The sequence below is a fragment of the Medicago sativa genome, chromosome 5 (genome assembly GCF_051527215.1).
Source record: "Medicago sativa cultivar Bolivia chromosome 5, Bolivia_mono, whole genome shotgun sequence".
NCBI classification, from domain to species: domain Eukaryota; kingdom Viridiplantae; phylum Streptophyta; class Magnoliopsida; order Fabales; family Fabaceae; genus Medicago; species Medicago sativa.
The window spans coordinates 13,085,030-13,156,515 of NC_140753.1; the positions used below are offsets into that span (position 1 = coordinate 13,085,030).

The 71,486-nt window shown below is 31.4% G+C and overlaps 6 protein-coding genes, 1 long non-coding RNA gene and 1 pseudogene across 18 annotated transcripts; 4 read left to right on the plus strand and 4 right to left on the minus strand.

Moving 5' to 3' along the window:
* Positions 1-1,163: 1,163 nt before the first annotated feature.
* On the plus strand, positions 1,164-4,819 carry LOC146920198 (Putative methyltransferase family protein). Its single transcript, XM_085713626.1, has 8 exons — positions 1,164-1,404; positions 1,485-1,589; positions 1,669-1,755; positions 2,810-2,860; positions 3,051-3,144; positions 3,230-3,314; positions 3,447-3,604; positions 4,478-4,819. The coding sequence occupies exons 1-7, from the start codon at positions 1,282-1,284 to the stop codon at positions 3,601-3,603; spliced, it is 702 nt and encodes a 233-aa protein (XP_085569752.1). The 5' UTR covers positions 1,164-1,281; the 3' UTR covers position 3,604; positions 4,478-4,819.
* On the minus strand, positions 4,256-5,826 carry LOC146920199 (peroxidase 64-like). Its single transcript, XM_085713625.1, has 4 exons — positions 5,578-5,826; positions 5,267-5,455; positions 4,958-5,120; positions 4,256-4,853 (listed from the first exon to the last, which is right to left on the minus strand). The coding sequence occupies exons 1-4, from the start codon at positions 5,779-5,781 to the stop codon at positions 4,459-4,461; spliced, it is 951 nt and encodes a 316-aa protein (XP_085569751.1). The 5' UTR covers positions 5,782-5,826; the 3' UTR covers positions 4,256-4,458.
* Positions 5,827-7,530: 1,704 nt separating this feature from the next.
* LOC146920200 (Eukaryotic aspartyl protease family protein) lies at positions 7,531-12,213 on the minus strand. Its single transcript, XM_085713627.1, has 10 exons — positions 11,796-12,213; positions 10,327-10,462; positions 9,854-10,095; positions 9,416-9,643; positions 9,077-9,212; positions 8,899-8,978; positions 8,524-8,617; positions 8,374-8,434; positions 8,201-8,272; positions 7,531-8,104 (listed from the first exon to the last, which is right to left on the minus strand). Exons 1-10 carry the CDS (start codon positions 12,125-12,127, stop codon positions 7,902-7,904), a joined length of 1,584 nt encoding a protein of 527 aa, XP_085569753.1. The 5' UTR covers positions 12,128-12,213; the 3' UTR covers positions 7,531-7,901.
* Positions 12,214-15,099: 2,886 nt separating this feature from the next.
* LOC146920201 (uncharacterized) lies at positions 15,100-29,382 on the minus strand. Of its 11 annotated transcripts, none has more exons than XR_015011698.1 (11): positions 28,997-29,382; positions 27,765-28,130; positions 26,283-26,354; positions 24,505-24,582; positions 23,969-24,059; positions 23,195-23,349; positions 18,198-18,274; positions 17,332-17,462; positions 16,683-16,737; positions 16,215-16,296; positions 15,100-15,389 (listed from the first exon to the last, which is right to left on the minus strand). XR_015011698.1 is itself a non-coding variant. In XM_085713628.1 (5 exons), the coding sequence occupies exons 1-3, from the start codon at positions 19,586-19,588 to the stop codon at positions 16,694-16,696; spliced, it is 345 nt and encodes a 114-aa protein (XP_085569754.1). In that variant the 5' UTR covers positions 19,589-19,797; the 3' UTR covers positions 15,100-15,389; positions 16,215-16,296; positions 16,683-16,693. The 11 variants fall into 11 exon arrangements, 2 of the variants coding, with proteins under 2 accessions (XP_085569754.1, XP_085569756.1); XR_015011697.1 differs by having other exon boundaries at positions 23,969-24,030; positions 28,997-29,380; XR_015011696.1 differs by lacking the exons at positions 26,283-26,354; positions 27,765-28,130; positions 28,997-29,382 and having other exon boundaries at positions 18,198-18,259; positions 23,969-24,030; positions 24,505-24,644.
* On the plus strand, positions 15,389-18,697 carry LOC146920202 (uncharacterized). Its single transcript, XR_015011704.1, has 3 exons — positions 15,389-15,551; positions 15,633-15,702; positions 17,886-18,697. It is a non-coding gene; the product is annotated as an uncharacterized LOC146920202 (long non-coding RNA).
* Positions 29,383-41,008: 11,626 nt separating the features above from the next.
* Positions 41,009-46,057, plus strand: LOC146920203 (F-box protein At3g07870-like; annotated as a pseudogene). Its single transcript, XR_015011705.1, has 3 exons — positions 41,009-42,168; positions 44,958-45,186; positions 45,994-46,057. The product of XR_015011705.1 is annotated as an F-box protein At3g07870-like (transcript).
* A 10,759-nt stretch (positions 46,058-56,816) lies between these two features.
* NIP2 (NEP-interacting protein 2) lies at positions 56,817-58,849 on the minus strand. The gene is made up of 5 exons (XM_085713631.1): positions 58,432-58,849; positions 57,824-58,002; positions 57,580-57,663; positions 57,317-57,481; positions 56,817-57,192 (listed from the first exon to the last, which is right to left on the minus strand). The coding sequence occupies exons 1-5, from the start codon at positions 58,583-58,585 to the stop codon at positions 57,070-57,072; spliced, it is 705 nt and encodes a 234-aa protein (XP_085569757.1). The 5' UTR covers positions 58,586-58,849; the 3' UTR covers positions 56,817-57,069.
* A 9,211-nt stretch (positions 58,850-68,060) lies between these two features.
* Positions 68,061-69,602, plus strand: LOC146920205 (uncharacterized). Its single transcript, XM_085710707.1, has 2 exons — positions 68,061-68,642; positions 69,140-69,602. Exons 1-2 carry the CDS (start codon positions 68,119-68,121, stop codon positions 69,141-69,143), a joined length of 528 nt encoding a protein of 175 aa, XP_085566833.1. The 5' UTR covers positions 68,061-68,118; the 3' UTR covers positions 69,144-69,602.
* The last annotated feature ends 1,884 nt before the right edge of the window (positions 69,603-71,486 follow it).

Genomic DNA, 71,486 nt, shown 5'->3' on the forward strand with positions numbered 1-71,486 from the left:
GGAAAATAAAACAAGAACAATAATATTAAATTGCACGAATATAACTGGTGGTTTGAATCTGTCAATATTTTCATTCCTGAACCCGTTTGCTCTCGCGACATGTAGGTGTTACATAGTTTTCAAAAATCAAGAAACCAACCTGTGTTCTTATTACAAACTGACACACACACACACACACACACCCACACACACACACCCACACACACCTTGTAGGAAAAACTACCACTAAATCCAACTGTCTAGATTAAAAGTAGAAATAACTTTCATGCACTTCCACCTTGTTTGCTGCCACACAGTCCACTTGCAACTCCAAATTATTTCTCCTGGTCTTTGGTTGGAAACTATATGCATGCAACATATTATGTCACTTGGTCGAAATTGCGGTGTGTCGAAGTCTGTATGTTCTTGGTCGAAATTCCTTTGCACTTTGCAGCATGTCGAAATAACTCATTTGCCTTGTCGAAAATATAATCATGATTTCGACCAAATACTTTATTTTTGGTATTAACAGTTGTGTCATTTTGAACTATTCAACAACAACAGTTAAATTTCGGTATTGTCATTTCAATATCTAAACTATCACATTGCACTTAAAAAACAAACAAATTTTTATTGGGACATTTTATCAAATACCTAGAGGTCAACACAATTTCTAACAATTCCTAACTCTAATGGGAGAGAATTCGTATTTGGGAGTTTTGAAACAAAGTGACTTTCTGTTTCTGACTTTGCTGTTCTATAGCAGTACACAACGTGAGTTAAGTTACGTTGGATTTACAACCTGCGTACGTGAGTTAACTCGCATTGAAAGTTCCGAGCATAACTTAAGTCACACAAAGGTATTTTTGTCTTTTCAGTTGATAGTGAGGGTTCATTTTATAAGAAAAGAACAATGTTCTAACGGCTTCACAAGCTCCGTATGTCATTTTTTTTTTTTAGTAAAAGAGGGCTTACGCCTGCCCTTATGTCATTATTTTAATAAGCTATCAGTGTGATTCTCATGTGCAATAGCATATGTTTGTAACATTGTGATGATTATATAAAAAAAAACATTCCTTAAAAAAATATAAAAAAAGAAAAAAACTAAATTGTAAAATTATTATTTTTTTGGTCAAACATTATAAAATATTTAAAAGTATTAAATAAAAATTATCAAACGCAATGTTGATATCGAACAGGAAAGAACTTATTGAGATAGCTTATAACTTATTGAGCATAAGCATTTGTGTGAGGTGGTGTATATGCAAACGGGCCAAAATCCCATTTTCTTTGGCGGGAGACATGGAAGAAAATGACCGGGACGAAGAATCCGATTCTGATAATACAGCCACTATGACTATGACCACAATTTCTCAGCACAATTTCAACGACGACTCTGAAACTCTCACAATTTCCATTATCGAGGTCCTCAACTTCCACTTCCCAAATTCGCATTTTCTCACGCCGAAATCTGAAACTAACAAACACTCTGAATTTCCACACAGAATATGAGCGAGGATTACGGCTTATACGTATGGCCTTGTGCTGTAATTCTCAGCGAGTATATTTGGCAGCAAAAGCACCGATTCTCAGGAGTTAACGTTTTTGAGGTGTGTGCTTTTTTCGAAATTTTTGATTATTTGAAGTTCATTGTTCATGATTTGTATTTGTTTTCATATGTTGGTGTAGCTTGGTGCTGGAACTTGCTTACCTGGTTTGGTTGCGGCAAAAGTTGGTGCCAATGTCACTCTTACTGATGACTCCACCAGATTAGAGGTTTTCTTCCTGTTTATTTAGTAATATATTTTTTAAATTAGGAAGTGTTTGGAAAGTTTTAGAGGTTTGTTTAGTTTGTATAATCATCGGTATCTAAGATTTAAAGGATATGCAATGTCGGTGTAAATTAGTTTTGCACTGACATTCGATAAAAAAATCATTTTATCACACTACTATGTTCTTTTAGCTACATTTTAAAAGTGGTGTTATGATATGAGATATCAGTGTAAAACTACTTTACTACACTGACAGTGTGCTCATTAAACTCATGTTCTTGTATTTTGACAAATTTTAAAATCATGTGTTTGACATGTCCATAAGCTTTAGTAAGGGTTTTAATTAAGGTGTATGTTTACCAAACATGTACAGAGTGTTGCTTTGAATCCAACTGTTTTCTGGGATTGTCAATATGACGCACTGGTTTTAAAGGATTTAAAGGATATGCAATGTCGGTGCAACTATACATTAGTTTTACAAAGGTGTCCAGAGAAAATTCATTATTTTACCACATTACTCTATTCTTATAACTACATCTTAAAAGTGGTGATGTTTATGGCAATATAGAGCTATGAAACACCAGCACAGACATCAAACACGACGCTACACTGACACGTCGACACCAATAGTAATTTGAAAAAATGACATAATAGAATGTAATCATATGTGTCGGTGTCGGACACAGACATATGTTGGACACCGAAAACCCCCTTTAATAAGAAATTTCGGTGATACGCAGATATAGAGGGTTCGTATTGAATGTCAGATAAAACTACTTTACACCGTGAGCCCATTAACTCTAGTACTTATCTTTCGATTTTTTTATAAAATCTCATGTTTGGTATGTCCATAAGCTTTAATAAGAGTTTAATTAAGGTGTTTATGTTTACCAAAGGTGTACTAAGTGTTGCTTTGAATCCAACTGTTTTCTAGGTTTGTCAATATGACACAATGGTCTCCGATTTTCGTTAGTAGTATGTATCATTTGATTATTCGATGAGTAGATTCTGAAACTTGTAGATCTTTTAAATGACTGCTGCTGGTTCTGGACTTGCAGGTGCTTGATAACATGAGAAGAGTTTGCGACTTGAATAAACTTGAGTGCAATGTAAGATATCACTGTAATGAAGCCTGTTGGAAAAAATTTCCTTTTCATTATAATATTATAGTTAGATTAGCACTGTGTCTATATATCATGGATTTTCTGAAAAGTGATTATTAAACAATGATTAATGTTGAAGTTTTTATTTGTATCATGTTTGTTTGTGTTGTCTGAATGTATTGGCTTCTATTTGAAGGTGCTAGGACTGACATGGGGAGTTTGGGATTCATCCATATTTGATTTACGACCTACAATTATTCTAGGCGCTGATGTGTTGTATGACTCAAATGGTGAGAGAAAGACCTGTTTCAGGTCTTTGTTACCTTCCTTTTTGGATTTGTTGTACTAAATCATTCTTTCTTTTATATTATTTAGCTTTTGATGACCTCTTTGCCACTGTGACATTCCTGCTCCAAAATTCACCTGGATCAATTTTTATAACCTCATACCATAATAGAAGGTACTTTTCATTCTCAGTGATGCTCAAAACTTGTGAAACAATTTTGTCTTTACTTTTCATTCTGCATCTTATAAGGTTTTTTTCTTTCTTTCAATATTTTCTTAACTTAGCCATGTATGTAACCTTTTGCAGTGGGCATCACCTTATCGAGTTCTTGATGCGAAAATGGGGGTTGAAGTGTCTCAAGCTTCTTGATGGATTTTCTATCCTACCATCCTTCAAGGCTTCTCAGCTAAGTGGAAACATTCAATTGGTGGAGATAGCTCTAACGTCGAAAGATAATGCTTGAGGTACCTCCAAATTTTCTGATAAAATTTAGGAGTGTCTGTATTTTTAGGCGATGTTGCTGCTATCTATGTTTTTTTTTTGTATATCAAGCAATAAAATAGGACTTTGATTGTCTTAAAAGAATACCTCCTAAAGTGGATATCGTACTTCCATGCTATACATACATTTGATGAAGAAAAAACATACCTAATTCCTTTTTATTTCATCATTGCTTAATGTTAAAACATGGTAGCTAGCAACTACCAAGTAGCAAATGGGGCGGTTTGGCGCGCATTAAAGAGATTTCTAGCATTATTTATTTCAACTGCTTTAATAATTATATTTAGGCTTGATTTGATTTGCTCTTCGGAATCACTAGGTATTTTATTATACAGTAACTGAAAAGATGTTTACAATGTTGATATTTGCTGTGCTATCAAATGGTCATGCTTAAAACTCTTACGACTTTTTTGAATCGTTTTCAAATGTTGAGTTTTGCATTGGTTTTTTTAATGGAATTAATTTTTTTTTAATGGAGTTGAGTTTTGCATTGTTAACTGTTATCTCAAATCGTAGCCTACAGTAGTAAACATTTGTTGGCCATGTTTTTGACAAGACCAATATCTTACTTTTTCCCATGAAAAATTGAAAATCACCATTTTGAGAAGCAGGGCTTGTGGGCTGAACAAACCTTTTTTGACTTGTTATAAAACTGATATAAGAATACATATCTCTGCTTCTTCAAAAGAAAAAAGAATGCATATCTCTATAAATGAAAACACACAATATTATTACCATCTTCAAAATGCGATTCACCACTTTTCACACAATAGTTTGTCTGGAATATCATAATTAACTTCAACTAAATTAAGGCTTTCTAGTTGATCTTTCTGCAGTCCTTCCTAACTTCTTGCCCACCATTGATGCTACTCATTTTTATCATGGACTTGGCAAAAGCGTCAAAGAAAGCCTTTTGTGAGGCGGCAAACTTAGAAACCAATTGCTTGGTCTTTGGGCTGTCAAGCAAAGCCTGATCAGAAGAAAACAAGCCTTTTTGTTGGAGGATCAATTTGTAATAAGTATTATCGAAATTTGTTGCAGAAGGGTCCATAGTGGTGCCAGCATTTTTGGCCTTATTTTTCAACAGACAAATTGATTTTAGTTTTGCTGCAAACGATTGATGTAATGAAGGGTCCACGTCATGTGTAGCATTAAAGTTTTGGATTCTGTTCTGGAAAGATGAGCAGTGAGAGAAGCCTAAGGTATGCCCTCCTACATATGGGTCAAAACACGTTACTTTAAACTCCATTAAGATATAAATGAAAGCATGAAAAATGGTGAAGTTTTGAAGGTTTTTAACTTTAGGAATAGCTTACCTGACAGAGCTACCAAGTCTTCCACAGACAATGCTCTTTGTGAGAAGCTTTGCTGCAGCTGTGATATGTTGAATGTTGGTGCTGGTAATTGTCTTGTTTCACTGGCCTTAGATGTTCTTCCATCTTTTCTTCCTTTTGGAACATTCCATTTAGGTCCTCCAGACTGTAGAATATACATAGATGTACCATCAGTTATCAGTTAAAACTTACAAATACATGTTAACATATCTACATATTTCAATTCTAAAGTAAACAACATAACAGAGTCTCAATGAAAGAGAGCTTTGGTTCTTGGCTTTGTTTTATTACCAGATAAACTGCGTCCCTTGCTGCGAGGGCAAGAATATCAGCACAAGAAACTACACCAGGGCATTTAGCTTCTAATGCTTTCTTTGCTTCATCAATGACATAGAATGCATGCAATGAGATATTTGGCGGTCCATCCTTTTCTGCTTTGTTTTTTCCTTTCGAATTTAGCAGCACAGATGCATCACACCCCTTCAAAAGTATAGGAAAAAAACGACACATTCAAATGAATAATCAAATGTATAGATGGTTTGCGGGAAAAGGAAACAAGAAAAAAACAATGTCAAGAAGAAAGGAGTTCAATATAGCAATACTCGAACGAAGCAATCATGGAAGTGCATTCGGAGAAGTGCTGCTGGAACAGTTTTGTCCCTAGCAGTAGCATCCTTCACAGTCTTCAAAATAATATACTCCAGATCATGGCATGATTTATCATAGTAGTTTAAGCTGAGTGATTTTCCTGTAGAAACCACTGAAAAAATGATAATCAAATTCAAGAATGCAACCATGACAGCCATGTCAATTAAGAGTACTTTTATTATTTTTTAGCTGTTGCTATCTGTGGAAATCAAAGATGAGTTCAATGGGTTTTTAAAGGGGTAAAAGCTTAATTATTAGATGAGATAATGTGGCCCTAGATGACCAGTTCGTTAACTAGTATTGTCAATGAAGTAGTAATGTTTAAGCATTCTCATTACAAACAGACAATTCACTTTATGCTCCAAACTAAAGGAAGGTTCAATTGTTCTGGTGTACAATGTTTTTTTTTTTTTTTTTAAGCAGGGTGGAATTTAACGGTGTAGAGTTTGTTACACTCATTCAGAATAAATTAATTAGATTAGATTAGATTAAATACTCTAACTAAATCTAATGTTTTAGTAAAACAACAACTAAATCTAGTGCTAAGCAATGATTGCATGGTCTTCATGAGTACAATTAGAAAAGATCAATGCCCATGATATATCATTAGGATCCGTTGATTGTTACAGATCTTTTTGGCAGTGTCCTAGTGTGAGGAGTGAATTGTTTTAGTTTACTGTAAGTTTTTTTATTTTTTTTTTTATTTTTAAAGTTTGGGTAATAACATTTAGTTTTGACCGAAATTGAGGTTAGTGGCCACGTCCTATTTTATGGCTGCCTTTCATTAATCTTTTCAAAAGTTATTCTACTTTTTACATGGTGTTTTATATGTATCTTTTAACTTACTATTTCTGATCGTGTAGGAAAGTATTATTGTTATTTAACTTGTTTTTCCAAAGCTTATATTTATTATTTAAATTTTTGCAACCATTGTGAATGAAGTGGTGTGGGAGGGGAAGGTTTGAGAGAAGAGGAGGGAAAAGTACATTACATACTCACGTCTGAAGTACTGTAGTTTTGAGAGATGGGAAAAGAGCACCCTAACTATTTACTAGATACCACTCTCTCCGTTTCAAAATGAGTTCGTTTAAGATTTTTACACGTATATTCAAAAAATGTAATGATGGTGTCAAAATACATGACAATTTTATTAAACTAACATTATTTACTATTGATGTTATTGTTTTGAAAGTAGTGTACTCTAAATTAATTCCAGATTATAATTGGAAGTAAAATAATAATTATACATTATAAATTGTAAGTGACATTTATTTTAAAACCAATTTTTATTGCTAAAGTGATACTCGTATTTAAACGGAGGGAGTAGCAAAGAATGACGCTCATCAAATATGTAGGAGGAATGTATGAGGTGGTTAAGACCGAGCCATCGTGATTTTGTTTTGTTGCTGCCATTGCTTGCATTCCAAGTCTTTTTTATCATGTTAAGCATATGTTATATCAAAGCTTTAATTATTGCAGTTGTTTTTCTGTTGATGTAGGTTTCTAGTTAAAAGGAATCTAATTATTGAAATCCTACTTTATGTCTGAACACTTTGGTGATTTTACAAAAGGTATAGCATAATGAAAAAAATTTCTTCATCGTTTTAGTAGATGAAAAGTAGCTATCGAGTTAGTGCTGCTATTTGCAATCATGTGCTTTTTAGGTCCATTGGGCACTATTAGTTGACTTGTGAATTGAAAATGCAAACAGGTTAGTTGATTGTGTTTCTGAATATAATCGATTAAGATCAGAGAGATGATTATTGGACATCACAATTTTGATGTCAAATATGATTATTCTTTTAAATCTAATGTACTTTTTTATGTGTGTAATTAATAGAGGTAAACACATTCAATTTATGTATTTTGATGTTTAAATAAAACACAAATGCTTGTTTATTGGACTAAAATAGTTCCTAAACTATCTTCAATCCATCAACTTAGTCCTTAAATCATTATTGCTCTCTCTTATTTTGAAAGCAATTGAGAGACTAATAATATTTCTATAGTCTTAGGGTTCAAATTGGTGAGAGATTATAGTATTGACGGTTTTTTCAACAAATAAATTATGAGATCCAAATATAATAGAGATCTTAAGAATCCAAAGACAAATTATGTGGTATACAACTATGCTGATGTGCTTTTAAATTATTTACAAACTCTATCAAATCAATGCTATCAAGACTCCAGAAAAAAATGTATAGTAATAATGCTTCTCTCTCGTGTATTCTGAAAAAAATTGCACTAATCTAAATAATACAACACTCAACAACTAAATCTATGCTAAAAAATTTGCTAAAAGCAGGATAATTGCCACCGTAAATGCTAATGCAGGTTCTTTCTTAAATGAGTGACTAGATGGAAGTCTTTGAGGACCATTTGAAGGGGTAGATTGTATTTCAGGATTCACCGCCATAGCAGGAGACACAGCTGGGGCGTGCGATCGGTTAACAGGTAAACTCGAGAGTTCATCATCATAACCTGATAATAACATAACATAATTTCTCATTAACAATAACTAATGGAGAATTAAAGGAAGCTATATATTTTGAAGTACAAAGGGTGAATTGTACTCACAGTTAGATTCCTTCCAACCTAGAGTCATGTTCTCGCGATCAAAAACTATCCGGTAGCCAGTCATGAAGTTTTCTGCATGAAAATAAATACAAGATCAATGCTGCAATTATGACGCTCTTCATCACAAAATCAAACACATACTTATTAAAAGCTTCAATTCAATTTTTACTCACGTCCAATGATATTCACATTGTTGCTTTTCAAAACAGCCAAACAAAGAACATTGTTAACACCCTGGAATGAATACCACAAGAATCATTTATAAGGTTAAGAGAAATGAAAAACATTAGTTATCAAATTCATGAACCAAAAAGTTATATCACCCTGCCACTTGTTATTATCGGCTCCATGACAAAATAATTGTCTCCACCTTTCATCGTCAAGTTAATATTGGGAACTTCAATTGTCTGGTTTGTTCTGCAAACAAAGTTGAAATCTTAACTAATTTGCAGCTGATACACTTTACAGTTGGTAGAATAAGAAAAGATAATTACAGAGTGTATGATACACTTTACATAGTGATCGTAGATAAACTAACAAATCTTAACTAATGTGCAACTAATACTATCCAACTTGTAACTAACTTAACAACTTCAATTATATCGAACATATCTCCAACTATATCCAACAATCAGTGCTTGGTGATTAATTTGAAATTAAAAAGAAAAGAAATCTCTCAAGCTATAAACTATAATCACCTTAAGTCATAGCAGTACTCAAAGGGAAGATCATCAGAATCAGAAAATGAATGCCTTTGTAGTTTAATTTTTGAATCAAACTGCAAAAACAATGGAATAATTAATTAATAAGAACTCAAGTGGAATGGAATGATACTCCAGTTACATATTTAAAAATTATAATTAATTAATAACTTACACTTTGAGTAATTTGCTTATAAGCCGGGTTGTTTAAGTATGTAAATGAGGTACCAGTATCGAATATTGCATTGAACTCCAGATCAGCGGAATTTCCTCCCACAATAATTTGGGTGACAGTGATGTTGTAAGTTGAACTGCAAACAAAGTGATCATGTTAAAACTTCAAATACACAGTGCTTCTAATATAAACCTTTCAGAAAGATAGTTTAAAGATAGACCTTTGAGGTTAATTTGGGCAGGTTAATAAATTTTTTTTACTTAAGAAACCTTAACATTATCCAAGCTGCTAAAAACATATATGAAATCTAAGATATATAAATATACAATAACCACTTACTGCGACGGCCTAATATTGAATGGTGTTTTTCCTTGGTCCAAGCTACTATTATTATCCCCAAATGTGATTCTTCCCAAACCATCATCACCAAAACACATTGAAAAAGAATTTGAAGTTAGCCCTTGTTTGGCTAAGATACTTGGAACAGATACATCACTCATTCCTAGTCCAAACAGACCATTTGGAGCTGCCCCATCCAGAAAAGCCCCTGTTTGAACTTGCCCACAACTGCAACACATTCAATGACAAATACAACTGTTAAAAATGCCAAAAAAAGCAAGTCCAAAAAAATATTGTATAGTTAAATTGGTGATGAAAATTTAGAGAAAAAATACGACATTCTATAATTTCGTTACTAAACATTTTTTTTTTGGACACGAATTCCATTACTAAACTTAGCGAGGAATAAGCAAACTGAGTAAGATGTTAAAAAGTTACCCAAAAGTAATTAGTGGGTTAGCATGTTGAGTTTGATCATCATTATCTGTAATTAGGTGCAACACATCCTCTACCAAGAAACCAGTAGTTGAAGTATTTTCTGATAGATATTCAACTTGATATGGACAAGTGCCACCAGATGAAGAAGAGCACTGTGTCTTCTGCTCACATAAGCTGCTATTGCAGGCAACATTTTTGCTAGTGGATGATTCTTTGTTATCATAGATATTAAAAGCAATTTTCTGTAAGTAATAAAGAAAGTGTCATTAAATTCAAATAGTAGAGAGATAATATAATTATAGTAGTACAAGATTAAACTATAGTATGGTTTTGATACTTTTTTTTTGGCACACAACAAAGGACCTTCCGACATCTTAATACCCCTACTTAGGTCACAAGCTTGCGTTACCAATCTCTGCAGTATAGTTTTGATACATATATAGTATGATTTTGATAAATGCAATTTAGTGTACCTGTCCTGTTGATAGCTCTATACCATGGACACATTTGGTACAATTGCAAGGGAGCCAGAACAAGTCACTCCCAGTATCTAATGCAACAAGATACGATGAAGCTGGTGTTCCAACAGAAACATTGGCAAAATGCAAACTGAAATACAAACCAAGAGGAAAAAATAAGCAATGAATAATCACTCTACATATATACATTATTATTATCCACATCAAGAATGCATAACAAAAAGGCAAAACCCATCAAGTATTTTTAGATTCATATTGAATTTAGAAAAATAAAAGATACATGACACACATGATTTTCCATGACCTTCATCCACATCAAGAATGCATAACAAAAAGGCAAAACCCATCAAGTATTTTTAGATTCATATTGAATTTAGAAAAATAAAAGATACATGACACACATGATTTTCCATGACCCAAAAAATGAAAAGAATAATTAAGGGAGCTGTCTAATATTTACCTCCCATTAAAAAAAAAAATGAATTTTGAGTCAAAGAAAAAACACTAAATTGAAATTTTAAACTAATAAAAAAGGGAAAAAATGTAATATTTCAGTAAATTTTACTAAAAAATTGTAAGAGTTCACATTTAGATTCTTTTTTGGAAGGTCCATATCAGATTTTTTTTTAGATAGAAAATGATAGTAGTCATTGAAAAATCACATATAAATGAATGAATTACTAAATAACAATTGTCATTGAAAATCACACACACAAATGGAGGAGTTGGGTTCGAACCAAGTGTTCAAACATAGCAATTTCAGCATTTTTGCTGATTGAGCTAAGACTTATGGATTATTTTTTATTCTTTACAAATTTCAGAAACTATAGATATTAATTTTTTTTTTTTACAGAAGAAAAATATATTTGTACAAAGAGAAATATATTTGTACAAACATTAATCTCTTAAATTTAGGCATTATACAATGAGAAATAATATTTGTACAACCATTTTATGATAAATTTTTCTCTCATACTTACATCATGTTTTACTTTAACTCTCTAATATTTTGATTTTCGTGTCAATACTTACTTTTTCTTTGTAAATCTAAGGTTGTCTTATAAGTTGTCAAATAACACAACTCCTGTACAATTTAGTGTAGTATATGAATGAAATAAATAAAATTTTAAAATAATTATTTTGACAAAATATTCTTCAATCAAATTAGTCCTTTTAAATATTCAATTCCAAAAATTATCTAAAATGGAAAAGAAATAATGTAATTAAAGGCTAAAGATTTGGTCTCTAAATCACATAAAGAATTCAAATACTCTCTCTCTCTCCCAATCTTTTTCTTTCTAAAAAGAAGTATCCCGTGTGATTCTATGAACTTTATTCATGTACCAAACACAAACATATGTGGTTGCTATGTCATAGAACATCATAAATAAAATATATGAACCAGAAAAAAGATGAAATTAAAATATAACAAAAAATTAAGTAGTGGTTGAAAAAACACTTACTATCCAAACAAACTAATCTGGTACGTGGTGTTATCTGGAGAAAACGTAAGAAGCTTCTGATCAACATCACCACCGTCAGCAAGACGCCGACCCCGAAAAACACGGTCTCTGTGGGCCATAGCAACATAGTATTCACGACTTCCCTTGTCAGGAACGTTCTCAATACCCAAAATACCCTTCACCGGATCAGAAAACCGATGGTGGATATCAAAACCGAATGAACTAGAACCATGGCACCTATGTGATTGTGAAATTAAACATAGTATTAACGTTAATAACACTGAAACATATAAAGAATTATGGGTTTCGTAGGAGATAGAAAGAAAAGCCATGATGAATGAATATGATGAGTTGAATTTGAGTTAGCTATAGTATCGTGTGATATGAAAAAATTTCGGAAAATATATATGGTTGAGTCAATAACACTAATAACGTAGTTATGTTTTATATGCGTGTGAAGTAAATGTCAATGGCAGAGTCAAGAAGCGTGTAATAAGAAAGTTCCTTGTCCCTAAAAAAAAAAAAAAGTTCCTTGTGTATCATGAAACATAAGGATTTGGATTCTATATAGTCGCCATTTAAAGTCAGTCTTTACTAGTCATTTGATCAAGATCAGACAGTTCAAATAAATTTAATATTTTACGTTTTTTTTGTTGAGACCATCGGATGCATAAAAACAAGAAATTCTCGATTGCATGAATCCAAATTCCAACTAAATAGCATAAAATAAAAATTATTTTTGAAGTCTTAATTTATTAAAATTACTACTATTACAAGTTTTTCTTAATTTGTGATGAATTGTTTTTTCCCCTTATCCTCCAATTTCAAAAGGAAAGGTCCTGGGTTTTTCTGAATTTGACCGATCTAGTGATAAGTAAATAATAAAATATTATTTTAAGTAGAATTTAAACACTAATTCTTCTTTAACCGGGGTCGGTAACAACAAATAATTCAATTAAAGTTCTTCTAAAATGAATAAGTTGATGTTACAAGTATATGTATATACATAAAGAATCATACACGTTTATCGCTTTATTAACCATTTCATTTTGAAGAGTCATATCCATTGATTACTATTGAACCACTTGGTTAATCTGTTATGAATTGTTGTCTAGAAGCACTGTGCATTGGAAGAGAAGATAGCTTATGATTTGGTTTAAGATTCACAAGTTTTTTCTAAGGAAAAGTCAAAGTCGTCTTATTTATTTCTCATCCGCGACCGGCGTTGATTTTACATTAGCAAAAGGTTGGTGCCAAATATATGGGTGTTCAATTCATATATGAACCCCCTGTTGAAAACTTATTTTGTTTAATTACTTAGTTTATGTATTTATTTATTTAATTTATGAAGTTTTTTTTATTTAATTAATAAAGTTGGTGAACAAAGAACGTTTTGCTGATGAAAATCAGTATTTTAGCGGTGAGGAAGCCAACTGCACCCGGTTGAACTTTAACCTTTTCCTAGAATTTTATTTATTATTTTTGTTGTGATAATGATGGATGTTGTTATGTGCCATTTAACATTTCTACGTAGGTGATGTAGTTGCAAATTCCGATTTGAGTTGATGTCTCTGTTCCTAATCATGCACTATTAAAATTTCTTCGAAGGTTCACCATTGAACATTTTTTTGAACAAAGGTTCACCATTGAACATAACTTAATTCAAAAGGTATATGTTTCACTCTTACTCAAATATTTTTGTACATACAAACATATTATAACATCCTATAATTTGAGTAAAAAATATAATACTATAATAAAATAATATATAGTTCTTTTTAGAGCAATGTTATATATCAAGAAAGATTTTATCAAGAAATTGTTCCGAAATTAATGTTAGCCAATAAAATCCCAGCCTTGCCGGAAATCATGGGATGGTGGGTGTTATGTATTTTTTTTTATGAAACTTTAATAGATAAGATTGAAATCTAAGGGTGATTATTCTGTCTTGTCATTCTTGAATTCATCAAGAAAATTCTTTCTTGATATCTAGCATTTTCCTTCTTTTTTATAACAAATCATGTTTTTTGTGTGTTTATAATGGAAATAAAATCATGTATGTTCATATGGAAGTAAATTTGATGTATTCAAACGATATCAAGGAGCAATTGGTCGATTTGTGCACTGGCCACCAACGATCTCCCAAAATAAAATTTCTACATAAAGCAATGAAAAATTATTCTTGTATGGTCGCACGATCGAATATATAGTAAGAAAAAATGATATATGATGTTTAGGTAAACACGTAAAGAGTTATTTTTCTATTAAAAAAAGATAATTTTACATTTTGAAGATATGCATCTTTTGTGTATTTGTGTATATGTCTAAACAATATATATTTAATCTTGCGATCATACAAGATTTTCACATCAACTAAACATGAAGAAAAAAAGTAATTCTTTCAAAATAAAACGAAGAAAAAAAATGAAATGGAAGACTATAAGCATTTGGACAAGTCAATGGATTCTCCATAAAAGTCATTTTGCCAAGTTGGATTTTTTTTGGCTTATCGTAACCCTTTTCAAAACAAAATTTTCATATTGGATTACATGTATCCTTAAAACATACAATACTAGAATTTCCCTTATAGAAAAAAAAATGCATTCATTTAATTGTCTTTAATGATTTGTCTATGTGATATGCGTAACTCCTCTAAGATAGTACAACAAGTTGTTTTCATTATGTAACCGATGTAATAATAATATAGCAACATATATATGTACCAAAAAAAAATAATATAGCAACAAGAAGCTATGAAAGATAATGGAAACAAGAAGCTATGAAAGATAATGGAAACAACAAAGAGATTAAGCTCATTATCTCAAAGAAGGTAGGAGTCAGAAAATAGGTAGGAGTCAGAAAATATTGTTTAAGCTCATAAAAAACCCGATATGAAAAAAGATTATGGTCAAGTCACTACTTCAATACATTTCCATTTACCTTATGATTATCTTTTCTTATTAGTACTTGAATCTGTGCAATCCACGGAAAGTTAATTATCAATAGCTAATATTTTTAAAAGTGAAATTGCAATATCATACATATGAAATGAAATCAAAACCCTTATATAAATGGAGCTATTTCAAGGGAACTGTTCTGCTGATTTGGCAATTTCTGGGTAATTTAGAGTTAATTTTCTTGTTTTAAGTTTTTAATAGGGAGTGGCCCGCTTAATAACCCATCATTATTGCTAAGAATAGGCAAGTACACCTATTAACATATTTAATTCCTGATTTTGGCTCTTTAAGACCATGTGATCTGCATTCCATATTAACACGCTCCCCAATACGTGCATTTTCTGCTGTTAGGAAGTGATGGTTTGATTATATCTTAATATAAAATGTACATCTAATTGGTTTATTGGTTTAATATTACAAACAATACAGCCGCTCCACCTATAGGGCCAAAAAAACATTATTTTAAACACTACACAAGTTGAAAGTTTTGATTTTATTTTTCTATATACACAATGCCTTCGTTGCAGATCTGCAGTGTTATGCACTCCTTTTCAATTTCCATTTCCTTCCACCTCTATATAGCTTTGTCATTGAAATCTTCATCAGTTTTCATTTGTTTCCTTTTCTTTTGTATTCCCTGCAGAAAATTTGAAGATGGATAAAATTATTAAAAAAGCTATTACATGAGAAAGTTGATGAATGAGACAACAACAAATATGAAGGAATACGAGAGAAATTGTGTACTACTCCAAACCATAGTGGTTGACCTCTTCATTTCTTGCTTCTCAGATATACAAGGGTATTCCTTATATTTCTAATATACATCCTTCTAATTAGGACCATTTTAATGTATGTTAATTCTAATATACATCCTTTTTAGGTGTACTTTGCAGGCAGAAATTGTGAAGATAATGTTTGTTCATCAAAAAAGTTTTGAAGGCTCTAATATTGTAAGTTGATGATTTAAATTCTCAACATCCTGAAGCAATCTATAAGTTTTTTTTTGTATTCAGCTGGGCTTAAATGTTATATTTAAGTTGATGATTTAAATTCTGAACATCCTGAAGCAACCACACCAGGAAAAGTTTATTGTTTAAGTTTAAATTCCAATTTTTATTATAAAATGACATCTGTCTAACCACATTTAAAAAGAAAGTAACATATTTTCTAAGGGATGCTTGCATAATATTCAAGAATCACTAAAGATTTACAACACACCAAGAGTCCAAAAAAGGTACATGTAATTTAGAGTTAAAGGCTTCTTTGTTGAATTATCTCATGTAGAGTTAAAAGATTAAATTCAGGTTTTGAAGTAAATACTTTGAATTGCAGCTTTTTCAAAGTGTCATATTTTTCATATTACTTTTACCGAGAAACCAAAATTTGTCATATTATTAGTAATCACATTAGGACTTCATGTTTTTCATTTAGAAATTCGGTAGAAAAAGGAAAACTTACATGCCTTTGTTTTCATCATGTCTAACTATTGACTCCTTGCAGAACTGTTGCTTCTAGCAGCTCCCCAAACTAAACCACATCAGATACTAACAAAGAAACAAGAAACAAAACATGTTAAATATTAAAACAAAACAAAAATGAAATTAAACAAGCAAGATACAATAAAACAGTAAAAGGAGAAATTAATTATTGAAGAACTACGCATCAAGCTTGATAAATGATAGCTTATTCTATGACAATTGGCATAAGGGACAAGATTACTTTAACGTCCTAATTAAAAAATTTATTTAAAATTAGGAACTTTTTATTTTAGTGTTGTCCAGATGATACAAAAATTGTCATTCTACTATGCTAATAACTTAATAAGCCTTTTGTCCCATCACATCTATTCGAAATGCTTGGGCTATAAATACAAAACAGTGTAGATTGATTAGCGAAGAAACATAATTAAAATGGAGAGAAAAAAACGTACAGTAGGTGCATCTAGGCGAGGGAAGTGGTTGTCTCATCACCCTCAAGGATATTAACTGCAAAAAACAAGAGCAATCAGTTGAACGCATAAGAGACACACTCAATTCACAAGTTTAAATTTAATTTGTTTCTTTTCATGTAAGCATTCCTTTTAAGAGGCTAAACAACCATAAATTAGTCTATGAGTATAATTGGGTTATGCAACACTGCAATATAATAGAACTTATCATGAACATAAAGCAGGAAATAATACAACTTTTGCTTGAAAGATTCCCAACAGATATTACCAAACTGATCGAATTAATCATCATTAATTGCTTTAGTTATTTGTTAATTTAAAAGACAACAAAGGGAAATTTGGTTGTTTTTGATTTCATTTGTTTGTTTGTTTATTTGATATTGGTGCTAAATTCAGGATGCTAACATTATATACTTGTTGTTTGAATGTATGAAATAATTATGATAGTGTTCAAATGTATGATTCAAGATGACTGTATCATGCGAAGATGATTTTTACTGAATCATACAAGTTAAACTTTAACTCAAACCCAAGATATTAGCGAGCAAAGTTGTTTTTTCTTCAAATGATCACTATATCACCAAATCATAATTAAATAATCCATTCCATAGTGAAGAAGTTCATAAATTACCATTTGAATCAGTTAGAAATTGAGCATCTACTCTGCAAACAGCCATTCGACGAAAAACTTCATAGACCGTTGATGCTTCAGGCACCATCAATGACTTTGAAAGTTGCAATGATGTCAGGTTCATCTCCCCCCTAATCCAAAACCAAGAAGAAACAAAGTTATCAGTGCACGAAATAAAAATGTTAATAGAAAGTGCAGGAACATAAGACAATATGTTAGAGTGCAGTGTCATAGATTGTTATTTCTCTTTCAACATATACAAGAATCCATAAAGTATGTTCGAATCTAACACAAATTATTTTAAATTTTTGAAGCACATATGATTATTTTTTATGCAATAAGGCCAAGGTGTTAATATAATTTAACAAAAAGGTTCTCATGTTATATTAAAGAATGCACTTTATCTATTATTGAGCAGTGCTTGCTTGTTATATCCAAGTTGTTGATTTATATTCTAAACAGTGCTTGAAGCACCCACACCAGTAAGTTATATCCAAAAATGCAACTTTTCTAAACATACATTTAGAAAGAAAACTAACACATTTTATGAGCAGTGCTTGCATTCCATTCAAGAATCGTTGATTTACAACACCAAAAGTCCAAGAAAGGTACTTGAAAGCATGTTCCACATAATAATCAAATGCATAAGGTGTATCCTTAAAGTTTTAATTCTTATCAAATTTGGCCGAGGTGTAATGGCTCTCATCATAACATGGGAAATTGGATGAGTAAGACCTTTAGATCAGAGTATCATCTTATTATTATTTCCATTTGAATCGGGATATGAGTATCAACAAAGACAATATGGACACAACAAATGCAAGTTGTAGAAAACAAAATTAACACTCAAAGGATAAAACTCATACCTTCATTAACATGTCATTAGAATATCATCTTATTATTATTTCCAACTCCTTTTGAATATTTTCTGCAGACATGTAATCTGTCGGGTGAATGCACAATAAATTACAAAAATCAATGTGAAGACAAAGGAAACACACTAAAAAATATGAAAGCCTAGACACAGATCAGTGCATATATATCAAGACTCCTTGCGGAGTTGATACCAGTTTTAGTGATTGGGATAGTGGCAGAGTGCACCAAAGTGACTCAATTGGCTAAGGTGACAAAATCTGATAATTCATTTCATTAACATGCCATTAGAAACCTATTGAGAAGATCAAGGACTTGTGTTGTAGCATTAAGAAAGTAGCATCATATTTTTACTTACACTAATATGTATATTTCTATATTTTGGAGTATCTTCATATTTTTTACATTTAGACTTCACCAGGATACTTGGTACTTACCTAAGGCACTTGATACTTTTTATACTAATTAATTTGCTCTCTATTTTCTTTTATAATTTGCTTGGGTCCCAATTATAAGTAATACTTTCTCAGCCTCTAAATTTCGCATTCAAAACTAACAAATAATGAATACAAAGTTGATGATCACTTTAGTTTATTTGGATGCAACTTAGTTATAATACAAAGCTACAAACACCAAAATCACAAGCCAAGCAAAAAAGATCCATACAAAAATAAGAACAAAATAGGATAGCATGCTTGCCAATACAAAAAAACCGCAGCCTTTAAATGGAAAAAAAGAAAATAATCTCCCAAAGAAAGAACCGTATGAAAAAATTTCGTAGACAAAACATTAAGCCATTTTTTTCCACTCCAAAATCCTCAAACATATTAGGCCATTTTTCCTATTTTGAGGCCTGTTATGCATCATGAAATTAGCAGAGAAATAGAATCAGGATGTATGTCAATCAAAACAGGACAATATCCCTACTCAACCACAAACAACCAAACAATGAATATTGCAAGGAAAAATAAAATTGATTTGCCAACAAAATATCACTATCAGAGGTAAAAAAAAAAATCTTCTTATATCATAAGAAGAAAAGTTTTAATTTTTTAATGGTACCAGATCTTCATTTTCTAAAATGATTTTTGCATGACCAAAAAATGAAAAGGAACTTTTTTTTATAAGATATAAAAGGATTACCAGAGAATATCATTAGTATCAAATCAAAAAAAGCTTAAAACAGATTCACTGGTCTACAAAAAAAATCTTACATTTCTTGAAAATACAACAAAATCACATCCAATCTCATCTTTTGATTGTTGTTGTTGCATGTATGATGGCAAGACAGAGGCAATTGCCGTTGCTGTTGTCTCCGGCAAAGTTTGTGGATTTCGTTGTTGATGCACGGAGTAAGCAGATGACGAACTTCATTTTTGGACATGTGGCTCACGGTGGCCGGAAAATATGCACACTCAAAATTTTATCTCCTCAAAAATTAAGATAAATTTATGGGTTTTCATGAGGAGAATGAGAGGAAAATAATGGTGGCTTTATTTTTTGAAGGTGGTGGTTGGTTTTTGTTCAAAATTAGAGAGAGGGTGATGGTTGTTAGAGAAAGGAGGAAAAACGCATGAGAGGGTGAGAGAGAGGGGGTGGCGGCTAAGGGTTAGAAGAAGTGTGTTGCTGATATATTTTTATGTGTTGGTTATTGGGTTACTGGTTCGGGCATTTTTGGGTTCTGGGTTACTGGTTGGGTTTTGAGCCCGTTAACATTTTTCTCTATTAATAAATGAATAATAAAATCTTTCTTGAATTTTTTTTTTGAGAAAAACTCTGTTCAATTTTTAAAAATGGAATATATTTTTCGATTGGTGCACTTAAATTTTTTTAATAATCTATGAAAATTAGGGACAATATATTTCACTGATAAAAAATATATAGAGAAAAAAAAATTAGGGGATGTTTTTAACTGATTTGTTAGTGAAGAATATAAAATAAAATAAATAGCTAAATATTTTTCACTAACACTAAAATTTAGAAAAATATATTTTTTGAAAGAAAAGTTTAAAAAAATAAATTGTCACTAATGCATTATAAAGTCACATATAAAATTGAATTTAAGAATTTATTTCATTTTAATTTAACTTTATATAAGAACTTAAAATTTGAAGGAAAAAATATAGATTTTTTTTATACATGAAACATAATATGGATTGCTAACTAGCATCACGTAAGTTATACTACTTCAACCAAAAAAATGTCATTGATATATGTGTGTGGCGTACAGTTAAGCTTACAATAAAATGGGTTTAAATATATTTAAAATATAATTATCTTTTAAAACAAATTTAAAAAATAATTTTTAAAAAGTGGAAACCAAAATGTTCATATTTTTCTCTCAAATATTTTTTTTAGAGCAATCTATCTATAAAATATTTAAAATACTTATTATAATATTAAAAAATCTATCTATATTCAAAAACTCTACTCAATATACGTAAAAAGAGCTTCTTTGGATGAAAATGGTGATAGTGGAATAGTGTGTGAGGCGGCCGGAGGAGGGCCAAAAACTATTATACTTTTGGAAAACAATGTAAAAAGCTATTATACATGGGAAAATCTGTTCCTACTAAAATGTTGTACTATTAGACTATCGCATTGTTTCAGTTTTACAAAAATATTGAACCCTTTTGACTGAAAAGCGTTGGAGAGGTTGACATTCACTAAAATTTCAAACATGGTTAAAATACACAATAGAAGGTTGTCACTTAAACTAAGTTTGATACACGGGACAAGTTGTCATTTATAAAAAAAATAAAAAATAAAAATAAATTGTTCCCGTTAAAATGATTCTACTATTTAGAATATCGCCTCACTTCAATCGTACATAATATTGAACCCTCGGCAACTAAAATGCACGGGATAAGTGGACATTGAATAAAATTTAAGAAATTACTAAAAGTCATGGAGAAGCTGAATTGACTAATATCTCATAATTAAATCAAATGCCCAAGATAATTTGTCTTTGACTAAACTAACCTTGATTGACGTGAAAATTTGTCATTTATAAAAGGCTTAATAGATCACTTAGTCCCCTAAATAATTTTAAGTTTTCATTTTGGTCCCATAATTAATAAAACGTTCATTTTGGTCCCTCAAGTTTTCCTCCGTTTGCCAAATAAATCCCAAACTGTTAACTTAAACTCTAAATGCCTATTTTAAATGAGAACCATTGGATTACGCAGGTTTATTCTATCTTACGGTGAGTCAACAACATCTAATTAGTTTTTTCTCTCTTCATCTTCTTTCCCATACTTCTTCATCATCACATTCATATAAATTATCATCATCTTTATCAACATATCTAGGAAGAAAAAAAATCCAAAAATCATCTTAATCAACACCATCACATTCATCTATTTCATTTTCATTTGCAACAAACACAAAAACAACAGCACCAAGCCGTGCAATTAGGCAAGCCATTACAAAAAAATTCCCTGCTAACTGATATACCAGAATAGCAAAGGGAAAGGCAGCAAACGTGAACAGTACAAGGGAAAGAACAAAAACAACACCACTGTTGAGCTATACACAAACCCTCCCCAACACTGAACGACACAAACAACACCCTGCCAAATAACAGCAACAGAAACCGAAACAATAACTTCCGCCAAGCAGATCCAATGCAACACGGACACAAAGAACTCATATGTTGTTATCTCATTCAGTTTTTTTTTTCACTACCCATTTTACCACATGAGACCCACTTCTATGTTTATCAGATCTGTTGTTTTAGATCTCGTTCTCCTTTTCAAAACTCGTTTTTTGTTTAGATCCATGTTGATGGGGATTAGATCGATTTGCAAGAGTTGTTTTCTGAAGAAAAGCTTTGAAAAATATAGAGTTGATGGATTTGGGGTTGTCATGTTGATGGATTTGGATGAATGTTTGAGTCTGAAGGTTATGGATTTGAGGTTCTTTGTGTTTTTTTTATTGAATGTGAAGAATTTGGGGTTGTTGTGTGTTTTTGATGTTGAAGAAGGTGGAATCGAGGATGAAGAGAGGAAGGGAATAGAAGAAAGAAACGCAGATATTTTTGGCGATTAGAGGAAGGTTTTTTTTGGAATTTTTTTTTTCTGGATATGTTGTTGAAGATGATGATGGTGTTGATGAATTTGATGATGCAGAAGTACATGAAAGAAGATGAAGAAAGAAAAAATTAATTAGATGTTGTTGATTCACCGTAAGATAGAATAAACCTGCGTAATCCAATGGTTCTCCTTTAAAATAGACATTTAGAGTTAAATAGACAGAGCTTTAGCCTTAATGGGTTATGTATAAAGTCAATAACAAACCAAAATTTGACATCATTACTTTTTCTTACTAATAATAATAATACCTTTTTTCCTTTCTACTAACCCATTGATTAAGGCATTTAATGTTTTAGATTGAAAGTCATGATTTAGTGTATAGTCTATTCTCATACATGACTGTACTTTGCATGAGAAAGGTGATGAATGAGAAACAACAAATATGAAGGAATGTAGGAGAAATTGTGTACTGCAGCAAACCATTGTGTTTGACATCTTCATTTTTTTGCCTTTTAGTTATACAAAGATATTCCTTATATTTCTAATCCTTTTGTGGTTTTCATTATTTTTTAACATCCTCTTAATTTTTGTTGATGAAATCCTTTATAATGAAAGCAACTGATATACTTGGGGTTATTAGAAAAGCTATTGCAAGATAAAGGTGATTAAAGGGAAACAACAAATGGGAAGGAATCGGAGAGATTGTTCACTACTGCCAACTGCAACATTTAACCCCTACATTCTTTTATTTTCATATATGCAAAGGTATTCATCAAATTTCTGATGTACATCATTCTAAGGTATTCAGTAAATCATATATAAAGTTGGATTTTTTTCACTAAATCATACACAACTTAGACTGAAATTCAAACTCAGGAAATTAAAAGTTTAAAGTTTAATTTTTTTTATCCATAAATTGCTAAATTAATACCTTCACAAAGAAAAAAGTTTAATACCTGTAGTTAGTCTCTAATGTTGAAGGCAATTTTTCTGCCGCGATTAGTCTCTGATGTTGAAGGCAATTTTGTCTGATGAAAGGACAGTACAACATCTACCATCACACCAAAGGGATGAGCCTTGATCGGAATTGAAATTAAGACACCGTTCACAACTACAACAGAAAAAGGTTAATGATTTTATATTACTAAAGGTTCTTAAATCTTCACTATAACAACTTCAAATTAGAACCACAATGCTCCCAATCAACAATAATTATACATTCAGAAATTCAAATGTTTTTGGGATGAAACCATGAAATGGATAAAGTAAGCACACGACAAGGACTTACAAAATTCAATTTTGTGAAGAAACATAGGAAAGTGAAAAAAAGTCAAAGAAGCTTCTCATGGCTACTAATGATAGGTCATTAACTTAGTTATTGTATTTAGTTATATTTATGAAAAATAGGGTTGATTATTAAAGCAAATAAATTTAAATGCCATGTGTTAAAAATGTGGACCTGCAATTTATGTATACCAGAATATCATTGTTAATAAAAAACACCAGTTTGCCAAATTGTGAATTTTTTTTTTTTAATACGGTTAATAAAAGACAATTATTTTGTAAACATAACCAAATCATTTAATGCGGTAACATCACTTCAAAAATTAAAACATAACCAATTTGGCATAACTAACTCTTTAAATCAAACATAACCAAATACTATAATTTCCTTATAAAAAAAAAAACAATTTGGGTTATGGTTTCTATAAACAAACAAGAAAAGGTACCATGGATGCAATATAAATTGACAATGGCTTGAAGCAGCGGAGATGTAACCCATACACCATAGCTGAAATGGAAGAAAAAATGTATCTTTACCTGGGAAATAACAACAATGAACCAACATGCTCATATTATCTACACCCTCCGGTCATAAATATAAGCAAAAATCCATGTTTTAGATTCATTCAATAAATAATGTATGTGGTCTTTATTGTAGGCAACATACATCATTTATTGAATGTATCTAAAATATGAACTTTTGCTTATATTTGTGACCGGAGGGTGTACTTAAGCTACTTTGAAAAGATCAACAAGTTTCCTTAAGTTATTAAAATATGTCAATTTCTTGATGGATAAGTATTAAGTGATTTAAGAGAAATAATCCAGATATGTCAATTTCACGGAAGTGGCATCCTTCTTTGAACATGTTCACTCAAACTATTACATTTTGTCTTTTTAAATCTTTTTAGCAAGAGTTAGTTATACTTATCTTACAAGAAAAAAACAAAAAAGAGGTAATAGATAGAAGAGGAAAACCCACATGTTTTTGTTTCATCATTTCAATCCTTGCATAACAATTGCTTCTTCTAGCCCTCTAAACTCAAAATCATATCCATTGCTAGCAAACAGACAAATAAACAAAAACATATTAGATATAAAAAAGAAAACATAAATCTTATTAACATATTAGACAAATAAGATTTTTGAAGTGATGTTACCGTATGGACATAAATCCTATGATGAATTCCATACGGGACATGATTACTTGAATGTCCTAATTAAAAATCTTATTTATAATTACAACCTTTTTACTTTATGTTCTTCACAAGGTACAAAAGTTATCCAAATTACAACATTCTTACTACTATGCTAATTAGCATTTTATTCCATCATATCTATGACTTTTTATTTTATGTTTGAATTTGGAAGCTTCTAAAAAAACAATAATAAATAAAAGGTATTTTAAAAATGGCTACTTTTTTACAATGAAATAAATAAAATGGTAAAATCAAAACAAAAATATTTTACAAGGGTAAATCAAAAAAAATATTTAACAGGGTGTAAAATCGGAAATGACCTTTAATACAGGGGGTAAAGCACTATTAACCCGAGAAATAATAATTCATCGCTACCCCTAAAAAAATACACAAGGGTAAGCTAAAATTATTATGAGTAAAAATGTGACCTTATTTTATTGAAAATTTTGTAAAACTCGAGTCATAATAACTATTCGCTCTCATCCTATTTATTATTATGAGTAAAAATGTGGCCTTATTTTATTGAAAATTTTGTAAAACTCGAGTCATAATAATTATTCGCTCTGATCCTATTTATAAAAAATATTTGATTCAATAAAATAAAAGTTGATATACTTAATCTAAAATTTGAATCGAATATATCTTTTTTTTTTGTTGATTTAAAAATATTTCTTAATAATATAATCAAAGAAGTAAATTTATTTAGCTACTTAGAAATAATTGTATTGGCTGTAATTATTTATTTGATTTCCTTTTCAAATAGCAACATAAATAACAACATAGCCTTGAAAATAATTTGTAGTAAATTGTATTAGTTTAAACAAAGAGTTTTGTTTGATAAAATTATGAGAACAGAATCAATTTTTAATTCTAAATAGATAAAAGTATTAGCAAATGTTATTTATCACACTTTTCAACAAACTCTTTATTATTTTATTGATTAAAATATACATGAATCTCACTTGAGTGCATATAAATCTAGTGGGATCGATGTAGAAGTGTATTTAGTTTATGTTAGAGTAAACCTCTTAATGTGTCTCTAATTTTGTAAGACACTCTCAAATAAGTCTTTAAAATTATGAATATTTTAAAATTGTCCATGGCTCCATCAAGATGGTTCTAAAATAATGATTAATAGTTATACCAATTTAGGTGGGCTAATTTAGCTTATTCACAAAAAAAATCATTAATAGATATAAATGAGAGGGATGTATGCAATTTTTTAAAATATTAACAGTCCGAGTCTTGGATTCTTTAGGCCAAATACCTGAGTCCTTTAAATTTCCCAAACAAGTATATATGCAGTAAGGAGAATGGAGGGCTTTGGTTAACCTCCAAGATTAGTAAATCCATGAAGTGATTTTAATTTCCCTTCCTTGCTGCTTGTCTTTATTGATAATGCTTGTCTTTATTGAGAATGATCAGAAAATTATTTAAAAATTGCCGTTTATCCTATTTTGGCTACTAATAACTAAAACATTTAGTCATGAACAAAATTCTCTAAGTTTACTATATATATGGTCAAACATATGATTTATTAGGCTTGAAATAGACAACGGACCTGTCTAAAGAGGAAATCATAGATGTATAATATACGCCCATCGTAGCCATCCGTCCATTTGATACAACGTCACTGAAATATCACATCAAATTCTGGCTTAATAAAGCATTATGATTTAATATGACTAATAATTATCAAGTAACCTAGGAGAGAACTTTTAAATGCCACCACAAGAATAGATAATAACGGAAGCAAATTGAAACAAAAAAAAAAAAAAAAAACTATCCTTCATGTAAAATGGCCATGGAACAAGGCATACACTAAGTACCCAAATCTTGATAAATTTGGTGAAACTAAATATCATATACTTTTTTAAAAGGCAAAATTACATTAAAACATTACTCCAATGATACTTATTATAAAGAACTATCCTTGAACTAAATACAAAGATCACCGATTCTGAGCGTAAACACCACCCTCAAGACTGGCAGGGAACAAACAGATTGCATCATTGACAAACATCACAACCTACCATTACTATGCTATATGTAGATACAAGCTGAAGCTTTGACCCAACATCCCACCTTATAATACTCGACTCTGCCTTCAAAACATGTTTTATTCGTTCTTTATATAAAATCCAAATAAAACTATTGTTTTTACAAAATTATTACAAGAATTTAGAATCCCAAATACAATGTTGATGTTGTAGGTTATACCCATTATCACCTAAAAGTGTATGAGAAAGGAAACACATAGTTAAAAAAAAGGGCTACCCGGTGAACTAAAGCTTCCGCATAAGCAGGGTCCCACCACATAGTCAAAGGTAAAATAATTCAGACTATATTTCAAAAAGTTTGTTTCAGAAATTTCTAAAAACTGAAAAAGGGAAGAAAAAAATGAAATCATAGCAACAAACAAACCTTGCTTTCCACCAAGACACAATTTCTGATTTTTTTTTTTCCATTTATTTTAATTAAAATTTATTTAAACAACGGAAGAGTGCCACGTATACTGTCGTGTGGTTCGTGCTGCATAAACTGTCATGTGCTAGCTTTAGCATTGCTCTTTAGTAAAATAAAGTTGAATGAACCATAAGGCTGACCGCCTCCGTCTAAGACATCTAGCCTTGGGGACAGCCTCTGTACATGTAGAAATCTTAGCATTTTCTAAACAGTTATATTTTATTTATCTTTCTAGGATTTATTCAAGTCTCGAAACAATCCAAATTCAATTGATATGGGAATCTCAACTAATCTATAAAATTAATTATGAGATATAATTCTAATATACCCTAATTTATACTCTAAAGTTTTTAATTAGAATTCTTTAGCAATTTTGGGTAGAATTTCCTAGAATTCCAGCACATGCAATTTCTCATGTCTAAGTTGTTTCTCTAATTCCAACTTCTACTAAAATCAGACAAATAATAATATTTATAAAAAGAAAACTTATATCTCTCATCTATTCACATACCCACTTTCTCTATTCAATCAATCCATTCATAACAATTCGAATTCAAGCTTAGTTCAAGAAACCCACCTGAAAGAGTAATTTCGCATGATGCAAAATGCTCAAATCCTCTATGTCTCCTTCAAGGCTCCTTGTCCTTCTTCAATAATATCTTTTGAAGCTTTAAAGGTAACTAATTAGAATGCTAAATCAGCTACCAAATGTACAGAGGTACAAAAAGAAACAAAGAAAGAACCAACAATTAGAAGAAAAAAACTGGAGCTTTTTAATTAAACTTATTAGCTCTTCATAGTACAATGTGTAATGGAGTGTGGGTGAAAACAAAATAAAGATTGTTTTATGTGAGTGAGAAAATAAAATAAAATAATTTAATTTGAGTACACTTGCAGAGTTGTTCCTCTTGTGCAATGGTCATCCTCCTTGACCTTGCTCCGTCTTTTGTAGAAACATAACAAAAATTTAAATTGGAAATCAAACTCTGAAAAACATTAACATAAAAACCTTTATGAAATCATAAGTTCATAACAAGAAAAAAAAATGTTACTGTTAACAACACAACAGATATGGAAGATGCAGCGTGATTTCCCAAACCCTAACTCGAACATATATAAATGTTAGTCAATACCCTAACTCTAAATAAGAAACTAAATCCATCCAAATTCATATAAAAAAAATTGTAAACTACAAAAATTTAAATAAAAATTCACGTTTCTCATTTTCCCCATCAATAACTTTGAGTGAATTTTAACCAATTATATGCTTATTTCATCTCAATTCTCGGAGGTGTAGCATGTTTGTCGTCCTCCGCAGTTGGAAAATACTAATAGAGTCAGTTTCCTTGTCAGCGCGGTGGTGACAATTTCCAGACTGGTGATAACAGGAAAAAAAAAAAAGTGGTCTGATAACGATATTGGAGGGATTTGTAGAATAGATAGAGGGGGCTATTTCTATGGTGATAGTTTTTTTTAAAAGGTGTAAGGTGGGAGTCGAAATCTGACCGGAGAGGGTCGGATCTCCGGTATAAAAAATTATGCTTAAAACTTCAAACTTCCATGTGTTTTCAATAAACCAGTTTCTCAGAAATAGTAGAATCTGCAAGTACAATTAATTGAGATTCATCTAGCATTACATTATAAAAATAAATCTATTGAAGAAATTCTCGAGTACTGTGAAAACACACATAATTATCATTTCACACTCGATCAATTCAATTCAATTCATTTACATTGAATGCAGTTTATATTAGGAAAAAATGGAACGATCGAAAGAGAAAATGAATAGAGAAAGGAAAGGTGGAATACCTGAAGAAGTGTTTGAGAGGTTGTGCGCTGTAAATAGTGGTCGAATGGTCGGCATGCAAAGGCTACGACTGAGAAGAAAACGTATCTGGTTTGATGTAGGAAGAAGAGAAACAAATAAGGGATCTCATAGAGTCACGTGACAAGTGAAGGAAAAAGGAATATGTGTGGCTCCTAATTTTTTGATATTTTTAATCAAGTCTTATATTAAAAAATTCTTCAAAATTTGTGACTTCAGTGATTAGAAATCCACATCTAACATGAATAATTGGAGTATTCATACCAATGTTTTAAAAATTGGTACGGATCAGCTGGTCGAGCCGAACACTTGAAAGGTGTTCGGTTCGGTCTGGTAATTGGATCAGGTTTGTTATTTAACCGGCGCAAATGGACAAAATTGGAAAAAAAAAATCGTTGAGCCGAGGTTTTTGCAACTCGGATGGTCTAAAGCATACAAGTTTTTTTTTTCAAGTTGAAAATAGAAATAAAAAGGTGACTGAAAATTGAGAAAGAGAAGAAGCATAACAAGCCAAAATTGCGATGTGCTCCCTTCGTTTTAAAATGAGTGTCATTTTAGTAAAAAAATTGTTTTAAAATAGATGTCATTTTCAGTTTCCGATGGAATAATTTTTCTGTCCAATTATACCCTCCAATAAATATTACGTATGCTATTCTCAAAGTTTTATTTTACTTTGGTGGAAAACAAACATATAGTTAACAAGGATAATTTGGTAAAATAACAATCAAGGAACCTCAACTAGCCAGGAATTTTAGAAGAACTGTTCCGCATATTTAGAATTATCTTGGAGTTTTCAAAACAGGCTATTTGACCCGTTTCGAGCCAGCCAATCGGGTAACATGCTTTTTAGGGCGGGGCTAAAAAGCCCTATTTAAATATGGACTGGAAGAATAGAGCCTGAGCCCGGCTCTATACGGGCTCCCGGGCTAACAAGTCAGCCTGCCTAACTTATTGTTATTTTTTTAAACACTAAAAAGTTGGTTTATTCGTTTCATTAAATTGTATAGAGTAATTTCAATGCAAAAATTGTGAGTTTCTTATTTATATAGGATAACTTTTGTTCTTCATACAAGTTAAACCTCATTCTTTGTGCTTAAACCAAGTAGTGAAGTCGAATTTTTTTCCGTGCATTTTTCCTCAATGTTGCTACTTTGCATCTATTGACCTTTAGAGGCATTTGAAAAAGAAATGAAGGGTACCTTCATCTTGTGGTAATAATTGAGTGTTAGATCCAAACATTTAAAATCAAATGAAAGCCATGAACAAAAAGAAGAACATAGATACATGTTTGAAATTGAAGCTTGACATCAGATAAAACATCTTAGTCTATGTTATCTAATGATACCTTTCCTATGTTGTTTTAAGATGAAGCCTTCTTAAAATGAAATGCAAAACGACATAACCAAATAGAAAGATAGAAAAGAGTTGGTATAACAAGGCTTATACAAACAACACAAACATTATAGTACATAATTAAAACATACACAAACAACACAAATAATTTAGGCTTTGTTGGATTGAGCTGATGTTCTTATGAGAAATCAGAAATTGGGCTACACACACCCCGCTCTAGAGAGCTGTAATTTTCTTTACTTGGGTTGCCGGGGTTGCCCGTAGCCCGTATGGGTTAGCCCAAACAGGTTGTAGGCTTTTACAGGTTGAGCTAAAAAGCCCTGCAAAAATTTGGGTTACAATTTTTAGGCCCAAGCTCTACGTTTTATTCGGGTCAATCACGTGGTAACAATTTTCGTTCTTGCAAAGCATTCTTCAGTTAATGTCATTATACTTTAAATTTGTTCAAAAAATTATAAATAATAATGTCAAAAAATAATTATAAATTAACGGGCTACCCGCGGCCCAGTCAAGCTAGCTCGCGACGGGACCGGGCCTCAATGAACTGGGGCTAAAAAAGGCCCAGTTTTAAAAGGCCCCAAATTTTTACGTTCAAGCGCTACATTTTTTCGGACTTTTGCGGGCCGGCCCGGTAGGTCCATCCCGTTTTGAAAGCTCTATTTGATATCATCTTAGAAATCGTGGTTGAGCCTAACACAATCTACAAAATCGGCTTTTGAGGTGAGGATTGTCCCACTTATAAACACATTGTCATGCCATCTCTTATCCGATGTGGGACTGTTTAACAAAAATAAATATTACATAAATATATTTGATCATAGCAATATTTTGTATAATTCAATCAAATAAATATTTTGTACTGTACCTTGGTGTCGTTTCTGACCTTGTAATGTTATAAGTTAGTCATCTATTCAGTATTTTTGATTTTGGATCTGTCATTTTAGATTATGTGATCCGCTTCTGCTCATTAGATGGATCAACGCTCTGTTCCATGTTATTCTTATGAATTTTCTGTAATCAAGACTTTAGAGGTCGTCTTTTTTAAATTTAATAGTTACTTTGCATCTTTTTCATCTTTTGTCCAATCACTCGAAGTTTAACATTTTTTAAATATTGATTTCCATTCGTTCTATAATTTCATCACGTGATATACCTCTATTTTATTTCCGAAACCTTGATGCATCATAATCTTTTTCTTATTCTTGTATTAATAAACTAAAATATTAAATAATTTTTTTTTGATATTGGTGTTGGTTCGTGTAATCGAATCAATAGGGACAAAAGCCGTGCAACGCACGGGTAATGGTATCCTAGTTTATAAGCATATACATATAAACTGCGTATATACACCGACAAAACAATCATAAAAGTGATTTGTTATTAATGCAGTAGCAAGTGATCGAACATTTGGATAGAGTCGTGAACAAAATTAATAATTAGGGTTTTGCTAACCAATGCCCTTAGGGCAATGGTTAAGGAATAAAAAAGGAAATAATTGTGAAATTTCATGTAGAAAAAGTTGATTTTTACTATTTCAATAAGTTGAATGCACAATTTCTAAGATAAAGTTACTACTTTAAGTTTCTTATCAAGTGCCCTTAGGACACTTGTTAGCATTTCCCTAATAATTAACCCAACTTTTGGAAAACTTTCTTAGTAGTATAAAATAAAATGAGCTTGGCTATATCAAGCGAAAAAACTTGTGCCGAGTTCATAGCGAAGGAGAAATCAGCCAATGAGAAAAGAGAGTTGTGTGGAAATCAAGGGATACTGGTGCAAATAAAGCGGAAATCCACAATAAAAACCAAATGAAATACATAATCGGGATGATATTTCGCTATAAATAGCATTTTTAAAAATAATAATAACAATGAAGCATAAGTTAACGCTTACAAAAGATAAAGAATCAAAACATAAAAGTAATTTTTACTTCTCATAGCAACATAACATTATGTACATTGTTAGACTTGTTGAAGGATATCTGCATAAATGTCAGGGGTGAGATTTATGTATAGAAACAACATTTTAATAATGTCATTTAGAAGAAAGGACTTCTAATATTCGTTAGTTCAATATTTATAAGAATGCTTTGCTGCCAATTAATTAACAGTTCCATAGAAAATCATATCACCAAACCAAGAAAAGTAGAAGACAGGAACATGATTGACGATACAACTACAATTGCACACCTCCGGAAAAATAATGATACCTGCAATAGGAATAAAAATAAATCGGTGACACAAAAAAGAGAAACAAAAATATCCTACAAACACATGCGGAGACACATTGATTACATGAATGAAAAACTCACATAAAAGAGACATTGAATAAAGTGAATGAAAGCAAAACAAAACCAAAACCATGCATTAATACATTTTTTATTCATCAATACTTCTACAAAAAGAAGAAGAATAGTCACAATGAGAAATATTCAGAAATGGAATTGAGTAATGGAAACAATGACAATTAGTGATAATTAATTAGTGAATAATGGGAATTGAAGAAGAATGAGGTTGGAATTGGAGAAAGAAGGAATTTGAAAGGGTTTCTAAGATTATGAGGTTTTGGAGGCAAGTGAATGTTTGGAGCATCACTGAGCGTCGTATGTTGCAATATTTTATTATATTCAAATATGATTATGTGGGCAAATATCGTAATAATAATTATATTAGCTATTTATCAATTGTGAGCCTTGATTGATTAGTGATCAAATTAAGTAATAAGGATATTAGGTTTCTATTTTGGATAATTAATTATTTAATTAGATGATATGGACTCAACATGAGTGGAAGTCCGGATGGCCCATTAACGGAATAATGGGAAACCCTAATGGCCATCTAATATAAAAGAGGCTATGATCCCCAATACACCGTACACGGCAAAACTATCTCTTCTCCCCATCTGACATCTGAAGAGAACTTGAGGCATAAAGTACCGGTTGAGGAAGAACCAAATTAGCCGCCGCTAACGTTGTTGTTTATTTTAGATCACCTCTCTTTGTTTATCTTTGATGCTGAAGGGGCTGTCTTCATCCAGGTATTCCTAATACCCTAATTCTTGATATCCTTGATAAATCAAACATGTTCAATGTTGTTTTGTTTGCTTCCGCTATTGATTTTGAACATGTTTTATACCTAAATTTCCAACAAGTGGTATCAGAGCTATCTTCATGTTTGATTTATTAGGATTTTATGTTGAAATATATTTGATTGAGCTATTGATCATCCCTGTATTCAAATACCTACATGCGATTTTTTTTTTGTTATCGATGCTATTTGTTAATCAAATTTGTTATCGATGCAATTTGTGAATAGAATATTATCTATGCCTAATTTTTGTGCCTTGATCTATATTTTTTGTAACCGATGCTCAATTAACCTCTTTGATTAAAGCTTCATTCAGTCCCAAAGTCCATCATAAAAGTAAGCACGTTGTACTGCTTGCATTCCTTAGGCACGACTATCTGTTTTTCAGCACTTCTAAATACTGTTATCCTCCTTTGCTGAATTTATGGGTCCTTTTCATTGTTGTTGGGAGTTTTGGTTGTTTTCCCAATTTTTTATGGATCTTGTGTATTTTGGCTTTCATGTTCATTGATCTCATGCAAATCATTTGTGCTGTCTTGTATGACCTTTAAGCCACATGCTCATAGCATATACGGTTTGCTGGCTAACAGGGATTGGTAAATATTGAATTAAATGTTTTAGGTCATTTGATTGATTTTAAAATTGAAAAGAATTTCGGTTTAACTTTTTGGTTTATTTTTTTAAACTAATCCCTACTCCCTCCGGTCTCAAATATAAGAAAATATTCATTTTTTAGGTTCATTGAGTAGTTAATGTATCTGGACTACATTGTAAAGCATATACATTAATTATTCAATGAATCTAAAAAAAGAATCTTTTCTTATATTTGAGACCGGAGGGAGTATATGATTGGGATTGTTCCCTTGAATTACATACAATGTTTGACCTATTGGTTTATTTTTTAAACTGAATCAAGAATGAGGGTCCACTTTATTTTCAAAGGGAAGGGATTATTATTTTTGAAGCCATTATGTTTCGGGGCATCGTTTCCTTTTATGTGATTTGTTAATTTGATGGAATTTGTATGTTTGTTTTAAGGGAAAGAAAGTGACGAGGAAAGAAAGGCTAAGGAAAGAAAGCCTTTCTATTGTTTGGAACAACCTAAAAAGAGGGAGAAAAGAAAGAATTGATGTGGGGCCCACGTCAGAAAGTTTTCCCCACACTTGTGAACGGAAAGCTGGAGGAATGCAAGTGTTTTGCTGAAAATGTCCAAAATGTCCCTATTTGTATTATTTATTCTTTATTGATTTTACTATTTTGGTTGTTGTCTTTTTTCATTTTTTTTATTCAATTCAAACTTCTTTTTTTGAAATAATTTATTGCCTAACGTTTTGTTATATGTTATTTTATGCCACATTTTATTTTTCTACTAAAACTATAGACAATTAGTTTATAATATATTCTAACATATTATTTTTGTTTAAGGGTATCAATGGTAATTATTAAATTTAGGTCTTTCTTTCCTCTAACTTTCTATTCCACTTTCTCTTGTACCAAACAACCAAAACAATCCTCTTACTTTCTATTCTCTTTCTTTCCTTACACAATCTTTCCTTTCTCTTTCTTTCCTTTCACTTTCTTTGTGCATCCAAACAAACCCTTTCATGATTCTGATCTCATGTAATTTGGTTTGTTTGTGGATTTTTTTTTTATTTTTATTTGGTCTTCTTTAAAATCCACTATTGTTGTTTACACGAATGTCATGATATAAATCTCCTACTAGAATTATCTTATTTGGCTGAGCAAATATAGTTAGTTACCGCCGGCCAATAAAGATTTTGTTTTGATAATATTTTACGGCTGGATTTCTATTTGAAATTAAGTGATTCACACACATTTTGTACTTTAGTATATGTTTTGAGAAATAAGGTAAATTAAATTTTGTTATATATATTTGGTTGTTATATATACTTATGGTTCGGTTGCCTAACATCTCAAAATATTTTGAACCAAAATTGAGTAGTACACAATATTTCAAAATAAGGATTTGGTTCTTTAAATCTTGGAAAATATTAATATTGATTCTCTAGTTTTCTTTGTTTATTTATAAACATATAAAGTTTATTTCCTTATTTAAGAAAAAATTGAGTCTATAGTTATTCATTATTTTATTTAAAGAAGCAATTGGTATATGTGAATCAATTGCGGCATGAATATTTTGGTGTATATAAGATTCAATTTTCTTATAGTTTGAAATCGAATATTTTTCTTATAGCATGATTATGATGTTAGAGTTTATTGTTATTAAGTTTTCTACAATAATATTTTGTCTTATCATGCATTTTGAATATATTTCATACTATGTTTGTTGTTGCTTTTATGTGATATATGTAAATGTATTGTCATACACACATTGGTGTGATTTGTGACTTGCATCTTCATTCAAATTTGCGAGTTTGTCTTCACACTTAAGTATTGTCATACACACATTGGTGTGATTTGTGACTTTCATCTTCTTTCAAATTCGTGAATTTGTCTTCACACTTAAGGGTTGTTGAGTGACCTTATGGTTACTTAGCAACATAATGGACTAATTCGGCCTACATTATGACGGTAGTGCCTTGTAAATTTAAGACATTTCCCATTTGCCTTGTAAAATTAAGACCATTCATATTTAAATTCAATTATTGAATTGTCTAGTAATTGCGGTTGTTTTGGTTGAAACAACAAGTTGCAAAAGTAACCTCTGTTGCGTAGATTTGATTCAATTGAAATTACAAAAGATGTAGTATGCAATTGTTCATGCGAGCTGTTTTAGTCGGTCAAAAGGAAGGCACAGTTTGGCCGAATAATTACATACCTGCGTTGGTAAATATGTGGTAATTATTAAGTTTTTCCATGTAGATAATTAATGAGGATGTCGAAAGACACACATTATCTGACCGGACTTCTTAAGTTTTATCCATGTGGATAATGAGGATGTCAAAAGGCACCCATTATCTGACAGGACTTATTACCATATTTGATCATTGCATTGAGATTACCGTTTGCAGTTAATTCTTAGCAGTCAAAAGATTGTGTTTTAATGGTGCTTTGGTATCTTGTTTTTTGGTCTTTTAATTTACAACTTGTGATGATAAATATGTGGTAATTCTTAAATTTTTCATGTGGGTAATGAAGATGTCAAAAGACACCCATTATCTGACAAGACTTTTAAGTTTTTCCATGTGGGTAATGAGGATGTCAAAAGGCACCCATTATCTGACATGACTTATTACCAATATTTGATCATTGCATTGAGAGTACCGCTTGCAATTAATTCTTAGCAATCAAAAGATTGTGTTTTAATGGTGCACTTGGTATCTTGTTTTTTTGTCTTTTAATTTACAAATAAAGATCAATTGTGCATGTCTTACAATTAATTAATTTTGACATGTATACTAATGTTGTGTGAATGTAAACTTATTCAAGTATTTAAGAGTTTATATCTACACTTGTGATGGTAAACACACGACAATTATAAGAATTTATTCTGTCATAGTAAATTGTCATTGTTTGATCATTGTTATAGAATACCACTAGCAATTGATATTATTGTTTAAAGACTTGATATTGATGATGCACTAGGTATTTTAGTGAGTTCTTTTGCTACTCTTGTTCTCTCTAAACTAATATAGTTTATGTATCTGCTAATTTGAGTTAAATTCTTTAACTCTTAAAATTCTAATTTAGGATTTAAAGAAGAACATTGATATTGTTCTTGGATCAAGACCTTAGATAAGGATGGTTAAACTCACATTCTCTCACAAATTCAGTACCTAATGTGAGAATCAAGTTTGACAAGTGAGTATACACCAAATTCCATAGGTCACGTGTGATCATAAAGCTAAAATATCATATATATTAGAGGTGTTGTTTAAGATGACAAATTTTATTTGTCATATTTCCTTTGCTTAAACTATGGTGCTTTTGAAGCAATACAGAGAAAAACAAGCTCTCATTGGAGAGTGAGTATTCTATTAAGATTATTAGGCAAAGGAAATATTATGAGCACATTATGTAGATATTTAATCTTGCTGGGACACTATAATTTCGACTATCAAGCAACTTGTTCGAAAATTCAGCATTTAGTATTCTATTTGCACAATTAAGTTTATAACTGTTAAAGTTAGAAATGATCCTTTGAAAGATCAATTCATAAAGTGTGCAAATAAAGAAAAGCTGAAGCAAGAGAAAATAAAATAGTGTTCATTCAGAAAATACCTCAAAAGATAAGGGCAAATGAAGAATGATAATCTTGACTGACTTATGTCCAATGATGTTGAAAGATATGTCAATTAAGAATGGACAAAGTAGATAAAGATTTATTTATTCATTTTTAAACCAATTTTAGATTGTCGTTACTAGTATATTTTTGTATTTAAAAGACAATTTGGTGAATCTTTATTTGAATTAATTTTTGTTTTAATTTCTCTTTGAAGAAATCAAGATATTTTGAGTTTTATTTTCAAATGATGATTCAATGTGTCTTTTAAGTTCAATTATTAGAGTCAATTTAGTTATGACTTGTGACATTCTATATTGTTTAAGGTTTCGAATACTATTAGTTTTTCGTCCCACAAATTAAGAAAATTTTGAGACATAAATTGTTAATTTTCTTGAGGATATTGAGTTTGGGGGAGAGATATTGTAATAAGAACAAAATTGAATGAGGAAGAATTAGTTCTAAACTAATTCATATAGTTACTATTATTATAGTATATTTGGATCCTCATCAGGACATTATTGTTCTTCCTCTCAATCAAGTTAAGAAATTAATTCATATAGTTCAAACTCAACACCCTCAAGAACTAGGGCTTCTAGTGTCATAAAGAATTGACTTGAAAGAGAAATTATATTTAATGTAATTGAAAGACTCTATTAAGACAGTCATGACACTAGTTTGCTTGTTATAGTTTTGAAGCTACATAAAATGGATGTCAATACATTGTTTCTCAATGGTGACATTAATGATACAATATGGTGCAACTTAAGAAAACTTTTATGTCAATAGATACAAGATGTTTTGCAAAGTCATGAAATCCACTTATGAGTTAAGAAATTTGTCTCTTTATTGTTACTACATATTCTCATAAAGCAATTATCTCATTTGGTTTTGAGATAATATTATGGAAAATTGTGGATTTAGCAAATTCAGTGGGAGTAAGTCTATATTCATAGTTTAATATGTCAATTTAATTTTATTTAGTTAACGATGATATATGTTTGTTATGTGAAACCAAGGAAATCTCTAACAAAAGTTAGTGATGAAAGATCCTGGGGACGCCTCTTTTGTATTAGGCATTTCAATACTTAGAGATTCTTCTCAAGGTATTATTCGGATATCACAAAAGAGTTATATCAATAAAGTTGAAAATAAAATGACATAATTTTTGGATGACCTCTATCACCGAGAGAGACTTTTCAGTCTCAAATATTGCCCATTAGAAAATTTATGAATTCAAAAATTTAAGTATTTTCCTACACTTTGCCTATAGGATTTTTATGTATGATTTTATTATACACATTTAGAAATAGCGTATATAATAAGATTGTTTGACATATATTTGAGCTATTCAAAGTTTGAATTGTTGAAAAAGCAACCATAAGGATTATTAAAGAGAACAAGAGAGCTTATGCTCACACAAGAGATCTGACAAATTGGAGATCATTTATGTGTCAGACTCTGGTTTTTTGGATGTAAGTAGATAACACACATCCTAACTCAATAAATGACTGTAAGTATTTATGTCACTTGGTTGCATATAGTAAAAGGTAATGAAATACCACTTAAGATATATAGTGACATAGTTTAGTCATATAGTTATTCAACAACATTAATAAAGTTTATTGCCTTATACATTATTGTTGTTGAATGATAGAACAGGTAGAGACAAACTTTATGCTAGCTATACCACTAATCAAAGACATGACACCTAAGGTCTTTCATATGGTTGTTGTCATTAAGGATGTCTTAGATTAGTGGGAGTCTCTTTTATTTTATGTTTTATACTTTGTTTTAGTATCGATACAGAATTTATGTTATGATTTTCTGCAGAAATAAAGTTCATAAGGTTATTTTGTTATAACCATTTCTGTATCATTTTGTGCAAATATTGAATTTGTAAACTTCAGTTTGATCTCACTAAAGTTTTTAGTTGGATCAGTTGGAAATAGACATGATTTAGAGATCACATTACATGAAATTTCCATGTCACTCATCCATATCGATCTATGTCATCAAGTGCATTGATATGGTGGTCGTCGGGGTTCCGTCACGTTATACGTCAGTGACGATAGCCGCGGTGGTCCCATTATTAATGTATGAGGTGGACCAGATTGTAAGGTTGAAATCTAAAGATAAATAGCATTCGGATGTGCGCCTAAAGAATTCTGATATAATTATTAAGATATGTAGCCCAAGTGGGAGATTGTTGGAATATTTTATTATATTCCAATATGATTATGTGGGCAAATATCGTAATAATAATTATATTAGCTATTTATCAATTGTGAGCCTTAATTGATTAGTGATCAAATTAAGTAATAAGGATATTAGGTTTCTATTTTGGATAATTAATTATTTAATTAGATGATATGGACTCAACATGAGTGGATGTCCGGATGGCCCATTAACGGAATAATGGGAAACCCTAATGGCCATCTAATATAAAAGAGGCTATGGTCCCCAATACACCGTACACGGCAAAACTATCTCTTCTCCCCATCTGACATCTGAAGACAACTTGAGGCATAAAGTACCGGTTGAGGAAGAACCAAATTAGCCGCCGTTAACGTTGTTGTTTATTTTAGATCACCTCTCTTTGTTTATCTTTGATGCTGAAGGGGCTGTCTTCATCCAGGTATTCCTAATACCCTAATTCTTGATATCCTTGATAAATCAAACATGTCGTAAATCCTATCATGATCATGTTCAATGTTGTTTTGTTTGCTTCCGCTATTGATTTTGAACATGTTTTATACCTAAATTTCCAACATCGTATGCACCATGCATGTAACTAAAAAGATTTGTTGGATCGGTTACGATTTGTGAATCATAAATATATGTAGTTATGATTTCGAACAAAATCAAAATATTATAGAATAGAATACTGTTAATAATTGTATGCAACTATGCATTAACATTTTTAAATGAAGGGTATAACACCTTCGCCCTATAAAGTTTCAAGAGCGTCCATTCATTCTTTCACCAATCTTGTTGGAGCAACTAAATTAGGGTTCTGAGCTTCTTCAAGGTAATTCTTTCACTCTGATTTTTATCAATCATTCTTCTTTATTTATCAATAATCAACATCATATTCTAATATTTTTCCATAATTTACATCGGTTTTTTTAGTTTGTTAATTCCATTGTAATTATTTTTCCAAATTTCCTTTTGATTATTTCCATCAGTTTCTTTGGTCATTTGCATAACTTTTCATTTTTAATATGAAGTTCATACTTCAGATTGAAAGAAATCAACTTTTTGTCTTCTATGATATCTATCAAATTTTAATCACTTTTTTATGTGATTGAATTTAACTTAATTTGTTTATTTTCCTTTTTACAACTTTGTTGTAGTCATGAAAAGAAAAAAGGTTTCAATTGACGTTGCAAGAACAAAAGTTGATGATGAGGCAGAGAGTCATGATGAACTTTTCCCTTTTTTTGACAATCTTCCATCTCACCTCACTGCCAACATTCTGCTTCGACTTCCCATCAAGCTTCTTCTCATTTGTAAATGTGTCTGCAAAATTTGGAAAACACTTATTTCAGAACCACATTTTGCTAAATTGCAATTTGAGCGAGCACCACTTAGTTTTATGATTCGGACCCTTGACGATAGAGTGTCAAGAACCATGTACCTTCTTAAATGTGAACCTGAAAAGTTTGAGATTGGAAGCAACAAACATGTCAAGCTTGAGCCTATATTCAAGCTTCCTCTCAGATCATTTAGGGATAAAAGAGACAAGGTGAGTAATGAATCCAATCGCCCTTTTCGTGCTGCAAGATTAGTTTCGGGGAATAACAATGAGAACATTGATAGGGCTAGAACAAACCGTTATAGTTATACTGCTTGCAACAAATATTATGATAAGTTTGATATTGTGAATTCTTGCAATGGTTTACTTTGTTTGTCTGAACCAACTACCGGAAACCCTTTAGTGATCTGCAACCCAGTCACAGGGGAGTTCATAAGACTTCCTGAAGCTACCACGAATGAACTCGGGTAAGAATGGTAGGACAAGTTGGTTTTGGATTCCAACCTAAAACTAATGAATATAAGGTAATAAGAATGTGGATAAGACATGGTAAACGTGCCAATGACCGTGTGATCCTTCAGATAAATACACTTGGAACACCAATATGGAGAAATGTTGAAGTGGATCCTCAAATTTCTTTTTTGAGTCTCGAGTATCCCACTTGTTTGAATGGTGCACTTCATTGGATAAGATATGAAAGTCAGCATAGGTCAATATTGTTTTTCTGTTTTGAAAGTGAGAGGTTGCAGTCATTTCCTTCTCCTCCACATGTGTTTGGAAACCATAATAGTGGAATTGTTGATAACAGGCATATTAGCATGGCAGAATTAAAGGGATTTCTTTACATTTGTGACTGGACATTTTTATCTGATGTTTCAGTGTGGGTTATGAATGAATATGGTATTGAAGAATCATGGACTAAGGTTTACAACATCGATACTTCGCGCAATCCTTCGGGTTGTCTTATTACATGGTGTAACACCCCGTTTTCCCAACATAAAAATTTCATATTAAATCAGAGTATTTAAATCATAAACGAAATGTCACATACTACTTTAAAGTCATAAAATAGATATTAATAAATATCCTTCCAGGTTCAACATCATAAAAGTCTGGAAATACGCAGCGGAAATAGTTCGACATGAATAAAGTCTTGGCACGCAGGCCTTATCAGAAAATCTCATAATTTGGTTCAATACTTATTCATAAAAAGTTCATAAAAGACACGTAAGGAATAGATATGAAAGTAAGTCCCATCCCGTTACGTATCAGAGCACCTAGACACAAGTGAGGAGTCCACTCACGAACACTTCTAGTCTTTATTACCTGCAAGTTACCCATACGAAGGGCAACATTTTCAAGCAGAAGGGATGAGATTTCTCAAACAATAATATTAAACATATAAATCATATAAAGTACATTCAACAACTTAAACATCATTAACATATCTTATTCTCCATTAACTAGCATCATTAATCTCCTACATTAGTTATACACTTCATCTTATATCATCTTAATTATAGATGTAAACATCATCATATAACATCAATTACTAATTCATAAACATCAGCATACATCATCAAATATTAATTACAAACATCAACACATATATTAATCACAAACATCAACACATATAATGATCATAAGCACCAACATCTAACACCAAATATAATCATAAGCATCATCATGTATTTCACATAAGTATCATTATCAAAGCATATCATTTATCGAAAGCAACTTCATAATTAAGTTCGTAATCAACTTCTTAAACAAACATCATCATTAAATCATCATCAAATATAAGTTATGACGACTCTACAATGCAACAACATCTTCAACAACAACTTAGACAACTTCAACAACAACTTAGACAACTTCAATATGCATGTGGTACCACCAGGGCATTAAGCCCCTTCGCTAAGGTCATATTTGGACCTGTCGGGCATTAAGCCCCCATCGCTAAGGTCATAAAGAACCTGTCGGGCATTAAGCCCCAATCGCTAAAGTCATAAAGAACCTGTCGGGCATTAATCCCCCATCACTGACTGTGCAACGACATAATCCTCCTACAACTTGGACAACAACGTGAACATCTTATACAATTCCATTAAAATGGACAACTTCTTAAATCATGACAACTTAGACCGACTTATACATCTTCACTAAGATTCAGCAGCAACAAACAGCAACAATTGCAGCATATAACAATGCTAGAATATCATATCATCAATAAGAAATGAATTATATCAACTTAACATCATAGAACATCATAATATTATGTATCATACAATACTCACATAATGTATTCCAACATATCAACAACAATAACCACATATACATTAATCAATTACATTCATATCAAAGTCCAAAACATTCTTCAAAAGCAAATCAAGTTTGATCAATGAGACATAAGACAAATACTCATAAAACACCTCAACTAAATCCCTAATACTTAAGTTGAAGTTGGGAAACCAACCATAAGTTTTTGGACTAACTTGGGATTAGTTATGCTAAGTTTTCTTAAAGTTTTCTGAAGACCCACTTGGACCATTTTCATCAAAACTCAAAATCTACACATAATTTTCTAGTCACTCCAAAGCCATTAGAAAGTTAACTCAATTATCTACAACTTTCATGTTTACACCGAGAGCTAATTCAACACGGAAACGGGTGAAAAAGACAGAAGAACGCAACAATCGAAGTTCTGACAGCACGCAACGAAAGCACAACAAGCAGTCACCCATGAGGGGCTGCCTTGCTGCGCTCAGGCGTGGAAAACTGCGCCCAGGTGTGGGAAGGCAGTAGCCCACCTGCGACGCAGCTCTGTGCAGTCCCATTTTTTTCGGTTTCACCGTTTCGTCCGTAAAAACCTAACCGTTACTCCGAATCCGATTCCGTTTTCGCCTACGCGTTCTATTCGACAAATCCTATCATATTTTACTGAAAAATCATATTTTTAAATCTCCAAAACAGCTTATCCTAGAATCACTTATTTCTCAAAAACACTTAAAATCACTTTTTCTCAGAATCTCAACTTTTCATCCATTCTCATGTTTCTAACCATCAAACTACTTCTAATAACATTCCTATAGGATATCTAAGGTTTGTTCATGATTCTCTCATCAATTCTACGGTTCTTCATCGTCTAATCATCAAAATCGCTCATAAACCCTAATTCTTAAACTCACCGACTTCTCATCTAATCATATGTTTTAAACCTTAAAACTATTCCAATAATCATTCTACGGATTATCTAAGGACTGTTCACAGTCTCTACATCAATCTAACAATTTTCATCCATTAATCCTCAATTCTTCACTCAAAACCCTAATCCTCTTAATCTCACAAACTCTCCCCAACTTTGTTAGATGTAATCTAATGATTTATAACTTAATATTAAAGCAAGATAGTCTCACCCTTACCTTAATTTTGTAGAAATCGCAGCTCTCTCTTCTTCTCTTCTTCTCTTGGCTTTTCTCCTCTTTTCTCCAAAACTTGAACGTACGTTGTCAACTATTCTCTCAACCTAGCTTCCTCTATTTATAACCTTTCTATTCTTTCTAAATCTATTTGGGCCCAACAACTTAATCTCCTTTCTATTCTAACCCCCAATTCTACTTACACTAATAATTCTCATATTCTAATAAATAATAGAAATATGCCACGTAATAAAATACTAACACCTTTTATAAATAATTAAATCACATAAATAAATTCTAACTTAATAAAAATAATTAAATAAAAGGGAGGGCGTTACGCATGAGATTCGGGTTTATGGCCGATAAAACACTTTGAAGAAGGTGCTGCCATATTGTTATATCATTGCTACAATTGTTTTATCTTCTATGAACCTGAGAAATATGGATTCAAAGTTTTTTGAATTCATGGGAGTAATTCAAAGTTTTTTGAAGTAATCCCACATATTCCAAGTCTAACTTCATTGAAGGATGTCTTGAAAGGAGAAAATATCGAGGTGTTGAATATCCACTCAAGGTAAGACTGTAGCATCTAATACTTTAATTTTATTGGCAATTGAATCTGACGGTTGATGTTCCCATTCAAGTCATAGTAATTAATTTTAATCATAAGATGAGTTTTCAAAGGGACTTGAGTGAGTTTCTTATGTTACCACTTATATTTTAACTTCCTATTTTGACATTCTATTTGGAGAAAGGAAGACTTGTGTTAGGTATATATATTCTCACTTGAGGTTGCGATGTTTCCTCAATCAATTGCTTTTACAACTAATATATTTTTGTTTTTTTGACAAGAACTAATATATTTTTGTTGTTGTTTATAATTTGGAAAATGTTAACCGGTGCCCCGGGGCACTGGTTAAGGATGCTAAAAGAAGAAATTCTAAGTCAAAAAAGATACTTTTTAAGCTTTTAATGCATTGATTACACAACTATCAATGCAAATATTACTATATTTGCTTCCTTAACCAGTGCCCCGGGGGCACTGGTTAACACGACCCTTATAATTTTAGTTCTTTTCCATTATCTAATATCTACCACCTTTAATTACATATCTAGCTCTGATGGTTAATGGGAAAAAAATCACGTGGACACAATCTTTCGTTACTAGTAATTACATCTTATAAATGTCCTTTATACTTTCGTGTTGTTGGAGAAGGAGAAAATAAACGGACATTTGTTGTAAATTGTAATGTCATTTATTTGAAGGTTCTTAGTTGCCAAGTAGTAAATAGTTTCTTGAGGCTATTCCATCCCCTAGAATTTGCAGTTTTAGCTAATATTACTTGACCATTATTCTCTAATACTGTTTTAATTATTATAGGTGTGCAAAGTTTAAATTGCGGGAAGAAAGGGACGTTCTTTCTCTGTTTCAAGAGATTGTTTGAGACTTTAAGTATGTTCTTCATCATCTTATGGTGACTTGATAAATATATCTTCTCTTTCATCATCTTTTGTTACTTAGACTTTGTTGTGTAATACTGTTATTATTTTATATAGGTGTGCAAATTTTAAATTGCATGAAGAAAATGAAGATTTTGAATGATGTCTTGACAAATATCTTCGTCCTCCAATGGTGAGGCTTTTGGTGAAGAGTAAACTGATAAGAAGGAATTTCCATACAGTGGCAGGGTTATGTTAAACGAAAATGCTTTTGTGTGCGAAAGAAAAATCCGCGTAAAACACACGAATGCCTTTTGGCACAAAAAACATGCAATATTTCATACTCTCTTCTTGCCTTTGATCCAAGTAAGTGATATAGCATCCAGTACTTTAACATATAATATGACCTATCATAAGATGTTTTGGCATGTTGAGGTAGCTAGAGAATATCATCACCAACACCACCACACCCTGTTCACACATGATTATTAAAACATAAACAAACAAAAAATCAATCCATTGGCAAAGATAGAAGTATCCAATCCAACTCATTCTGATTGCAAATCAACTAAATAGTGAAATAAATGAAGCAATTGAATAATTGAGATCACTAGGGTGATAGGTAGCACTTGCTGAAGCGGTGAGGTGGTGGTGGCAAAAGATAAGATCAAGAGTGGAGATCATGGAAGTGGGATATGTATTGTGTTTTTGTCCGATATTTTGATTTTTATTTATTTATTTATTTTAAAAAATTCACATAAGCTAAATAAAATTCATACATAGCGTGTTTTAATAATTCGTGCTCTCTTCGTGCATGTGGTGTGTCGCACCATTTAGCACTACTCTATGTTAAATCACGAGTTATGATTTGGCTAGTTGTGATTTTTGAAAAAAAAATACAAATCTCGTTTTAGGATGCAAATGATGGCTTTTTTGTTAACTTTAATCTTGATGTTCACTTATCATTATCTATGCCTTTACGAGACTGGCATGTTATCTTGTTGGCTTGGTTAAAAAAAAAAAGACTGATATTTGCTTAGCTATTTCATTCTGTTTCGTAAAATTTTAATGATTTGGTGGCATGATTTTCTTTAAATAAAACTTGGTGGCATGATATTGAACCCTTTGCATCCTTCTGTCACGTTCACACTAAAATTATTTAAATGAGTTTAATCGAGGAGCATTGTCAGCAAATTTCACACTGACATTCAATTACAGTTCACCAAATTACCACATAAGTCCATTTTAAATACACATTTTAAAAATAGGGTTAATAGGTCTTTACCCCCTGTAATATAGGGCACTTTTGATTTTCCCCCTGTAAAATTTTTTTTTTTGGGATTTGGTCCTCGTAAAAAAAAATTTGTTTTAGAAAACCCCCCTAGGCCAGCTGAGTGTGCATTTTCACTGATGCGGCACGCTGAGTCACATTTTTCTGATGACGTGACGCGTTAACTGTATAATTATTTTTATTTTGTATTTTTTTTAGGGTACACGTGGTATTTGTGATTTTTTTAATTAAAAATAAAATAAAATCATAAAAAAAATTCTGGAAAAATTAATAAAAATTAAAAATAATGAAAAAATACAGGAAAAATTTGGAAAACTGAAAACAATTCTGGAAAAATTAATAAAAATTAAAAAAATCTGGTAAAATGAAAAATAATGAAAAAAATATGGAAAAATTAATAAAAATGAAAAAAATTCTGGAAAAAAATAATATATATCAAAATTTTCAAAAAAATTATAAAAAAAATCTGAATTAAATTAAAATTACAAAAAAATTCGAAAATATAATATTATCTAATTATTTTGATTTTGAAAATTAATTTCAGGAATTTTATTTTATTCGAAAAAATATTCTAAATGAATAACAGGATACAATGAATATTGATTAACACCTGTATATGAATCATGTTATACGGTTTAATAACAAACGCTTAATTCTATTCTAAATGATCTAATGTTATGTTTTTTTAATTATGAAAATATTTTCCAATATTTTTATTTTTTGTATTAAAAATAAAAAACAAACTTTTCAATTTTGAAAGAAAAATCTGAACTTTTTTTTAAAAAAATCGAAATATATTTTCTTATTATTTACAAAAAATTTGAAATATTTTAAGCTCCTGAATTTTTCATTTTTTTATGAAATAAAACTTCGTACTTTCAATTCATTTTTTCGGTATTGAAAAAAATCTGAAAATATTAATTTTTCGAAATATGTTAATTTTTTCTAGAATGTTTTCATTTTTTTTTAAATTTTTCCAGATTTTATTTTTTATTTTTTAATTTTTCAGATTTTTGTTTTCATTTTTATTAATTTTTCCAAATTTCTTTTCCTTTTTATTAATTTTTTAAAAAATTTCCGGTATTTTTTTTTTAAAATTATTGTTTTTATTCAAAAAAGTCACAAATGTCACATGTGCCCCATAAAAAAAATAAAATTAATTATACATTCAGCGCGCCACTTCATCAAAAATAGGTGACTCAGCATGCCACATCAGCGAAAATTCACTTGGTCTAAGGGGGTATTCTAAAACAAAAAAAAAAATTTACAAGGACCAAATCCAAAAAAAAGAATTTACAGGGGGAAACCAAAAGTGCCCTATATTAGAGGGGGGTAAACCCTTAAAAATATTAGTTAAAATACTTGATTGTCGTTGATTGTAGGTGTAAAATTAGTTTACACCGACAAAGCATATGCCTTTTCTCTATTTAAATTTGAATTAAGAAATGTGTTCTGGTCAATTGCATGCGAGTATGTGCAAGACTCACCCTTTTGTTCCTTTTTGTCCAGCTTTAACCGTTCTATATAGTTACACACTCATAGTTTGTAATTGCTCCTCAAAAAGGATTCTTGAATTTACTAGTGTGAAATATAGCAAACCAATTATTTGAGGAGCTTCGATTGCATTGATTAGATTTAAAACTTTAACAATTGAATTTCAATTTTTTGGTATGATATTGAGCCCTTTACCATCCTTTTGTTTTCGGTCATTTTTTCCCTTTCCTACTTTTTATGCGTTTTTTCATCTGGCGTGTCTTCTTTTATTCTCTTTGTCGATAGAGGCATCTCACCATTTATTTTTGGATTTGCATGAAACTGCAAATCTGTTGCATGTAATGTTTGGTTTGTCTTTTAGTTTAAAAAGACATCTTTTATCTGTTTTGCTGCTCACTGGATCAAACTGATTTTGACATTTTTCCAATATGTACTTTTCTTTTTTGTTCACTGTGGAACTTATAAAGAGATTGTACAATTTCAGCTTGTTTGAGCTTTGGTTGCAGAGTCCGGTCAGAATTTTGAACAGATGATGGACCAATTATGCTTAATATTCTTGAATCTATTGATTGTTTATCTATTGCATATCGTTTATTGACACCGAGTGCTCTTACCAGGGTCGTTCTCCTATCTATTGTTTTTCTCTAACAAAAGAGAGAGAAAAAGATAGTCACAAAAATTGTTTAAAATTGATCATACATATATCATTCATCTTATTAAGCATAAGCAACCTAGTTGTATACTTTCTGACATTTCTAGCAACCAGCGTCTAGAATGCTGAAAAACTAGTCAATTGCTCAAATTAATATTTAATGGTGCCACTGCCAAATAGAAACAGAGAGAGCAATAAAGTTGTATCATGATCCCACGTAGAAATAGAAAGAAAGTGGTAAGAAAGAATTGATCATTCCTAGCCTTTCGTCATGAACGTGGTTACAAAAACTTGAATAGCCATGCCATGCTCCAAAACAATTTCTTTCGAGCATGTGCGTCACAATCAATCAAGTTGCTGCGGGAAGAAAAGACTATGAATAATATTTTATTTTCTTTTATTTTTACTCAAAACTCAGAACAATTTAAAACTCTGAATCTTAGAAGAGATTTTAACATGTTGTAATGATTTGACCAAACTCTCTTACCTCATGACGATTGGAATTATAAGTATGAGCCGTGACATTCAAGTCGACCACAAAATTCACACTATCAAACTGCACTGCTATCCATTGAAGCGCACTTAACAATCCTAAGCGCTTCTACTACATACATCAACATGATGTTTTATCCGGAAATTCATAATTTGCGCAAGCACAAAAGTACCTTCTGCATTACATAAACATATTCCAACACCGGTACGGTTCTATAAAGATGAAAAATAAGCATCTATGTTACACTTCATCCTAACCGGTTGTGGTCTTTGCCGCGAAGAGGAACCTGCCGGTGCGGGAACCACTTGTTTAGTTTGCGATTGTGGAGTCTGGTAAGGATTTATGCCTTCTGGCTGCGTTGCGAAAGATTTTTTTTTTGTTTGACACGCAGTGAGAAATATACTCTCGGACGTATAACTACATAGCTAAATATATTTTATAATGATTTTATTTAATACCTCATTCATCTTAAAATGAGTGATCATCTGACTATTTTACATATATTAAGAAAAATGTATAAATTAATGAGAAAGATTAATATTTTTACTATTTCTTTTTATGAAGCTAAGTTAATCCATCTAAATTGACTCCAGGAAAAATCGAACATGAGACCCTGAGAAGGAGCATATTCCAATGTCCAAACGAACGCCACCAGACCAACTCAAATGAGTTAATAATCGTCATTATCATTAATGCATAGTGAAATATATTGGTTTGAGAGTGGTAAAAATAGTATTTATATTATAAAGTAAAGTTGAAAAACAAATAATTAATATTATCATGAAAATTAAAAGAATAATTCATTTTGAAACTATTTATTTCTTACAAATGAATCATTGATTTTAAAATAATGAAATTTTTTGTCATGTTAAAATGTACCATTTTTCAGTTTTAACATGAGTGACACTTTTTTTTTATTTCACACTTTTTTTTTCTTTAGACAAAGAATTGTCGAATTATCATTATTATCATTCTTAAAAGACAAAATATTTCACTATTGTAAAAGTAAAGTGGGATGTAATGTTTTTGCACGTATATATGGTATTAATTAGAAATTACAATTTAAATAGATATGAGTTTAATTAATATATTCTATTAGTGTACTATTATTTTATACATGTATTCAACGTTATGCTACATTTATTTTTAAAAAAAACATTGTGTTGCTACATTAATTAATCAATTTTTTTTTTTGAGAAAACATTAACTAGCCAATATAAAAATATGAGTTGTCAAATTCACTAGTTTGACATGTCAACACATCATTTGATACATGCGTAAAATAATTATATATTGATGTAGCCTATTAATTAAACTCAATAGGTATTACATTGAAGTAGAATTGAAATAACATAAAAATATTACACTGAACATGACAATAACCTTCATTTAAAACCCTTGAAAAATCAATTTAAAACATTTTTTATTAAAATGACACTTGTTTGTAAAAATAAGAGAAAAAATTGTTTAACCAATATTAAATTAATACATGGTTTTAGGCTGATTTTTTCAGTTTGAATTGTCCCATTTACAAATAACCTTCATTTAAAACCCTTGAAAAATCAATTTAAAACATTTTTTTTATTAAAATGACACTTGTTTGTAAAAATAAGAGAAAAAATTGTTTAACATTAAATTAATACATGGTTTTAGGCTGATTTTTTCAGTATGAATTGTCCCATTTACAAATTTGACTAACCGGATGTTATACTTTTGGTGTTAATCAAAAATATAATAATTTATATTATATTTATTTTATTTTTTTAATAAGGTAAAATGAATTATATTATCACTAAAGAAAAAATCAGCTCCCTAGCACAAGATGTGCGAAGAAGAACCAAAACAATATAACAACAATAGCATCGAACAACAAAATAGAAAAATCAACCAATATACAAACTGACAAAAGGTTGGTGCCACCAGATATGGTAATCAAAATGAAAACTAGTAGATTTTTTTTTTTGAGGGAATGAAAACTAGTAGATTTAACTTTCAGCCACCAAAAGGATAGAACTTTAACTCTATCCATCAGTTGCTCAATTGACTTGACTTTATATTCTTTATTATATTGTTGATGTCATTGAAAAAAAAAATACAATTTGTTATAATATAAAAATACAAAATATCTCAAAAAATAAATACAATTTGTTAGTATAATATAAAAATACAAAATATTTATTCATATAATTTTAATCAAAATAATTTTAATCTAAATCAAAATCTCATAAAAACTAAACTACCTAAAAATTGAAAATTTCTCACATTTTGTCGGGGTTGGTGGTAGCCTGTAGAAGCAAGCATGCGGTGTGAATTTCAAAGGTTATAATTGATAGCAGCAACCATATTACCTTCATATTTTTCAAATGCATTAATAATATGTCAGAAACTCCCATTTTAGTTGAGCTAACACATGCTCCACCACTATTTTTACCCTATTTTCATTGAACTTGCAAGTCCATCTAGGTTTATCAGGGAGTTTAGAAGGATTTTAGAAGGATTTAAAATAGAGTTTTATACATGGGTTATGATAGAAGACATCTTTTATGAAGGTGTCTTTTATCAAGTTATTCTATGAGCATTTGCGAAAAGACACCAACTTACTTTTATGAAGGTGTCTTTTAGCAAAGTTATAACTAAAAAGTGAAAATCACACCTTAAGGTGTGACTTGTTAAAAGACACCACCAAAAGGTGGCTTGTAACAAAACTCTTATATATATATATATATATATATATATATATATATATATATATATATATATATATATATATATATATGTATATGGTTATGATAGAAGACACCTTTTGTGAAGGTGTCTTTTATCAAGTTACTCTATGAGCTTTTGCGAAAAGACACCAACTTACTTTTATGAAGGTGTCTTTTAGCAAAGTTATAACTAAAAAGTGAAAATCACACCTTAAGGTGTTGCTTGATAAAAGACACCACCAAAGAGAGAGAGAGAGTATTTTAGAAGGATTGCTTCTCGAGTTGATCTGAAATATTGAATTATTGGCTTGTCCAATCTTCCATGAAATTTTACTTACCACTTGGAAGTACTCTAGATTACCACAACCATTTTTCTTTGTGAAATAGATGTTCATGACAAAAAAGGTATGCCTCTAAACTACACAAAAAGCATTTTGTAAAAGGATAATGTTAATCACTGCTCAGAGATATTGGTTAAGCGACTAAAACATATAAGTTTTTATAAAAAGACTTATGTTGCAAGACAAAATTTATATTTAAAGATTCATTAACCAGTGTCTCAAGGACACTGATTTTGAGACACTGGTTAGAAAGACCTTAAGTTATTTAATTATAAGAAGTTAATCTTTAAGTTTTTTTCGTAACATTTACGTCATTTAAGTTATTTAATTGTAACATGTCTATCCTTTAAAAAAATATTATACCATTTAGACCCTTTAAGTTATTTAACTATGACTTTTAAACACTGAATAACTTACATTCTCAATATTGTTAAAACTAAATAACTTAAGAGTATTGCTAACCAATGCCCTTAACTAGTGCCCTAAGGGCAATGGTTAAGGATTCCATTGATAGAAACTTTGTATTGGAAATAGAAGTCTTTACTTTTTTCTTAGCAATAATTACACCACTTTTCAATGCAAACTTACTTATTTTAGTACTTTAACTAATGCCTCAAGGACACTCATTAGCATTCTCCATAACTTAGGACCTGTTTGGTGAAGAAAAAACTTAAGCTAAATAATTTAAAGGACCTATATTGAGAACTACCGTAAAACTTGAACAAGAAGAAGATGAAAATGAACATGATGAAAAGGGCACGTAAATTTTAAAGAGTGTGTGAACACACTAAGCTTTAAGTTCGATTCGCCCCCACCAATTTTTGTCAACTAGATGCAAATGAGTATACCGACGAACCCCTTTCATGATACTTTGGAATTCTTGACGTAACTTGCACATTCACATTAAACATATAGATCAATGGTAGTTTACAAAATAAAGTTCTCTCAATTGCTCTCGTGCACTAGAGAAAAGAAGAAATTATTTTATATTATTTTCTGGCAAATCTTGACTCACAAGAATATGATTTTGTGTCATTTTTCAGCCTCCAAAGCGTCTCTATTTATATAGAATCTAATGTCATTTGGTGAAGAAATACAACTCTTTGTGTCATCGACTCACAAGAATCTAATGTTAATTTAAATATATTTTTTGTTAAAATAACATTAGGTTAATACTATATCACAATATTTTTTCAACTGTTTATTTTTGAGCAGTGCTAGCAACACTCTCTTTTGAACATTCTGTCTGATACTCACTCTTTTATTGGTTAAAATCATTGTGAGTCTACACTTTGGAAATAGAAATCACATAAAGTGGTGGGACATAGATTTTAAATATAATTTTTGTTAAAATAACATTAGATTAATACTATATCACAATATTTTTTTCAACTGTTTATTTTTGAGCAGTGCTAGCAACACTCTTTTTTGAACATTTTGTCTGATACTCACTCTTTTATTGGTTAAAATCATTGTGAGTCTACACTTTGGAAATAGAAATCACATAAAGTGGTGGGACATAGATTGATTTCATCCAATGAAAGAGTGAGTGTTAGAAAGTGTTCAAAAGTGAGTGTTGTTAACATTCCTTTTTATTCTCCAAAGTATTTGTAAACGCCTAGATCCGAATAGTCAGCTGTTAAGAAAACATACACCCTCCGGTCATAAATGTAAGAAAAAATTCATATTTTAGATCCATTCAATAAATGATGTATGTTGTCTACAATGAAGACCACATACATCATTTATTGAATGTATCTAAAACATGAATTTTTACTTATATTTGTGACCGGAGGGTGTATTGTTTTACTCTGTCTTTGAATCTCAATGTTAATTGGATATCAGACGCTCGATATATCACAAAGATCCTGACCGTAAATTCTAAATTGAACGGCTCAAATCCATAATTGCGTGATTTAGTAAATGCATCAAATCCAAATCCTTAACTGTTTGTTTGGATGAGAAGAGAAAGTGAAAGGAAAGAAAGTAAAAGGAAAGATTGGTAAAGGAATGAAAGTGGAGAGAAGATGAATAGAAAGTGAGATGATTTTTTTAGTTGTTTGGTTGAATAGAAAGTGAGAGGAAAGAAAGGTTTAATTGACTAAAAATGACTTAACTACCCTTATGTTAAATATAAGTATTTAATAACAAACCTATGAATATGTATTTTTAGAATGTTATATAAAAAACTGTTTGATAAATATACGTATTATTTTTACTTGTAATGTATATGTTTATTATAATATAAGAAAGATATAATATTATATTGAAAGAGAAAAAAAATTGAAAACGTAACTTTTGTAAAAAAATATAAAAAAAAAGTAAAAACGTAATGTCACACAAGAAGCAAAGAATGGGTGCTTATGACATTTCATCACAAACAGTGCTCTCAGTCCATAACTGAGCGGAAAGGTTTTTGGCTATGGGTCCTACAGAAACCATTATTTCCTTCCTCTTTCACATAGCATCCAAACTGTGGAAGCCCGTATTCCAAAAAACTTTCTATTCTCTAAACTATCCATCCACTCTCTTTCACCGGAAACAAACACTAAATGTCCCAGAGCTTGGAAAGAATGGAAAACAAATATTTAATGTGGTAGATGAGTGAACAATGGTAACATTGATGGAGTTGGTGACTTGAAAGGACAAGTTGGTTTGATATGGTAACATTGTCTGCTTGGTTTGATATGGTTTATTATGGCATTCAAACTTTTTTTGTGTAAGATAGTTCTTGTCTTCAAACTAAAGTTTCAATCCCAATAAATAAGTGGTAACTACTAATACTGTTGATCACCTGTCACATTAAGCATTAACTGATTGTTTAAGGTTTGACAAATGATAAAGCATTTTAAAAGTTAGAATAAAGGCATTTTTTCCGTGCATCGAAAACAAGAGAAGCAAAGCAAGACGCAAATCTGGATTGAGTGCAGGATGATCACACATTCGGACACATTTAGACCTTACAATCAAGATCGAAATTTGAAATATGGACCGTTTAATCTTGATCTGATAGTTGTGACTGAGCATAATTCAACATTCAACTTAGCAAAACACTCAATGCAGTCATATCATTTATATACTATACTAGAGTCTCCACTCTCCTTAATTCATCTATAGACTATAGGGTGCTACTACTACAGTCTCCACTCTACTGTTGTTTAACGCCAAGCATTGCCACATGATCAGGTGCATTGGCTTCACGGTACCCGTGCATTGGCTTCACGGTACCAGTCTCATTAATTTACATACTTTTGAATAGGACAAAACTTAGGTGCACTTATTTGTGATACTTTTACTGATCTTCAACATAAGTTTAATTGAATAATTTAACCTATGTGACATGTTATAATTGGTGGATAACACGTATAGAGCTAAGTTTTGTCCTTTTGAATATCCCTCAAATAACAATCTCTGTCAAAAATAATTGAAAAAGCTTAAAACAAGTTTTATACATGTTTAGATTCACAGTGAGTTACGCAAAACCATAGCAACACTGTGCTTTTGCTGAAGTTCCAAAATATAGTTTTCAGAAAGAAAAAAAAATATCATAGTGCATATCGTGATTCTATTAAACTCGCCATGAATCTAAAGATGCACTTAAATGCTCGTATAAAATGTTCATGTTCAGAATTGGGCAAGTGTTAGGTACCATTCACATGCACCATGACAAAGTGAGACTCCATAAACTTTGGCAAGATCAAATCCACACGGCTAGATTACTGTCTCATATGGTATTGTTCTTTGTTTAGAAAACTAAAGATAAGATAAAAGTATAGAACAAAACAGGATGGAGACAAGCTACAAAAGGGTCGTCTACTTCATATAAGTCATATCCATATACAAGAAGCTGAAAATGGTTTATCTCAAAATTTTCTTTACACTAATTTAGTACAATGATATCACATAACTGCATTAGCTCTCAGTAGCTGTAATCAAATGTCAGTAAGACCTAGAATTAAATAAGCTTATATAAACAAAACCAAAAAAAGAAAGAAAAAAAAAAAAAACCTCTTTTACGATCTGTGCTATTCATATACAAAATTACAGATCCCTTCTGCATAATGGGCAAGAACCATGCCTTAAAAGCCACATATCTATGCAAGGTAGATGAAACATGTGATGACAATGAGGTAGACTTCTAACTGTCTCTCCAAGTTGAAAGTCCTGGAAACATACCAATAATCAGAAAATGCCAATATCAATCAAAATCAAATCACAGAAGAACACTTTGTTCATGTCATGGGTAAGCACTAATAATAGTAACAATAAAAAGTGCAAAAAAACCAACCTGGAGACAAACTGAACAAGAAACTTTCTCCCCTGATGCCTCCATATTGTCAGCAGTGATTTTGATTTTTGGGATCTTCGAAACCGAATCTACGGATAACCCTTTGGAACCACCAATGTCAAAGATGTTTTGAACCTCGTCAAAGCTTGTTTCAACAGCACCCATCTGATAAAAAAAGTGTAAGAAAAATCCTATGAAACACTGAACATTGCAGCTAAAACTCTATCTCCTTAATAAAATCCTTTTGAACAAAACAAAAGTACCTGACTTTGAACAGCACTCAACATTGCAGGACCTATCCTCTCACGCACAAGTCTCCCACTCAACAAACTTACAATAACATCAATCTGCATAACTCAAAAGGATCAAAATTCATGCTACATAACATGCAATTATGAATGTGAATGATAAATAATAACTCAAAAGGGACTAAAACTATGCAGTCTTGTAGCTACATGAAAAGCTTCCAACACAAGAAAAGATCTCTTGTTAACAAAACCTACTCACCAAGTATAAAAGACAACCAATTCCAGATTCATCAGAATGCCAAAGAACAAGGGATGATTCAAAAACTTCAATAGAAAAAACAGCTCCTGATATAGCACCAACGGCAGCACCTCGAATGAAACCGCTTTCGGTCTCTTGACCTATCAAAGCTCCTGTCAAAGCACCCAATAATGTTCCAACTGCATAAAACAAAACAACCCATTAAACCTTATTCAAAAAACAAACAAAAAAAAACCATTAAACCTTAAAACTTCAAACATATAAATGCCACATATAAATGTTGAAAATCCAAGAAATAGAAGATCATAAATAACCTACAATTTTGTAAATTTTGTTAACATAAAAAAAATAACAAAATTAGACAACATAACCAAAACAATGAAAAATCCAAACCCAATCTTCAAAATATCATAAACCCACCTCCCAAGTTTCATTTTTTCTTCTAAATTTAACATAAACAAAATCATCTGAATCATTTTCAACAAATTAAAAACGAAATTATGATAAAACACAACACATTGACATTGCAAATTCACCCACAAAAAACCCAAAACAACACAAAAAGATCAAAGAGATAGAACAATAATAATTATAGAAAAGAATCAAACCTAATGCAAAACAGAAGGTCAAGATCGCAGAGAAAATGTTTCCAATGATAACAGAAATTGCGAGGGTACCAAATTGTTTAACTTTGTCAACGAAATTCCCAAAAGAACCGAACAAAGAAGAACGAGAAGGACATGGATTTGGTACAAAATCCATCTATGTAGATTTTCACACAAAAATCGCACGAATCGATACAAACAAAACAACAAGAACAAGAAGAATTGGTAAAGTACGTTCGGTTTGAATTGATGGTACAAGATTTGGGTTTAAGGAAGAGTTATATAATAAAATAATGGAAATAAATAGTAATAAATATAAAAAAGGAAGAAAAAATTGAGAATAATAATATGAAAATGTTGATATTTATAAGAGAAAGGTCTTGGTTGGAGAATGCTTAATGTGTAAGAGAAAAAGAAGATTGAAAGAAACTACGATCAACCAACTCGCATTTAATGCTTCTGTGCCTTAACGACACCAATTATCTATTTTTCTCATTTTTATTTATTTTCTACACCAATTTTCTATGTATACAATATATAAATGATTTTCAAATATTTGTAGTCTTTTTCCTATGTTGTTATGATTTCATCGTCTTAACACGACCATGTTTGTTTTTATATTTTCGTTTTAATGTGGTGTTTATTTGATTCAACTTAAAAAATTAGTTTTGATTAACTGTAGATTGAATGAATGGCTTTGTCGACATCAACATTGAAAATTAACCGTAGATTGAATCAATATTATTGATCAACTATTTCATCTAATAATTTAGGAACCTAACCAAGGTAAGACTCCAAGCCGCTTTAATACGAGACGATGCATTTTACTAAAAATAAACGATATTCATTCATTTAAATTGATAGAGTATATCAATACAATACAAATTCATTAAAACACAATAATAACAAATCTGCAAACAAACTCACATTATGCAAGTTAATAACGTAATGCGACAAAGTACATAAACTTACAAATATATCGATATTGAAGTTTTCGGAATACTCATGTCTCTGGATCTACAACGTTAACAACAACAGACATTGATTGAATCTGCACTAAATGGAAGTTGATCTGACAATATGAAACAAATAAACACATAAACAAGATGTGAAAGACAAATAAAGTCACAAATAAAATAACGTCGCACTAAGACGGCGGAATAAAAAAAAACTCAATAAATATGAAAATCACATGTTAAAAGGGAAGATAAAAACGATTTATACACTGATATGGAGTAAAAAATTAATCTAACCATGACCACCCTCATTTGGTAGACAGAGAGAGCACATGTATATTAAAGTAAAAAAAAAAAAAAAAAAAACCAATTATTGTATTCAATACGTGGCGATGTTCTAAAACTGCAAATAATATTTATTTTTTTTACAGACCAGATACTCAATTAATTTCCTAATTTGTATACTCTGCGCAAAAAAAAAAAAAAAAGAGTAAATCGCTTTCAAAATGGCACGGATCAGAACGGTGACAACATAGAATAGAAGGTTTCTTTTTGTTTTTTTGACAACTAAGCGTGAAACTAATCTTAAACCAGCGTGATTAATAAATGAGCCACAAATTGGTCATTGGTCACATGAAATGTGTTTGTTTACAATTTGATGGGTTTATTTTCCATCACTCATTTTTCAATGGTTATAAGATTGTTCTAATCTTAACTTTTTCAGCTTAGTTAATAAAAGGATGTTTCTGATGGCTTTCGTTGGCTGCAGTTTTCTTCTCCACACGTTGTATTATTATGACCATACACCTTAATACACTGCCCATTTATTTTTCCACATTTTTGAATATTATAGTATCTACTAGACTGCTGGTGTATTTAATTTAACGAATGATTTGGTGTCTACAAATGTAGTATTCAAAATTTTTTATTTCCAGTATAGTGTATGTGATGAAAATATCTTAGTTGGATTGGGTCAGTAGGTTGGTTGTAGTAGACTTTGCTAGGAATGGGTTATGGGACAACATAAATTTATATGCATGTTGTATTTATTATATTGTTATCACTCTTCCCAATCCAATGTGTACAATTGGATTAGCATGGAGTACCGATTTGCTATTTGTAGAATTCTTTATTAAAATTATTGATTTAAATAATATTGTAATATATGTTTGTAAAAGAAAAAAAACAAATGTTTAGTTCCGTATGAATATGGTTTTGATTTGGACCCTTTTTAGGATGATATTTGATTTCAACAAATCTAAAGTAGATGGACCAAGCTCATTCATTATCCCCTTAAATACGACTTACACATTAAAAAGACATTTATATGTTAGTGCACGAGTTTAAATATGTCCTTCACCATTTTTTTACATTTCATATGTGTTGGCTCTAATAAAAATATAATAATAATAATAATAATAATAATAATAATAATAATAATAATAATAATAATAATAATAATAATAATAATAATTTTTTAATAGGTTAAAATAAAATATATTACCACAAAACTAATCTCTCTCAAGATAAGGTGTGCCAGAAGGAATTAGATTAAAAAATCCATATACAAAAAAAGTCAAACATGAGAAAAGAAAGAAAAAAAAATGGATCAAGAGTTAAGAGATTGATCCCAAGCACAAAAGAGGGTATTGCCACCAATAATGATAATCAAAAGCAAAAGCAAGATATTTCGCCTTCAACCACCCGAACGTTAGTAGTTTTACTTTCTCAAGAAGGTGATTGAGAGAGATCTCTTCATGCTTGAAAATTCTTCTTTTTCTCTCGTTTCATATGACCCGTACACATGATAGTCATATTAAGTGCAATAATGACTGATATTTCTTTGAGGATCCCCCAAGATGACAAAACTGAAAAGAGTGTTATGTAATGTGAGCTGGAAAAACTGAGTCAAAGTCTAACCAAAAGTAACCATTGACCAGATAGAACCATAAAAGTCACAATTGAGAAAGAGATGATTTTGCGGCTTCAGCTGAACCTCATCCACTCGAGCAAAGCTGATTGTTGTTATGAAGTACTCCACGCCTAATTAGGTTGTCTGTAGTAGGAAGACGATTCTGAAGCAAACGCCAAGCAAAGAGGCAAATTTTTTAAGGAACCGCGCTATGCCAAGTAAGACCGACCAAAATAAACGGGGAATTAATGACGAAAACAACAACAACAACAACAACAACAACAACAACAACAACAACAACAACAACAACAACAACAACAACAACAACAATAATAATAATAATAATAATAATAGTTACATGTATTTTTTTAGATTTCTTAAAAAAATGTATTCTTTGAGATTGTTCACTTAGAATGAAATGAGAAAAGAACTAATAGTGTTTTATAAATTTATTTTTGTTGACCACTGTCTTAACAATTCTCATAAATATCTTTAGAAAAAACAATTTTTATAAATACGTAGGGAATTATAATGATTTAAAAGTGATGAACATGATATTAATTTGTAGTGAAATTGAAATGAATTAATTATTATTATTATATTAGAAAAGCTTATTTTAAAATAAACTTTATTAAAATAACACTTATTTTAAACAGAGATATTACTTTTTTTAATCAACTAAATTTAGACATTATATTGATATTTTATTCAACAATGAATAAAAGTTTGATTATTCAACATATGTCAGTTTAATGATAAGATACTCATTAATAAACATGGAACCAAGTAAAATAATTTATGTTCTACATCAAATGATAGAACTGCTATCAGCTTAATTATTGTAGGCACTTCCTTGCCGGGTAATAGTTCATCTCTTAAGGCTAACTCTTCAATTACAGATTTTGTTAACTTAAGAGCTTTCTCAGTTATGATGAACTATGAGAATGCCCCTTAAATCAAAGAAGTTTGCTGGTATCCTCCCATAATGCATTGGTTAAAATGCAACATTGATGGAGCTTCCAATGGCAATCCGCAACCCTAGACCCTCAGCTTGTGGGGGAATATTCAGAGACCCATCTGCTGAAGTTGCAGGAGTTTTTGCTTTCAACTTAGGCATCTCAAACTCATTAGTTGATGAGCTTCAGGGAGCTATGGTCGTAATTGAAGTAGCATCTCAGAAAGGGTGGAATCATCTTTGGCTGAAAACGGACTCAGTTTTGGTTGCCTTAGCTTTCAAGTCATCCAAAATTGTTCCTTGGCAATTAAATAACAGGTGGGAAAACTGCATGATCAAGGTTTCTTCAATAAATTTCTTTGTAACTCATGTATATATGGAAGGAAACTACTGTGGTGATATTTTGGCAAACATTGGTCTTTCTTTGCAAACTCATGCTTGGTGGGATCATGTTCCTAGTCAAATTGGTTCTGAATTTAATAGAAATAGGCTAGACATGACTAACTTTAGATTCTGCTGATGTATTGAGAGTTTTGGTATCTGTCCCCCCACTATCTTTTTGCTTTAATATATTTATATGCGGCTTGCTTCTTTGGCAAGTCTCATTTTCCTTAAAAAAAAAGTTCTACATCCAATGATACAATAAAGTACAATGAATACTTTGTCCAACAAAAAAGTTCTTTTGAAGGAAAAACTTAAATTGTGATTAGTAGTAACAAAGTGTGTGTGTGTGTGTGTGTGTGTATATATATATATATATATATATATATAGGATAAAGTGAAATTTATGTTAATTTTTTCAAACAATAATTTTCAATACATGATCAACATTTAGTGTGGTATTTGTTTTGTTTTTAGCTTAAAATACCTTTGGTTTGTTGTTTGTATTTAAGTAAGCTAAAATCAAAACAAAAATATCCACTAACCTAAAACTTTTTCTTGTTGAAAAAGCTAGGGTGAAGATGAAAACTGATAAAAAAGAAGGATATTACCAAAAATTTAGTATAGACAAAAAACAAAATTAGAGTATACACTTGTCACTTGGTTTTTCCTAACAACTCAAAAGGTATTATGCTTTTCACATGCATTTCTCATACGTGGATTTGAAAAGTAGTGCTTTCTATCGTTATTCAATAAAACATAATCCCTAATTTTTGCTTAACATTTATTTATAAATTATTTAAAATTTATAGATGACTCATTTTATCAAAAAGTTAGGGAGGGTTGCACATAAATGTTCTTTTAATCTCGAGGCATATGAACCAAAAGCTGCCAAATCATTGTATTAAAAAAGTTTGCACAAATTATTCGTAGGCATTGAAGCAAGTGAAAGTCCGTTACTTAAGATATATTTAGGAATAAAGTATATGCCTGGGTCTTATGGCTTCTTTGTGCCTGGGTCTTATGGACTGAACGTAACAACAGGGTGTTTAACAGTGTGTTAGCCAATATATTTTACTAGCTGTAATAAATGTGGTCAAAGTATAGTTGACCTAGATTTAAAGAAGATTCGAACAGAGTGTTGTATTGAAAGCAAATTTAGGTTCGAAGATGGTAGAAGACTTCGACAGAGCAGTTTTCGAAGGTGGTTATCAACAGTTATTCTTTAAGTCAGTTTGTATTTTAAGTTTGTTTTCAAATAAGCAAAACTGTCGACTTGTGGCAGTTGTAGTTTGAATTTCAAAGAAGTGTAGTTATTTCTAGACTTAGTATAAATAGTAGTTTTTCATAGGAAAAACGGGTCACAATTCCATCATACAAACTTACACTCAAAGTATCCGTATGGAAGCGAGAAACGAGTCACAAGTTGCAATGTATGAATCTGTGTACCAACTTTTGTTTAATCAATACAATTTACCTTTTTTTCTTTAAGTGTTCTTGCACTTTACTTTATTAAGTTCGATTGAGTTCAAGTGGATTGAATTCGATTGTTTTTATCATATTTCTTATATTTTCGACACCAGAGACACAGAATTTCTAACAACAAGAACAAACACAATATGTCCTAAGATTTACTGGTTGATCTTGCAAGTTACCATTTGTAAACCAGCGGTTGTTTACGAAAATCCAACGTAAACAAATTGGCACGCCCAGTGGGACTGTTTGTGCTTTTTGCTTATAGTTTTTGTTAGAGTTTCTTTTAATTCTGGTTTGTTTTGTTGTGTATGCAATTAAGAAACAAGAAATTGCTTTTTAATATGACACGCGCTAACAACCAAAAGAAAACAAATCCAACATCTTCAAATGAAGATGTGGATCAAGTGACGGTTGAAGATGATGTTCCATCCCCAGAGAATGTTAGAACATCACAGGCTGTTCCAACTAGTAATACAGCCACTCAAATATCGTCTCAGGCCATGCCTTCGATGGCCACAGTAATTTCTCAAGCCATGCCTTCGATGGTTACCCAAACTTCCCATGATTATCCAAATAATACTTCTATTCAAGGAGTTTGGGATCATAGATCAATGCCATATGGTATGCCATCATCATTGATGCAAGGCTTACAAACTAGTGGTAATATGTTTTCAGAAAATTTAAATGTTTCATTACCACAACTTTTTGGTCCTGGGGTATCTACCACATATAGAAGTCCCCAACAAAATTTAACCAATGCTTCTATGGCTGCCATTAGGCAAACTATGGAAGAAACTAATCATGATATGGTTAATATGATGACCCAACAAATTGGTACTGTCATAAATCCTTTAATTCGAGACACCAGCACTAGTTATCAAAGGTTGTCTGATCAAATGGAAAGAATTGCTAATTTCTTTGGCGCTTCACCAATCCAAAATACCCAATTGCCTCAAAATCGAAATTTGAGGGCAATTGAAATAATTGCTGATGAACCAGTGGTTCGAAATCATGAAAATATTGTCCAACCACAAGTAGTACAACCACAAGTTCAGGCAGAACCTGAAAGACAACCCATTTTGGTTAATAGAAACCAAGATGCCGATCAAGTGGTTTTACAAGCCCGTCGAAACAATTTCGATGGTCAGAATAATATAGCGGGTATTGTCGAGGCTTTGTTAGCCCAAAATGGTTTTAATATGGGTTTACATAGACCAAATTTTGTGTCTCCTTTGTCTGAGTATGTTTTAGACGCTGAATTGCCTAGAAATTGGAAAATTCCAAAGTTTACCAAATTTGCTGGAGAAACTAATGAATCTACTGTCGAACACATTGCTAGGTTTCTCATGGAAGCAGGAAATATTGCAGAAAATGAAAATTTGAGAATGAAATATTTCCCAAGTTCTTTGACAAAAAATGCTTTTACTTGGTTTACAACTTTACCTCCTCATTCAATTTATAGTTGGAACCAATTAGAAAAAGCCTTTCATGAACAATTTTACATGGGTCAATCTAAGATTAGTTTGAAAGAATTGGCCAGTGTTCGACGTAAAAGTCATGAGTCAATCGATGATTATCTCAATAGGTTTCGTCTCCTTAAGGCTAGATGTTTTACTTCTGTTCCAGAATATGAATTGGTCGAAATGGCTGCTGGTGGCCTCGATTATTCTGTTCGAAAGAAATTAGATACCCAGTACTTAAGAGACATGGCCCAATTGGCAGACAGAGTTCGACAAGTTGAAAGACTTAAAGCTGAAAAAACTAGAACTCATAACAAATTTCCTAAAAAGGAAAAAATTGCCTATATAGAAACAGGAGATAGTGAACCCGAATTCGATTGGGGTTTAGATATCGTTGAAGACAATGATATAAACCTAGCAGAATTAAAAGATGGACCTCCATATGCTTGTAAAATGTTGAGGCCATCCAATGGAAAAAATCCTGAAGATCCCAAGAGTGACAAATATCCTTCTAAAACTTATACTTTTGATATTACTAAAAGTGAAGAAATTTTTGATCTTTTAGTTAATGATGGCATAATATTAGTGCCACCTAATATGAAGTTGCCTCCTTTGGAACAAAGGAAGAAAAGAGGATTTTGTAAATTCCATGGTTTTTTAGGTCATAACCTATCTCGATGTACTCGTTTCAGGGATTCTGTACAAAAAGCTCTTGATGAAGGGAGGCTGAAATTTGGAGAGAAATCAAAACAGCAAGTGGATGGAGATCCTATGAAAAAGGCAGAGTCCATGTTTGCTGATGTTTCTGCCAATGTGGCAGAATCCATGTTTGCTGGTATTTCTATCAATATGGTGGAAATTTCAGAGAATATTGATGCAGAAATGGTTACTGAGGACCATCAAATTGAAGAGCCAGTGGTTACTGAAGATCAATTGGCCAAGGAAATGGAGAAAGCATATCCAAAGGCTGAAGAAGATTTGGTTGATTTTTTAAACCGGTGTAAAATATCTAACACCAATGCTATGCTTTGTCCTCGATGCAGTGCAGTGTTCGATAAAGAAGCTGCGGAATCAGTTGAAGGATATCAACCTCAAACAAAACGTAAAGGAGGGTGGTTCGAGAACCGTTCTAAATTTGGCTTTAACAAAAGAGGTGTTCCTTACAAGATGAAAACTTCAGAGAAGTATCAAGTGAAGAACCATAAGAAGACGTTCGTTCCTTCATCGAAGTCTCCTATTGATACTTGGGTTTTCTCTGGGGGCAAGAAAACTGGTCATTCTGCGCCTCCAGCACCACCAACAAAATGGGTAAAAAGAGCTGTCAAAGTTCCAGACCAACCAGAGAGTTCTAATCCTAACAAGTATGCTTACAAAAATAACTATAAAGGTAAGAATCCTATGACTAGAACTCAATGGCGCCGTTTTCAACGCCAGAAAAAGGAAGGAGTTTTGAAAGATGTCACTAATGATGACAAAAGTAAGGGAAAACAACCAATAGTTTTCGAAATGGTTAAAAAACCAGCTACTGAAAGAATTTTCCCTCCATTATCTTCTGCTTTAAACATCCCCAAAGGGGATGATGATATTCTAACTTCTACTTTTTCAGATTCTGAATCAAGTCTTGACATTATATGTGTGGTTTCTGTACTACCAATTGAATATGCATATGATGTATCTTCGAAGGCCAATCATGATGATGAATGTGATTTCACTGAGGAAATGGCTCGTCATAGGCCTCTGTGTTATTATGTTATGAACAATGGCTGCATCGAAGATCAACATGCAGTGTTCGAAAAACCTGATGATAGCATGAAGCTTCATTTAAAGCCTTTGTTTATTCAAGCTAAATTAATTGGTGTTGGAATTAACAAAGTGTTAGTAGATGGTGGTGCTACTGTTAATCTCCTACCACAATCTTTTCTAAGGAAACTTGGTATTTATGAATGTGATTTGAAACCACATAATGTAGTGCTCACTAATTATGAGGGATCTACTGGACAATCTCTTGGTGCTATCGAACTAGAATTGGTAGTAGGAAGCATAACCAGAGCAACTGTGTTTTTGGTAGTTCCTTCTAAAGCCAATTTCAATGCATTATTAGGGAGGGAATGGATCCATGCTGTAGGTGCAGTTCCTTCTACAATGCATCAAAGGATTGTGATTTGGAGGAAAGATGGTTTGGTAGAGAATATTGAGGCTGATCAGAGTTATTATTTCAAAGCTGAAGTTGATAATCAAGATATCAACAAAAAGAACTTTGACAAACAGCTTCAATATATTGCACCATTCATGGAAAATGATGCATCAAGTTCTATGACTAAAGAAGAAAAATTCTTTGTAAAACTTGCACCAGAATGGGGTTTTCGTTGGAAAACTGCATTCGACGATGACTTCGTAGTGGTGAACAATGAAGATTGCCATGAGAAGATACCTGTAAAGGAAACAGATTTGCTGAAGACAAGAAGTACTTCGTACAAGAGGGTTACTGATGACCAAGGATATTCAGCAAATAGAATCTCACCAACTGGGTGGGATATCAATAATTGATCAATGGTTGAGCCCAGCATATGGGAAAAGATTACGGCTTATGTAGCCGAGAAAAACTTCGATTTGGCTGAAACAGCCAAAGAAGAAGAGGTCTTCGATGCTTCAGTAGAAAATAATTCTGATGACCTCGTTGATGATCAAAAATTAGACTGTATTTACGATGATGAACCTTTGGGTTTTGAAGAAGATCCAATGGAATCTACAATAAAAATGAAGGCCCAAGATCCTCTTGAAGAAGTGGATATAGGAGATGGTTCTGTAAAAAGACCAACATACATAAGTTCAAAGATTCCTAAGAGCTTCAGAGATCGAATTGTGGCGCTTTTGAAAAATTACAAGGATTGCTTTGCTTGGGATTATCATGAAATGCCTGGTTTGAGTAGAAAGGTTGTAGAGTTGCAATTGCCAATCAGGACAGACAAGAAACCAGTGAAGCAAATTCCAAGAAGGTTTGCACCAGAGATTCTACCAAAAATAAAAGAAGAGATCGAAAGACTCCTCAAATGTGGCTTCATCAGACCTGCAAGGTATGTTGATTGGTTAGCTAATGTAGTTCCTGTTAAAAAGAAAAATGGAAGTATAAGAGTTTGTATTGATTTTAGAGATTTAAATCTCACCACTCCTAAAGATGAATATCCTATGCCAGTAGCAGAAATGTTGGTAGATTCTGCAGCAGGTTTCGAATATTTGAGTATGCTTGATGGTTATTCAGGTTATAATCAAATATTTATTGCTGAAGAAGATGTTTCTAAAACAGCATTTCGATGCCCAGGGGCATTAGGATGTTATGAGTGGATAGTAATGCCATTTGGTCTTAAAAATGCTGGTGTTACATATCAAAGAGCAATGAATTCAATGTTTCATGATTTAATTGAAGATTTTATGCAAATTTACATTGATGATATTGTTGTGAAATCATCTTCTGAAAACAAACACTTAGAACATTTACGTTTATCATTCGAAAGGATGAGACAATATGGATTAAAAATGAATCCATTAAAATGTGCGTTTGGTGTTTGTGCAGGTGATTTTTTAGGATTTGTTGTCCATAAAAAGGGCATCGAAATCAATCAAAATAAGACTAAAGCTATAATGGAGGCTAAAGCACCCTCTACCAAAAAAGAGTTGCAGTCTTTATTAGGCAAAATAAATTTCCTCAGAAGATTTATATCTAATCTAAGTGGCAGAGCACAAGCATTCTCGTCATTACTTCGATTAAAGAAAGAGGAAATTTTTAGATGGGAGCCTGAACACCAAAAGGCATTTGAAGACATAAAGTCATATTTATCTAATCCTCCTATTCTTTCACCTTTGTTGAAAGACAAAAAGATGAAGTTATATATAGCATCATCTGAAAGAACTATAGGGAGTATGTTAGCACAAGAGGATGAAAATGGTGTAGAAAGAGCCATTTATTATCTTAGTAGAGTTTTAAGTGATGTTGAAACAAGATATCATCCTAGTGAAAAATTATGTCTTTGTTTGTATTTCTCATGTGTGAAACTTAAGCATTATATAAGACCTTTTGATGTTTATGTTTATTCCCATTTCGATATTATTAAGCACATGTTATCTAAACCTATTCTGCATAGTAGAGTTGGTAAATGGGCTTTGGCACTCACAGAATATTCTTTAACTTATCAATCTTTGAAAACTGTGAAAGGCCAAATAGTGGCTGATTTTATTGCTGATCATTCCATTGAAGAACCTGTGACTGGGGGCATCGAAACATTTCCATGGACATTGTATTTCGACGGGTCTAGTCATAAAAATGGTTCTGGAATAGGTATAGTTATTGTTTCACCAACAAATGAAGTAACCAAATATAAATTTCGAATTAGCCAATATTGTTCGAATAATGAGGCAGAATATGAAGCCTTAATAAATGGTTTAGAGATTTTGCTCGAACTGGGGCAAAATGTTTAATTATTAGAGGTGATTCTGAATTAGTAATAAAGCAAATAACAAAAGAATATAAATGCCTCAAAGAAACTTTGATAATGTATTACACTATAGTTAATGCATTACTTAAACATTTTGTTCAAATTGAAGTTCAACATGTTCCTAGAGCAGAAAATCAAGAAGCTAATGATTTAGCTCAATTAGCTTCTGGGTACAAACTTTCGAAGGAACAAGAGCAAGAGGTTATTGAAATTAAAACAAAGCGTAATTCGATAGACATTGTGCCTAACAAATTGTTAAGACCAAAACTTGGGGGCATGGAAGCATCTCAAGGATACCTTCAGAGTGCAAAATTTTCTGAAATTTTGGTCATTAACAATTTGGATGATAATGATTGGCGAAAACCCATAGTCAATTTTTTGGAAAATCCAGATGGCACAACTTGTAGAAAAGTCAAATATAGAGCCTTGAGTTATGTGATAATAGGCAATGAATTATTTAAAAAGACTCCAGAAGGAGTTTAACTTAAATGCCTTAGTGAAGCAGAAGCATATTTGGCTGTATCGAATACTCATAGTGGTGCTTGTGGTACACATCAAGCAGGCCATAAAATAAAATGGCTTTTGTTTCGACAAGGTGTTTATTGGCCAACCATGTTAAAAGATTGCATAAATTTTGCTAAAGGTTGTAAAGAATGTCAAGAACATGCTGGAATTCAAAAAGTACCAGCTAGTGAATTACATTCAATAGTGAAACCTTGGCCATTCAGAGGATGGGCTTTAGATGTAATTGGGGAAATCAAACCTAAGTCATCCAAAGGCTACAAATATATTTTGGTTGGAATAGATTATTTCACTAAATGGATAGAAGCTGTTCCACTAAAAGATGTTACTCAAGATGAAGTTATAAACTTCATTCAAAAATTTATTATTTATAGATTTGGCATACCAGAAACTATTACTACAGATCAAGGATCTGTATTTACTGGTCGAAAGATGGTAAAATTTGCTGAAGAAATAGGATATAAATTGTTGACTTCAACACCATATTATGCTCAGGCAAATGGTCAGGTAGAAGCAGCAAATAAGAATTTGATTACTATAATCAAAAGAAAAGCTAGCCAAAAGAAAAAAACCAAAGAATGGCATGAGTTTCTTTATGAAGCTTTATGGGCAGTTCGAACTTCTCCTAAAGAATCTATAAATACTACTCCTTTTCGATTAACATTTGGCCATGATGCTGTATTGCCAACAGAAATCTTACTTCAATCTACTCGAATTCAAAGACAAATCGAAATTCCAACAAATCAATATTTGGATATGATGTTGGATGAATTAGTAGATATTGATGAAGAAAGATTAATGGCTTTAGAAGTGCTTACAAAGCAAAAAGAAAGAATAGCAAAAGCCTATAACAAAAGAGTTAAATCGAAATTATTCCTGCAAGGGGACTTAGTTTGGAAAGTTATC

What these genes read in the sequence shown, in the direction of transcription:
- LOC146920201 (XM_085713628.1), bottom strand. Translation starts at nt 19,588, where the DNA reads ATGTCCAAAAATGAAGTTCGTCATCTGCTTACTCCGTGCATCAACAAC. An exon ending in TTGTTGTATTTTCAAGAAAT is followed by an intron (nt 17,463 to 19,418) that starts GTAAGATTTTTT and finishes GTTTTGGATTAG; the next exon opens with GGGGGAGATGAACCTGACAT. An exon ending in ATTTCTAACTGATTCAAATG is followed by an intron (nt 16,738 to 17,331) that starts GTAATTTATGAA and finishes TGTTTTTTGCAG; the next exon opens with TTAATATCCTTGAGGGTGAT.
- LOC146920198 (XM_085713626.1), top strand. Translation starts at nt 1,282, where the DNA reads ATGGAAGAAAATGACCGGGACGAAGAATCCGATTCTGATAATACAGCC. An exon ending in TCACAATTTCCATTATCGAG is followed by an intron (nt 1,405 to 1,484) that starts GTCCTCAACTTC and finishes ATTTCCACACAG; the next exon opens with AATATGAGCGAGGATTACGG. An exon ending in TGTGTTGTATGACTCAAATG is followed by an intron (nt 3,145 to 3,229) that starts GTGAGAGAAAGA and finishes TATATTATTTAG; the next exon opens with CTTTTGATGACCTCTTTGCC.
- LOC146920200 (XM_085713627.1), bottom strand. Translation starts at nt 12,127, where the DNA reads ATGGCTTTTCTTTCTATCTCCTACGAAACCCATAATTCTTTATATGTT. An exon ending in AACCCACTAATTACTTTTGG is followed by an intron (nt 9,644 to 9,853) that starts GTAACTTTTTAA and finishes AATGTGTTGCAG; the next exon opens with TTGTGGGCAAGTTCAAACAG. An exon ending in AGGTTGGAAGGAATCTAACT is followed by an intron (nt 8,105 to 8,200) that starts GTGAGTACAATT and finishes TGTTATTATCAG; the next exon opens with GTTATGATGATGAACTCTCG.
- LOC146920205 (XM_085710707.1), top strand. Translation starts at nt 68,119, where the DNA reads ATGGTTGAGCCCAGCATATGGGAAAAGATTACGGCTTATGTAGCCGAG.
- NIP2 (XM_085713631.1), bottom strand. Translation starts at nt 58,585, where the DNA reads ATGGATTTTGTACCAAATCCATGTCCTTCTCGTTCTTCTTTGTTCGGT. An exon ending in GACCTTCTGTTTTGCATTAG is followed by an intron (nt 58,003 to 58,431) that starts GTTTGATTCTTT and finishes TGTTTTATGCAG; the next exon opens with TTGGAACATTATTGGGTGCT. An exon ending in TGAGTGCTGTTCAAAGTCAG is followed by an intron (nt 57,482 to 57,579) that starts GTACTTTTGTTT and finishes TTTTTTTATCAG; the next exon opens with ATGGGTGCTGTTGAAACAAG.
- LOC146920199 (XM_085713625.1), bottom strand. Translation starts at nt 5,781, where the DNA reads ATGGCTGTCATGGTTGCATTCTTGAATTTGATTATCATTTTTTCAGTG. An exon ending in CAAGGGACGCAGTTTATCTG is followed by an intron (nt 5,121 to 5,266) that starts GTAATAAAACAA and finishes TATATTCTACAG; the next exon opens with TCTGGAGGACCTAAATGGAA. An exon ending in AGACTTGGTAGCTCTGTCAG is followed by an intron (nt 4,854 to 4,957) that starts GTAAGCTATTCC and finishes ACCCATATGTAG; the next exon opens with GAGGGCATACCTTAGGCTTC.